Below are 70,471 nucleotides of genomic sequence, written 5' to 3' on the forward strand. Positions count from 1 at the left end.
TTAGGGTACACAGAGAGGGGCAGAAGGAGGCTGCAAGCAAAGCTGGGGTTTTCAGTGCAGGAGTCTGGAGTCTGGCTGGTCAGACCAGAGAGCACATTTGGGAGACTTCAGGGCAGAGGGGAGGGACAGAGACAGGACCAGGGGAGATGTCTGGAGTGGGCAGAGGAGGGGCAGGGCTGAGGGCTGGAGGAGGCCAGGAGTGAGAGGACAAGTTCATTCATCCCTTAGGGATCTGGAGGGGAGTATCTTTGACATCCTGGAAGCCTGTGAAGGTGTGAGGCTCTGTGTTGAGGTGTCAGTGGGCCCAGACACAAGCCCTTTATCAGAGGACTGCTAGTGACAGAGACTGCGTGCCCAGTTAACTTGATTTCAGATAAACAGCACTTTGGAACTTACTTAACCAAAAATGTATTGACATTTAAATGGGGCCCTATAGTTTTGTTTGCTAGGTCTGGCTGCTCTATCTGTGCAGGAGACACGTACAGAAACTCCCATTCTGGTTAAAGAGTGAGGTGGGCTGAGTGGGCCCTGCACACTTTCTGAGGGTCCTTGAGCCTCAGTCTGTTTCTTCAGTGAGCTCCCCTGAGGCACTCTAGCCGGTCCCCAGAACAGTTTCTGGCATGTTCCAAACAGGATTTCGGTTAACAAGGGCCTGCTTCGTGGCTGGCTGTGGAACATCAAAAGGGGAAGTCTTTTGAAAGTGACATTAAGAGACTTCTTTGAGATGCACCTGTGTCACTGCAACACTATGAAAGGAAGGGTAACTGCTTGCTCACAGAAGACAAATATTTGCATACCTTTAAACTGCAGAAAGTGGTGGCTGTTTAACACAGCAGAATATTTGTTCTGAAATGTAAAATGAAAAGCTGACGCTTCAGGGGAGAGAGGCTGGGAGGTGTCACAGCAGGGAGAAACGCAGGGGAGGCTGTGTCCTCCTTTCACAAACACAAGAGCCAAGGGAGACTGCTCGTGGTTGGCAGAACGAGGAATAGTTTAAGCTGGAGGCTGGATGAGTTGAGGGTCTGAGAACAGTGATACCACTTCAAAGGCAGAGAAGGTCAAGGGAAGTGGTGTAAATTCTCCCTGATCATAAGTGACGTCTAAAGGTCAAGACCCAGAAGTATGAGCACATGACATAACCACATGGAAATGACCATGGAAGTGAGAGAGGCAGTTACAAAGCAGTGGTGTTTGGCAGGCCTGGAGCTGGCAAGAATGATGACACAACTTTGCTTTGGGTTTAGGGTTTTCTTGTCATTTTGATTTTTAATGGTGTGTCCTTACATAAATCCCTTCTAATTTCATTCACAGTAGAGACAAAACTGTAGAAAATGCTTTGTAATAAATTTAATAAGTGAATAAAACTAAAGTAATATATAAATTTAAAAGAAATCCACACAATAATAGAAAAACAGAATGACTGCTTTTGCTTTTTTTTTTTTTTAACTTGGAAAAAAATACTCCTTAGGTTCAAATGGTAAAAGAAAGGAGTTATATGTGATGGAGGGAGATGCAGCCAGATGGCTCATGGGCCTGAAAATACAGCAGGGGCCCAACTGTGAGACAACTGGGAAGGGGGCCTGAGCTTGGATATCGCCCTGTGACAGGGAGATGTCCCTTCCTGTGGTCTCGGTGAAACAGGGAACCAGAAAGCCCAAATGAACCCTGGCAGGAATAATCTAGCACCTGGCTTTTTCCTAGGTGCAGGAGGCTCAGGTTAAGAATTAGCATGTCTGCAGAGCTCACCTTGGGTTGCCGGTGCAAAGGAAGGTGAAGTACAAGTTGGATGTGAATTCCACATCAACTTCATCAATGCTAAGCATTTGCTTGGACACTGATGAGAAACGTGCATTGAACCTGATGAGAATTCATTTGCAGCTGAAATGCCTTTCTTCTGTATTATTAGTCGTCCAGCCCAGCATGCCCTCCTTATGCTGTCTGGACAGGCAGCTGTTTGGCACTAGGCAAGCTGGATATCTTTTGAAGGATATACTTTTGAAAACTATGGCACAATATACATATAACATAAAATTTACTTCAATTAACACTTCTTTTTCATCTCCAAATTATGTCCCTTGAATGTCTCACTTACTCAATTTTGATGGCTCGCTTCTAGTTTTTAACTTGATATTTAACTTTTCAAATGTGCCTGGATGTTCATGAGCCCAGAACTCTGGGTGGGGATCCCAGCCCCCAGCAGCTATGCTCCACCTTGCTCAGCAGGGCTCCATGTGCAGGAAGCAGGTGTGACCTACATGGGTATTCAGATGTCACTGAATCTATGAACATACCAGGCTGTTGTGGGATTTTTGATTGCCATTTTCATCAACATCATTAAATATAATTACATCTATATAATTTAAACTAAATTTAAAACTTAAAAAATAGAGAAAGAAAGGTGTCAGACTAGCCATACCTGAGAAGCATCACCCAGGTCTTGGGGTTTGCATTCTCCTCCTGTCTGAAGATCCCAAAGCAGCTGGGCACACACAATCCGCTGGGCTGGACTCTGGTCACCCTTGACTCTCTAGTCTCCTCACGTTCTTGCTGATCCTGCCGTTGGTTTTTGCCTTTGGTGCCGTCGGCCCTGAGTGTGTGCAACCATATAAACTAGGAGCTAATACTCGGTCATCGTGACACTCCTGCGTTGTAAGCTAAGGACTCAACCTGAAGCAGAAATAAGTGAAAATAATCAACTTTTACTGAGCACTGACCATCCACGACACTCTTGTCCTCCTGCTTCAATGGGAGTGAGTGGTTCACTTAAACCTTCACCCAGCACAGCAGTGAAGATCAATCATTCTCACCTCCACTGCACAAGTGGGAAAACTGAGGCTCTCGGGGTTAGAGGTCACAAAGCAGAGCTGGGATCTGAACCAGTCAGCCCGTCTCAGCCCACGTGCTTGAACACTTTGCCTGGGATGACTGAAGAAAGTCTGAAATGAATAACAAAGTTTTTTTTTTAATATAAAGATTTAGGCAATTTTACAAGCAATATCCTTATTTTAGATATAATTTCAAAAAAAAAAAAAAAGCTTCCTTGTAGAGGAAGAAGTTACACAGTCTCCTACTGGGAAACTATGACTTTTCAGAAAGGAAGTCAACTAGCCTTTTAATTGCACAGACAGAACTTTCCAAGATCTACAATCTAGATCACTCCCATCTCAAATTTAAGTACAGCATTAAAATGCTTTTAAGTTTAATTACATACTCAATATAGAAATTCTTTTATTTATACGATTTAAATAATACTATGTGAACACCAGGTGCTCACTCCCCAACTTAACAGACACAAAACAGCCCATCGCATTCCCTACCACTCATCTCCCTTCAGCTAAAAGATTCAGGAAGATCAATCACACCTAACTTGTAGCTCAGAAGTCAGGAACATTCCTCTGTTTCTTCTGCCTGATTATTTTTCTGCCTGATATGATTACAACAAAGATGATACAGCCGTCAAAGGCATGGGCTGTGGGTACAGATTTCCTGGGTTCAGCTCCCAGCAGCGCTTCCTCCTACCTGTGTGAACGCAGCTGAGTGATTAACCCTTTCTGCCTCAGCACTAAGCTCATGGTGGGAAAAGGACTGACTGGGTGAGCAGGGGCACAGCTCTGGGAATAGGGCTTCCTCTGGCCACCAGGTCATAAACTGTACTGCACCTGAAACCACACTGTGCCCTCAAGTTGGAATCCTGCTTTTCCTCCCATAGCATGTCATAAATATTTCCTCAAGTCTTGAAGATACATAAATGCGTAAAATTCAAATACTGAAACGGATGTCCCAATATTCAAAAGCTTGCATAATTCTCTATGTGTGGCTATTTCCTGATTTACTTCACCCAAGCAACTCCCTAATGGAGCACATTTAAGTAGTTCCCACATTTTTTATATTAATAAATCAGCGAACACTGAGTTTCATAAATTCTCTGGCATTTTGGACAGATGGTCCTAGAAAATTTCCTAAGAGTTGGACACTGAAGCTTCCGGTACACTTAGACGCAATTCCCTGTGAAAATCTTCTTGGAGTTTCTCTCCCAGCAGGAGGGTGTGAGAGGTGCCTGTGGGACCATCATCTTCCAGCTCTTCTGCATCTGGGGGTGTCCCGGGTCAGGTGAAGAACTGGAGCCAATTCACAGGCTGAGAGGAACTCAGCCCCAAACCAAACTCTTGGTCACTATTCTGGAACAAAATGTGATTTGATAGCTCTGGATTGAAGGCTCGACCTTCCACTCCAGGGCTCAGCAGAGTCACCCAATTAGAGAGTCCCATGTGTGCCAACGGCTGCTCCTTAAAAGAGGAGGTATCCAGGGGGGGACCTGTGGGGATGCGCAGGGGCAGAAGCCCAGTGGACATGGGGCCAGAGTCAGTGGCCAGGGACAGCGAGAGCTGGGGGCAGAGGTCATCACACTGAAGAGGGCAGCCCTGGGTCGCAGGGGTGATGACCACGTCCCCAACCACATACAGCAAAGGATAAGATGTGGCCACACGTCTTCATTTGGGGACAGAGCAATCTGGAGGCCACCAGCAAAGGAATCAAAAGCTTTTCGGCTGGTCCCAGGTGGTTGGGGGCTCAGAGGGGAACAAGTAACTGCAAGGATCCTGGAGGGCGTCCTGCACCTTCCTTTTCTCTCTCGGCTCTGACGCCTGATGCCTCTAGAGGTCTTCAACTTCCACCACAGAAACTGGTGACAGGACGAATGGCAGGACAAGACTTACCTCCGCTTTCGTCTGGGGTAACTGACCAGTGTCACCCAGTGACTTCGATGTCCTTCACAGCCAGGTGTCAGCCAGGGACAGGAACAGACATGCCCAATGGGCAGGGGAAAGGCTAGGCTCTGGGTGGGTTTTTCTCGATTGTAAGCCTTTCCTCCCATCATTAGACCACAGATGCTGGCAGCGTGGAGACAATAAAGATGGAAACCCGAGTCATGGGGCGCCCCTCACAGCGCCCTACGACAGCGGCTAACGCTGGCCCACGAGGTAACCGTTTTCTCCGGCCCCCGGGGCGGAGCTGCCACCCGGGGCCACCAGCAGCACATCCTCCCCGGCTCTGACCTGCCTCGTCCCCGGGCCTGGCCCCTGCTGCTACCGAGCCATCCACAGCGAGCCAACGACTGAGACGCCGAGGTTTGCAGCAAGGACAGGGTTTATTCAAGCGAGGACAGGGGAGAACAGGCTAGGGCCGAGGGATGTTTGCGAGATAAAGCTGAGGCCTGGGGGGCGTGGGGAAAGCTGATTAGAGGCCAAGAAAAAGGTGACGGACCCCCTCACTTTTCGCAGGCGCAGCTAAACCACAGGGCCTCCCCCAGGCGTGTGTCCAGAAAATGGCCGCGCGCGCCACAGGCAGAGGGTGGAGCTTTTGACCCTCTGACGTCAGAAGGTCACCCAGCAGACGCTCGCGCATGCCCAGTTGGAGGGTTAGTGGTCTTAAGCAGCCTTAACCGGCTGAGCTCAAATTGGACACAGCTGACTCCAAGTTCCTTAAAAATAGAAAAAACAACAACTTGGGCAAACACCTTATTGTTTAGGCTACCTCGTGCGTGGAGCACATGCAAGTTTTGTAATTGTTTTTACAATTAAATCAAGCTTGATCAGTGAAGGCAGGTTACAGGTTATTATTTATTAATGGCTAACTGATGGCTACCCTCAGCACCACCCCAACTTGACTGCAGGTGTCAGTGACAGCCCCACCTACCTGTTGGGGCAAAAGTCCAGACTGCTGGGTCCACGGGCAGATATAGGAGGGGTCTGTGGGATAGAGAGGGTGGGGGTCACTGTGGACCCAGACTGTGATCTCCTTGAGGGCAGGACTGTTCCTGGCCCATCCTAGCATCCCAGGTTCCTGCCCGAGGTGTGTCCCTGAGTAGGTTCTCAGTGAGCTGTTGTTGAACAGTGAAGGAGTCAATGAACGAACCTTTTCTTCCCAGTAGGGGAAGAACAGGGTTCTACAAGGCTGAGCCTAGGGACCTGCCATCCGGCAGGAATCTCGCCACGTAGAAATGTGTTTCGTATTCTCCTCAAACATTCTGGAGAAGCTAGAAGCAAAGAGGTGCCGCAGGGTCCCGTAGTACATTGCCTGGAATCCTTGTTCTGAATAAGCCCAGACCCTGACCTTGTTCCTGATGAGACCGTGGCCTGAGGACTCTGTGGCCCCAGCTCTACAACAGCAACGTCCCAGGAGATGGCAGGAGCTGAGACCCTGCTCAAGGGTGGGCCTCACAGGATCAGGGCCTCCAAGATCAGCTGCCCAGTGGGGGTTGGTGGGAAGGCCCAGCCAGCCCTCAAGGGGAGCATGGGGGAGGGTCCTGGGTTAGGTCTGCAGATGACACTGGAGACAAGATTCGGAGTCCACGTGGGAAGGATTGTTTGGTGAGAGCAGGCAGTGGAGAGGGGTCTGTATGGCGGGGTGGCCTCTGCCCCACTCATGGAAGCAGACTGTCTCCTCTTCCATCACAGTTTGTGGAAGGCTGGGAGGACTTAGTGACCCCCAAGGAAGGCCTTTGAGCCTGATGCAGTCTGCACACAGATGCCTGAAGGCACCAGGGCATGAAATGCCCCCCACACCTGCCTCCTCGGTCCTCCTCTGTATCCTATCATACGAGTAACGATGCCAGTTTACTCATCACTGGACCACCCGCCCTTTCTTGGGGGACCTTCCTTCCTGTGGGCTTTCCTTTCACTTTGATGCGCCTGCATCCTCTCATCTGCCCTTCCTGTGCTCACTTCAGCTTCATTCTCTGCTTTGTCTCCTGCTCCCTGCCCCTCCTTCCCTCCCTCTGCCTCCTGGCAGCCATTCTTTCCTCCTTGGGCCTCCCTTGCTTCTCTTCATCGGCCCAGAGTGCTTTATGTTCCTCTCTTCCCCGTCACTTTCCTCCTCTCCTCCCTCTTGGCGGCCTCTTTCCTTCCCTTCCAGTTCCTCTCAAATTGCTAGACTTAATTTCTCTTTGTCCCTCTCAGACCCAGCATGAATCAAGGCCTTTAGCATCTTCCACCCTCTGGGGCTTTCATCTCCAAGATGACCTGGTGTGAGTCATCTCACATGACTGTGGCCTGAAGAAGCCTTTCTTGGAAATGCCACCCTGGACCCTGAGTCATGCCACTGGATTAAGGGAGATGAGCAAATGCTGCCCTGGGTGTTGCTGTTCTTCCTGCAGGGAGGTGGTGAGGAGTCCAAGCCTGGCTTCATCAGAACTGTGTTCTTTCCATAGAGCATTGCTCATGTGTCCATCCAATCAATCTCTTCAATCTTTTCCAGTCCCATATGGGAATGGACTCTTGTACTGGTCCTAGTTTGTATTTCCCTGATTTCCAGTGTTACTGAACCAAACTTGGGTACCCGCTCCCTCACACGTAGTAAAGCCAATCTCCTGACACCGAGTTGTGGTGAAGGAAGGTACAGTGTTTATTGCAGGCGCCAAGCAAGGAGTCCAGGCAGCTAGTGCTTCAAAGACCTGAACTCCCTGGATGCTTTCAGGAAATGGTTTATAAAGCCAGAGTGAGGGCAGGGCTTGTGGGGCGTGTAATCAGCTTGTGGACGTTCTTCTGACTGGTTGGTAAGTGACGTAGTTGGGAGTCAACTTCATCAACCTTCTGGTTCCAACCAGTCTGAGGTCTATGTGCTTGTGGGCAGCATACAGTTAACTTCTTCCACCTAGTGGGAGTTTTAGTATCTGCAAAACAGCTCAGAATATTATCTATAGCCCTTGGGGAGGAACTAAAGGTCCTTGACTTTGTTTAATGGGTAAACTAGTATCATCCTTGTCTTGCTTGACTGTTTTCCTTTATTTCTGTATTTTCTCACTTCTCTGATTAAATTTATTCTTTGGAACTGGCGAAAGCCTAGGAGGCTAAAATTTTTCTACAGACAAGAGGCAGGCAGAGGACATGGTGGGGGAGCTGCTCGGGTACACTAGGGACAAGATGAAAACAGTGCCTTTGTTTTAAACTCTTTTTAAGGGAAATACTACCTACCTCTCACTCCCTTTCTTCCTGTAAAATTTGACCTGACCAGCCTGCTACTGGCTTTCCCACTAACAAATGACATTCCATGGCCTCATTCTAAAAAAATTTGTTAATCTTCATAAATTCAGAATCATGTAAGACAGAGAAGAAAATGCCCCTTCCCCCTTCCCCTGCACAGCAATTGTGAGATAACTTGCTGTGGCATAGAAGTAATTCAAAGAGCTAGTTCAACGAATCTGAACATAAGATTAAATCTTACATTCACTGAGTATCAGTTTTGATTTTTGTGCTGTTGGACTCTTGTGTGAATACTGGTAGCTACTACCAAGTAGGATAAGGTAGGGTGGGTGAAGGGGTTCTGGAGCCAGTTGCTTGGGTTCCAGTCTTGTCTATACCACCTGCTGGATTTTGACTCTTGGCAAGTTACTTAGCACCTCTGTGCTTCTGTCCTGTCATATAAGAATAGAGACAATAATAGAACCTCCTCATAGGTGGTCATGAGGCTTAAGTGAGTTTGTTTAAATTCGTATCTATGTGTCTTATAAAGAATGGTATAGAAGTGTTTGCAGTTATATATCACTAGAAATCTGTCTCTGCAAACAGAGCATTAAACATCATCTTGCAAAAGTTGTATAAAACCCATACACTGAAAACATTACTAAGAGATGATAAAGAAGACCTAAATAAATAGATGTATCACGTTCATGGATCGGAGGGCTCAATATTATTCAGATGTCAATCCTATAGACTCCATGCAATCCCATCACATTCTCAGGGTCCCACCCCCTTGTGGTAGCTTTGAAATATGTGGACTTGGTCAGGCCAAAGGACATTTTTCAGAATTTCCTTCCCAGCGGTTTTGGATCAGGCCACAAGAAGACTATTCTGGCTGATTTCGAGAGAGGACATGAAGTAGCACCTTTTCTAGGTGCTCACGTGTTGGTGTGCTGACTTGACTCACGCCCTGGTGTGAAGCAGCAACCACACTTGACTGCAGTTGCCCGGACTTCCCCTACGTCTCCCTGGAGCATGAGATCTTTAGCTCTGGGAGGAGGAGCCCTGGCAGGACATGCAGACCACTAAAGTCAGCGGCATGAACACTTGTATGGGCTTCTGTCCAGCCTCATTTGCTCCACAGCTCATCCTGAGGTTCCAGCTTGTTTTCACTCTTTCACACTTTACATCTGCCTTCCCTTCCCAATTGCTTTCCTGCAGACTTCAAGCTGCAGCATCAGACATTAAGGCAACACCTTACAGCGACTGCTTAACCAGACCCCACAACTGCAGCAATGTGGAGTTCTTATATGCACTGTGTGATCCAGGAGTCCCACCTCTGGGTATATATGGGAAGGGAATGAAATCAATATGTCAAAGAGAGAAAGAGATCGCCTTATGATGCATCCCACGTTCACTGAGCCATTATTCATGATAGCCAAGATATGGAAACAACTGAAGTGCCCATTGATGGATGAATGGATAAAAAAGATATGATATATATAATGTATTATTATATTTTCAACCATAAGAAGAAAATCTTGCCATTTGGGGCAATGTGGATGAAGCTGGAGGGTATAATGCTACTTGAAATAAGCCAGACAGAGAAAGACAAATACAAAGTATGGTATCATTTATATGTTAAAAAAAAAAAACAGACAGACTCATAGAAACCAGAAGTATAATGGTGGTTGCCAGGGGTTGGAGGTGGCGGAAATGGAAAAAGTTGGTCAAAGGGTACAAATTTTCAGTTATAAGATGAGTAAGTTCTGAGGACCTAATTTACAGCATGGTGAATATAGTTAATGACACTGTATTGGCGACTTGGAATTTGCTAAGAGGAAATCTTAAAAGTTCTCACCATACAAAAGGTAGCTATGTGAAGTGTTGGATGTGTTAACTTGATTGTGGTCCTCATTTTACAATGTATATGTATATCGAGTCATCACATTGTATATTTTATACAATTTTATTGGTCAGTTATACCTCAATAAAGCTGGGGAAAAAAACCCAAAAGTCCTTATATGAGATAAATGTATCAGAGGTGCTATGATTCATGGTTGAACCCTGACTAATGCATCCTTGAAGTGTTACCCACCTCCTTCAATCTCTCCAAACACATTTAATAAAATTTTGATGCTCATTTGGCTTTGTGTGAAATGTATTTGCTTCTTGGGGAATGTGATCAAGGCTGAGCCCTACCCTGACTAGGGAATAACGGATATTGATTTCCAGTGGGTTCAAACTAGATCATCAGGATTTGGATCAAACTCCTGCCTTCACCTAGACCGGCACATTGCTAAATAATTTCTGCGTTAAAGACAAAATTGTAAAGGCAATTGGGCATGTTTGGAACTCCCTGATTATTTAAAACAATACATAGAGAATTTGTAGACTAAAACAAGAGGAAATTTGTGTCATTATATGCATATATTAGAAAAGAAAAAACTGATATTTGAAGCTTAAGTGATCAGTTCAAGAACTGAGAAAAGGGACTAAAAAGGATTATCATCGAAACCTAGTACATTGAAGCAGATAAAGCTGAAAAATCTCTGCAAAAAAAGAGAAAAGAAAAATAAAAACATTATGAATAAAATGGGATCATAATTATACAGACTGTAAAGACTCTGTACATTTTACATAGGTGTAAAAAATCAGAACAGAATACTATGAATATACATGCCAATAAATCTGAAAAAATGAGGCAGAATGAGCAACTTTCTAGAAGAAAAGTGATAGAAATGATCCTAAATGAAACAGAACACATGAATTAACCCTAAACCATTAAAGACATGCAATTATTGGTTAAAATGTCCACATAAACAACCGTATCATATTGCCAGCCCAGGAGGCTTTATGCTGATTTCAGTCAACTCTGTAAGGATCAGAACTGAACTTCCTCAGAAAATAGGAAAAAAAATTAAACCTCCCTCAATTGATCTCGGGCAGCTACAATAATCTTGATTTTTAAATGCAAAGAACATGAAAAAGAAACTCATAGTCATATTCATGTATAAACATAGATGCAAAAAAATGATAATTAAACCATCCACAAACAAATATTCAAGCCAACAAGACTTAAAGAAAATAGGACTTACAATTTTTATTTCTCTGTCTGGAAAAAAAAAGAATTACTAGAAATAGCAAGCAAGTTCTCAGCAAGTTTGGATTATATCCAAGTTCAATTCAGAAAAATTAATAATGTACCCAGACACTGGCAACAAACAAAACTTTAAAGATAGATGAAGTCTACAATATCTCCAAGAAAAGTTTACTAGAAATAAGCCTAACAAAATTTGTAAGATCTTTGTGAAAAAGTATGACTCATTGAAAATGTAAAAGAAGACCTACAAAAATTGAGGTGTATACCATGTTAATGGATGGAGAGGCTCAGTACCACGAAGATGTCTGTGCCTCCCCAAAATGATCTGCACATTGATATTAGAATTTTTCATGGAACATGAAAAAGGCTGTCCAGAAATTCATGTTGTTCTATGAGGGGTCAATGCAATTTCAAAGAGTAAGAAGATAAGGTTGATCTCCGTTCCAGATATTAAGACTACTTGAAAGACATAAGGAGACCACTGTGGTGGTAGCACAAGCTTAGACAATGGAGCAGAGGAGAGAGTTCAGAGACAGCCTGCATACACACACACACACACACACACAAATACACACACACACACACACACACATTAAATAAGTTTGTGGGCTTATACATCAGTAGGACAGGAGGACAAGGATAGAAATTCATTAAATAGTTCTTATACTGCCTCTACATATACAAGATTAAAAATTAGATATCTATGTTATATACCACATACATACCTGAAAAATGGATACATTTAAAAGCATTACAAATTCAAACATCTACACATGGAGAGACAACATAAACTAAGAGCCTAGTCACAGACCGGAAGAGAGTAGTTGCGCTGTGTACGACTGACAAAGGATTACTATGCAGAATATCTAAAAATTCTTATAAAGCAATAAGGAAAGACAAATTGCCAACTAGAAAAATGTACAAAGGATGCGGCCAACAGGTCTATAAAAGAGAAAACAGAAGGGACAGAAAAATGTGAAAAGTTGCTTGGTCTCACTAGAAATCAGGAAAATAGAAAATAAAACCTTAGTGGGATGGCTTTTCACATCCCATCAGGTTGGGAAAATGAGAGGTCTCATAATACCAGTATTGGTGAGGATATGGGCAATGGTAACACTCTTCCTTTCTCCTGGAGGTGTGTGTTGGCACAAGAGCTTTGGAAAGCAATTTGGCAGTGAGTGCCAAGTATGGCGTTTTATTCCCATTGAGATCTCGATCCTGCTAAGGGCAGTAATAGCCCAGCTAAAGGTACTCACGTTCCAGGCCTCCTGTAAGGTAGCAGTGAACATGACCTCTGGAAAGGCAGCTGTAGAACCTGGAGTTTTAGCTCTGAGTGGAAGGCAGCTCCCACCCTACTGAAAGCAGTAATAAACCATCATTATCTGGGATGCAACCAAAGGAATCCTGTTGTCACAGTCTTGTGTGGGCTAAACATCTCTGTCAGTTGTGCACAATGAACTTTTGTGTGCAAATTTGTATGTTGAAGCCCTGTTACCAAGTCCAAGCTGGTACTGCTCGCCGCACAACAGGCAAGTAAATTGAGAGATGAGTTGTTGGTGCAAGGAATAGTGACTTTATCTGGAAAGCTAGCAGATGAAAAACATGGTGGATGAGTGTCCCAAAGAACCATCTTCCCAGCGTTAAAATTCAGGTTTCTTTTATACTAAAAAGGAAGTGAATGTAGCTGGTTGTTGCAAACTTCTTGGTGCAGGAATCCTTTGTTCTTGCAGCTATCCATGTAGGTCTGGTCACAATGTTTCTATAAACCTCCAACAAGACAATTGTTGTTTTCTCTTCTGTAGCTTTTAATCTCTATATGAATGGGAAAGGGTATACCTTTAAAGGTCAGAGCCTTGAGAATGGGCTATCCTGTATATTTCAGGCAAATTCTTTTACAAAAGTGCAGAACCAGCATGACTAAGCACAGGTGACAGAGCGCAAGGGTCAGAGCTAAGGGAATAGATCCAATATGGAGTCAGGTTTGTTCTTCTCTGTTACAGTCCTAACCGCTAATGCGATGGAATTAGGAGGTGAGGCCTTTGGGGATGATTATGTTTAGATGAGGTCATGAGGGTGGGACCCCCATGAGGGGATTAATGTCCTTATCTCTCTCTTTCTGCCATGTGGAGGCTGAGGGGATTCTTGCAGAGGACCAAGCACAGAAATAGGAACTCAAAGCACATTTGTCCCCTCACTTCTGGCTGTGCTGGGAGAAAGGAGTCCTGATCCAAGGTCCACACTTTCTCATTACCTCTGTTCATTCAACAGGCAGGTGTAGAGCAAGACACTGGGCACAGATTCGGGCTGCAAGCAGGGGTTGGGTGGAGAGGCCTCCAGCCTGCCCTCATCCCAGAGGTGCTGGCCTCTGTCCTGCTCTCTTCAGCCAGGGTCTGACCCATCCCCTCTCTCTAGCATCTTTACTTTCTCTTTCCCTTTGCAATAATGTTGGGGCCTGCTGCACAGAGGGGCTCTTCTCCATCAGAGACTGAGCTCTGCCAAGAGGGAGGGCCCAAGAGAAGGTGGGGTCTGAGCCTGAGGAAGCAAACCACCCGAGGGCCCTCCCACCCCTGGTGCCAAAGCAGGAAGGAGGTGGGGCTTCGGCTGAGCCAGCCTGGGAGGTCACTTACAGATGAGAGCCCTGGGAGAGGAAATGGAGCCCCAGCGCCCCAGACAAAGGGCAGGGCTGGGACTAGCCAGCCAAGGAGGCTGCAGCCAGATGCCCTGGATCAGGTACGGCTGCTGCCTGCTCTGTCCCACTGGGCCCCCTCTGCAGCCCTTTCTTTGAGGTGGGCTCCACTGTGCCTCTGTCCTCGGCCTCCATCTCCCCGCAGTCCCGGAAGTCCCAGCCTTGCTCCTTTCTCTCTCTGGGCTCTTCCTCTGCAGGACCCACTCCCGCCTGAGGTTTTTGCTCTGTTCTGGGGCTGCCTGCACTATTGCTTCTGAACTGGCCCTTCCGGCTCCTCCTCCCAGCCCTGAACTGGCCCACCTCTTAGTCTGAAAGGCTGTGGGGCTAGGCGGTCCCCTCCCTGCCTGTCCCCTCTATTGGTCGGAAATATCTGTGCTCTGTGAACGCTTAGAATTTGGCTAAAGGATGATTGAAGCAGTTGGTGAATTTTGTTTGAAGCACATTGATCGATTGTCTGTAGTATTTACACCATTGTGAACATCGTATGAGAATAGGTCTCTGGGGCTAGAAGGTAAATCATCTCACCCAAGGAAGTCTCTACTTGAGCAGAAAAATAAACGCAGACTGTTCACAAATCTGGCCACGCTTCACATTTATAACTGTACCACTAACATGGAATTGGAGGAAAGACCAGGAGAAACGCTCCTATATTAAAATCAAGTAGAAAAGAAAACCACGTCCAAGACTGCACACAACTGCAAGGTCACACAGTGTAACAGCTGGAAATGGCTTTGACTGGTCCGGAGACCCAGCTCCATCACTTACTGCTCTGTGATTTGGGCAGGTGGCTTGTATCTGTGTGTCCCTGCCTCATCCTCTGTAAAATGGGCATGGCCCCCACAGAATTCGAGAAAGAATGGATGAGTTTACATACAGAAAGCACTTAGAGCAGTAGCCTGAGCCTGTGCATTTAGGCGTTAACCTGACATTAAAAAACAAAACACAACAAACATGCACAAGTTAAAAGTCAGGAATAAATTCAACTGACATGTTAAAGGCAATGATTTTGGCGTGGAGAGGTTTTTTATTACTCTTTGATATTTTTTGAATGGGTTGGGGGATGGGTGGGCAGGAAAACTGGAGTTGGGGTGGGGGGTGCTATTGGCAGGAGCAGAGCCTGGGCCCTTGGACAGGTCACCTGTCCTAGCTGTCCCAGCACCCTCTCCTGTCCGCCTCCCTGGGTCTTTCTGCCCGGAAAGGCAGCAGGAAATTCTCAGGGCCCAAGCGGGTTGAGGGGAGGCAATGCACCAGGAAGTCCAGGGGGTTGGGCTCTGGAGACACCAGCCAGGAGTAACTCTTAAGGGGCGCTCTCTACATTTTTCCTTTTCTCTCTTTTGTCCCCAGTAACCTAGTGGAGTGGATAGATCCCCAAACCTTCTTCTTCCACTTTGAAAACTTGGTGTATGCCTATGGGCGGAACCGCACCTACCTCTGCTACCAGGTGAAAAGAAAGGAGCACTGCTCACCTGTCTTCCCCGACAAGGGAGTCTTTCATAACAAGGTATGGGCCCGACGACACTCATCACAGGCAGGAGTGTTCACAGAGAAAAGAGGTGCAGCAGAAAGAAACAAAAGCATTTATTTGGTGTCTTAGAATCGCAATCTGGGGAGCACAGATTCTGGTGCAGGGAAGAGGAGGCAGGGGCACTTATGAGCCTAGTGCCTTGGAAGGAAGCCTGGCAGCTGGTGGCGGCCACTCAGGATGGGAGCCTAGAGTTGGTTTTGCCAGGCTGGCCACCAGGCTGCTGCTTCGGCATGGCTTCCCGAGCCAGGTCACAGTGATGGTGCCGGTGGACGTCTGGGGCGATTCTGAACGCTCTGGGAGCCCCAGCACTGTGGCCTTGAATGGGAGAGTGGACTTCTCAAAAAAGAAGCTAGCCCACCAGTGTCCGGAGTTGGCTTTGGGGAGACCCGGGTGGTGGGGGATGGCTTCCTCAGGGTACCCTGCACCCCCGCAACAGCTGTTACTGGAAGTGGAGCCCAGGCGGTGCTGTTAGTAGTCAGGGGTGGCCCTGAGCGGGCCGCTGGAGGGGATGGCTGCCGTGCTCTTGCTTGTGGGCTGGTGAAAACCTTGGCGGCGGCCCCTTGTGGGCCTCAGCACACGATCACAGGTGGCGGGGATGGAGACGCTAAGCCACGGAGCCCGTTTGTAGCAGTGACTGCCAGTGACCACTCCACAGCCCAGACGTCTGTGTCACTCGTTTAATGGTTACACCCAGTGCCCTTCCATCCTGTCTCACTTGCACAAGTTGTTTCCCAAAAATTATGATGGGAGTTATAATTACAATCATATTTCATGGGTTTTCTGACTATATCATGTCAGTTACCAGGAAAATGCCTTTTGCAGTGTCCAGTTTTTATCAAGGATGTGGATCTGGTGGTGATACATTCTGTTAGATGCCCTTGCCCAGTGCAGTAGCTCAAATCGAGTTCTTGTTTCAAAAATGGGATGAAATGTTAGTCCCCAAGTGGTGTCCCTCATGTCAGACATGTTACAGAGGTTCACATAAGACAGTTGAGGATGTGGGGAAGATTGTGATAAGTACAAATGCCATTTGGGGACCCTCGGTGGTGTAAGCTTTTTCTCACACATTTTCCATGTCCTTGGCCCATGAGGTCCCTGCTTGACCCTCCTGGATGGAGGGTCAAGCAGGCAAGATGATGGCGTTTGACTTACCCACCGGGCCTTGTTTAGAGAATCTGCTGGTATTGCATCTCCGAGTCTTGGAGGAAAATGCATCTTTAGAAAGTCCGGCCTATTGTGCACCAGTGCCTGCCAGGCCCTAGGAACTTCTCTGCTGGTTGGGTCCTTGCCCACCACAACTCTGCCTCCTCCCAGGGCCTGTGATCCCGCAGGGGAGGACCCTTAACCCATACCCCTGGTCCTGCCTGCCACCGGCCGGCTCTGAGCTCATGGACAGGTCTCCCTGGACGACCACTGCAGCATCAGCAGTCACCAATCAAGCCCACCGCCCTGAAGCCCCCCTGCCAACCACTAACCACTCCTGCAAAATGTGCCCCGCTCACCTGCCCCCTTTTCCACCCAGAATGCAGCCTTTTCTGAACCTGTGTGGGGAAGGGGGCCATCTTGGATGGGCGGGGTAGGTGTGTGTGCTGGAGCAGTGCTATCCCACAGAAACTTAATTGGAGTCACATATGTCATCTTTCTTTTTCTACTACCCAGTGTTCAAAAAGTTAAGAGAAATTGATAGCATTAATATTGATAATGTTTTAGGCAATATAGTCATCCCTCAGTATGGGAGCGGGGTTGGTTCCAGGACTTCTGTGGATACCAAAATCCGCGGATGCTCAAGTCCCTTGTGTAAAATGGTGTAGTGTTTGCATATAACCTATGCACATCCTCCCATATACTTTAGATCATCTCTAGTTTACTTATAATACCTAATACAATATAAATGCTGCATAATTGTCAGTACAATGTAGATGCTATGTAAATAGTTGCCAGCCTGGCAAATTCAAGTTTTGCTTTTTGAAACTTACTGAAATTTTTTTCTGAATAATTTCAATGGGTGGTTGGTTGAATCCGCAGATGACGAACCCACAGATGTGGAGGACTGACTGTATATCTAAGCTACTATTTTAATGATATGTTATCTAATATATAACTAAGATAAAACTTCTTCATGAGATGGTTTACATTCTTTTACCTTTATACTAAGTCCCTGAAATGAGGCGTGTATTTTCATACTTGCCGCCCATCTCCGTTCAGACGAGCCACATTTCAAGGGCTCAGGAGATATGTGTGGCCGGTGGCTCCCCTCAGGGACAGGGCAGCTGTATGGCCCTCCCAGCAGACAGCACAGAGAACAAGCCTGGATCTTAGAGGGGCTGGCCTGGAGCAGGCACTCAGGATACTTGTAGAATGAATGAATGGGAGAATGGATGCTGGAATGAAGGGATGACTAAACAAAGGAAGGGAGGAGAGAGATGGAAAGAAGGGATAAATCATGAATAGAATGCCTCTGGGACGTCTGCCCCTTACCCTTCCTCCCCATGCCCTACCCTCAATGCACCACCACACAGCCTGCCCTGCCGGCCAAGAGCATCCCCTTTCCTCCTCCATCTTCCCAGGTCTATCTCAATACTCCCTACCATGCCGAACTCTGCTTCCTCTCTTGGTTCAACAAGAGGCTGTCCCCTGATGAGTGTTACCACGTCACCTGGTTTGTGTCCTGGAGCCCCTGCGTCGCATGCGCAAAGCAGGTGGCTAAGTTCCTGGAGAAGAACAGGAACGTGAGACTGAGCATCTTCGCTGCCCGCCTCTACTACTTCTGGCAACCAGCGTTCCAGCAGGGGCTGTGCAAGCTGCATGGCGTGGGGGCCCAGGTGGGCATCATGTCCTACCAAGGTGAGAACAGAGGGGACCAGGGGGCTAGGGGACAGGGTGAGGGTAGGGTCGGGGGGACTCGAATGCCCTTCCGGGAGGGGGAGGGAGAGGAGAGCCTCGGAACCTGAGGCAGGACTGACGGCCCCTGGCAGGAGTGGGCAGGAGGGGACAGGGCACAGAAGGGTCAGCAGAGAAAGGCCTCCCAGGGCCGTGACCTGATGGCGCTCTCCCCTCTTTATCTCAGACTTTAAATACTGCTGGGAAAACTTTGTGTACAACCAGAGAATGCCCTTCAAGCCTTGGGAGAAACTATGTGAAAATTCTAAGTTCCTGGTCACAAAGCTTGAGGAGATTCTCAGGTGAGGGCTTCCTTAGCCTCCCCCCTCTTCCTCCTCATCTCTGATGACCTTCACCCGCCTTCTCGGCCTCCCCTCCTCCTGGCCCGTGTCCACTGCCCTTGGCCTGCCCCGCCCGCCCTCAGCTCCTTCTCTCCTTTCTTCGCCCAGAGTATCCACCCTGCTCCCAGAGAGGGAGCCCCCTCCCTTCCGTCTCACGTTTACCAAATCTTGTTCTTGCGCTGAACACGAGTGGGCATGAATGTGTATAAGCGTGAAAATCAGATTTCAGAAACATCCCTTAACACAGACGTGACTTAGAGTACAGGGAGGCTTGGTGAGAATGGCTGTTTTCATTTGCCAGGGCTTCCGTGACAGAGCTCCGCAGACTGGGTGACCTCACAACAGGTGTTCATTTTCTCACGGTTGTGGAGGCTAGCAGTCTAAGATCTGGGTGGTGGTAGGTTGGGCTTCTCCTGCGGCCCCTCTGTGGCTGCAGACAGCTGCCTTCTCACTCTGTACTCAGATGGTCTTTTCTCTGTGCGTGACTACTGGGTCCCTCTGTGTGACCCAATTTCCTCTTCTAGTAAGGACATCCATTACATCGGATTAGGGCTCACCCTAAGAGTCTCCTCTTAAAACCATCACCTGGAGGGGGAGGGAATAGCTCAAGAGGTAAAGTGCATGCCTAGCATGCATGAGGTCCTGGGTTCAATCCCCAGTGCCTCCAAGAAAAAAAGAAATAAGTAAACTTAATTACTTCTCCCTGCAAAAAATTAAAAAAACAAACAAACAAACATCACCTCTTTAAAGACTCCACCCCACCACCTTCACGCTGCCTCAGGACCCCACCCCAACCCCACCTTCACTGGGTGATCATCACCCTCTACCCTCACTTGGCTCTTTCTTCCCCCACTCCACCTTCACTCGGTCATCATCACCCTCCACCTTCACTCTTGGTCATCATCACCCCGCACCCTCACTTGGCTCTTTCTTCATCCCATTCCCAAATTGCTGCCAGAGATGAAGCTCTAGGGATGGTGATGGAGAGCGAACAAGGAAAATAAAAGGTAATAGTTAAGCTTACATTTAAATAAGTTTTTAGAAAAAAGTAGCCTTGGGCACATGAGGATTGAGATTATTAGAGCTTTTTCAAAAAGCAGAATAAAAAGTGGAAGGTTGGCCAAGAATCACGTCAGAGACAGCAGCTCAGTTGCTGAAGGTAGATCAGGAAGCGAGCATCTGGCCCTTGGACCACAGAGCCGACGCCCCGTGAAATCACTGGGAGGATCTCGGTGGAAGTTCCAGGAAGGTTTGCCAGGACTGTGGCCTGGCGAACAGGGACAAGAGACTGATAAGTTGGGGTTCTGGGCAGGCAGATGCAGAGGAAGAGTGAGTGGGAAGCTGTTGGGTTTGGAATACGTCTGTAAAATTATTGTGGAGAAGGTCTTGGGTCCCAGCAATCTTGCCGTCGCGGCAATGGACAACTGCCCCTTCACTCTCCCTTCCTGTTTGCACTGCTGCCTGGGGGTCTTAGGCAGAATCCGGAGGGGGATCTCTGGCTGCTTCGGCTCATCTGCCTTGTTTCTTCCCTGTTGGCATTTCCTTCAAGGAGGGAGGCACAGAGGGACACGGATGTGGACCATACACCTCCTGACTGTCTCGGTCATCGAAATGGGCCAGAATGGTCAGCATAAAATGTCCCGCTCCCAGCACACCTCCATGCACAGCCCACCTCAGGCAGCTCGTAGGAATTCTCCAGTCCAGGGCTGTAGCAGTGCTGTCATTAGGAAATGCCAACAAAGGGTTTCAGCCTCCTTGTCCTTCCTTCCTGCTTCTCAGGCCAGGGGTGACTTAGCTGTCTGAGTTTGACCAACACCTCAGTGTGCAAATCTGATCACTCTTCCTGGAAGGACCCAGCTCATTCTTGTCCTCTGTGGCTCTGGACATTAGGACAGATGGGGGTGAAGGGGACCCCATTCCTGCGGATCCTCTGACCTCCTGCCCAAGGTCTTGTTACCCCTGAGGCCATACCAGAACCAGTGGGGCAGAAGAGGGTGTGTGCAGGGCCAGGGAGCAGTGTGGTGACAATCTGGGAAAGGTTAATTTAGGAATCATTTGTGTGCAGTCTAGCCTGGAGGTGGCTGTGCTCTAAGACCTCCTCTCTAGGTTTCAACTTTCCCAAGAGCTCTTTGTTTTTTCATCTGTCTGTCTTGGTGACCGTGTGACAAGGTAAGCAGACAGCTTTCAGGATGCACACTTGAAGTCCAGGTCCTCAGTCCCTGACCTGAGAGGCCCCATGGGGGCAGCAAGACCCTTTCTCTTGTGCCACCACCGCCCCCCCATTCTTTTTCATGGAACAATGAGGAAGCAGGGGGAGGGAGCCAGGCCAGGGTGCCTGGACAGCTTTCCAGCTCTGCCATTTATTTGCTGTGTGACTTCACGAGAGTATCTTAGCCTCTCTGTGCTGGGACCTCATCTAAGAAGTCAGGATAACGATCCTCCCTTCTTGATGGTATTGGGGCCTGGGGTAGTGGATGGTGCACAGGATCTGCTCAACACAGGGCTGGAGATGAAAATTTGGAATGCTGACCTCCAGCCCTCATTTTCCATCTTGTCCAGAGTCTTATCAGGATATTGAATGACAACTAAATGCCAAGCAGGGTTTGGGTGGAGAGGCCTCCAGCCTGCCCTCACCCCAGAGGTGCTGGCCTCTGTCCTGCACTCTTCAGCCAGGGTCTGACCCATCCCCTCTCTCTAGCATCTTTACTTTCTCTTTCCCTTTGCAATAATGTTGGGGCCTGCTGCACAGAGGGGCTCTTCTCCATCAGAGACTGAGCTCTGCCAAGAGGGAGGGCCCAAGAGAAGGTGGGGTCTGAGCCTGAGGAAGCAAACCACCCGAGGGCCCTCCCACCCCTGGTGCCAAAGCAGGAAGGAGGTGGGGCTTCGGCTGAGCCAGCCTGGGAGGTCACTCACAGATAAGGGGCTGTCCTAAAGCAAGGGCCCGGGAGAGGAAATGGAGCCAGAGTGCCCATGACAAAGGGCTGGGCTGGGACAAGCCTTCCCAGGCAAGGAGACTGCACTGGACTCCCAGGATCAGGTAAGTCAAGAGCCCAGCAGGAGGAAAGAGGTCCAGGCCGAGAGAAGAGAACCACCCTAGGGCCTCCTCGCTCTGGTTACTGAGACAGGAAGGGCATCCACCACACAGACAGCTGTAGGAAGACAGTCTCAGAAAAGGGGCTTTCCCAAGGCCAAGGCAGCCTTGTGAGAGGGAGGTGGAGCCAGAGAGCCCACGTCCAGGACAAGCTGGGACAAGCCTGCCAAGGAGGCTGGGGCTAGGCTGCAGGGACCAGGTACCACTGCCTGCTCACCTCTCGGCCTTGGGCTCTGCTTCCTGCCTCTTGCCTCCATCTGCCCTGCTCCCAGCCCTGGGTTCTCTTCTCTCTGACTCCTCTGCAGGGCCTTCTCTCACCTCAGGCCCCCCAGCCCTGCCTCTGCCACAGCCTGTCTCTGTGTGCCTGGCCATCTCTCTGTGTCCCTGGCCATATTCCATAGGCATGGCCACCAGGGCTTCCTAAAGCTCTTTGTTCACCCTCAATCCTAGACTTGAGGTTCAAGGATGATTGAAACAATTTTTGGAGTCAGCTATAAAAGCATGTTTATAAATTTTATTTTAAAGGCACCATTTTGCAAATAATTTCTCATTTCTGCTCTGTGGAGGGAAAACTCTCCAAGACAAGAAGGTAACTCATTTTCCCTGAAGACAATACCAAGTTTAAAAAATTAAATTGGTCTTTAAATACTTCTTACAAGTTGTTTCTATTACATCTATGATTTTAGCTATTCAAGGTCAAGGTTCAACACTTGTGCCATGAAGATAAGTCCTCTTGTCTAAAATTTGAAATATTTTAGCCTTGAGTGTCTGGATTTCCCCAGAACTGGGCAGTTTCCCAGAACGTGGGAACTTCAGGGCTAAAATTCAGAAGATTCCAGGCAAACGGATCAGTGATTGTCTAAAGTGTGCTGTGAATGGGGTTTCCCTCCTTTTAAAAAAAAAAAATTATTTATTGTAGATTTTCTTCTTCTTTCCTTTTTATTTTTTTAAATTGAAGTATAGTTGATTTCCCTTCTAATCCTTACCCTGAGGGTGGCCAGTTGCCCTAATGGGGAGTATGAACTTCAGGTGAGGTCACTGGATCATCAGCCACAGTCCAGAGATGGTCTCTTCAGCAATTGTTATCCAAGTCCACCTAAAGGTTTACTAATTAACACAAGGGATGTTAGAGATAGGTTTCCATTGACGAAACTAGTGGCTTTGTTAATTAGCGTAACAGATATCAGAAATGGTTTTCCGTTGGTGGAATTGGTGGTGTTTCGGTGAGTTGCCTGGAAATATGGCAAGGTTTTTCTGGCCTTGCAGGAACAGAGTGTTGTGCCTTGTGGTCTGCGCCCTGAGGGCACCCTTGGCTTGATTCCTGTGTCCAGACACAAGTTCCAAGGACCTGAAGTCACTTGAGCCTGACTTGATGGTCAGCCAAGTCACATTACCTTGGGTGGAGTGTCCAGGACAATGGGCTGGGGCCATCGAGCCTCCTGAGATCGTTCAGGCTGGTGTCCACTTGGGTATGAATGCCCACGTACAGTGGAGCTCCGGCCAGAGCATGCCTTCGTGCGCCTCTCGTGGGCATGGCAGGAACACTTCTGGTTATGTCCACCTACTTCTAATGCAGAGCCAACAGCATTTATCCAAAAGAACCTGCTGGTTCTGCATTCCTACCTGGGTCGGGCCACTTTGCAATATAATGTTAAGTGAAAGAACAGCAAGATACAAAATGGAATATTTCACAGGGTATAATCACAATTAGAAGGAGAAAAAAGTTGCGTGAGCCCTTCCGCGAGAAGTCTCTGTCACCACACTCTCTTGGTGAGAACAGTTTTTCCTCTTCACACGCCTCTGTGCTCTTTGTGCAGACAAAATTGTGATACACACGCCTCAGCTAAGAGCACAGGGCTACAGGAAGCACCGGCTTGCATCCCCTGACTCCCCAAAGAGAAGGGTTAAGATATTAGACACAGGGTTGAGGTGCCTGTGGGTCCTGAACAAGGGTCTGGGGCTCAGGACAAAGATGTCAGAGCTGGAGATGACAGGCAGTGTCCAGTTCTTAGCCCAGGGGTCCTGCCTGCAGTGGCTGTAGGGGAGCTCTGCCAGGCTGGAGGTGGGACACTGTGTGAGGTGGGAGAGCTCACTCTCTTCCTCTCCCTCCTGAGTCCTCCTGGCCAACAAAGAAGGAAGAGACCCTCCCTAACCTCCACTTAGGGGCCCAAGTGAACCCAAGGAATTGGGTTCAGAACATGACAGAGCCTGGGGTGATGCCAGAGAACACTCTTTGCAGCTGTGATTTTCTCTTGTTGCACAGGAACACAATGAGCCTGCTAAAGGAAGATATATTCAACAAACAGTTCAGCAACCAGCCCCGGGTCACGGCGCCCTACTACCGGAGGAAGACTTATTTGTGCTACCAGTTGAAGGGGCCCGATGGCTCCATACTTGCCCAAGGCTGCCTCCGAAACAAGGTGCCAAGTGTGTTCTCTGGGCATAGGGCAGGCGGGGCTAACCCTGGCCATGCAGGGAAAATCCTGAGGCTTAGCAGGGTCTGAGTTAGCCCAGCTTCTCTGGAACCCTCCAGACTTGTTCCCATCCCTGGACCGACACAGAAGCCCTTCCCTCCAGCAGAGCGCTTTTCCTGCCCCTCTTGGAGAAGTGAATGTTCCCTCGTCCTCCAGGTCTTAGCTCCTTCATCACTTCCAGGAAGCCAAGCACTCTTCCAAGGGCTGAGCGCTTAACCTCACTGACAAGATCTCCATCACATTTCTGCCTTTCTGTCTATCTTCCTCCCTGTCCCCTCCCTCCACCCCCCCTTCCTTGGTACCCTCAGGTTCAAACATCTCCAGACAACCTCCTGCGTGTGTGCAAAAGCCAGGTCCCAGAGCATTCTGAGACTAGGCTGTGGGGGTGTCTGTTCTACAGCCTGTCTCCCTCTCTGGCCACTGGCACCCTGATCCGATTCCAGTTAAGCTATAGATGAGTGAGACAGTGAAGGAGTAAATAATGAGGGAAGGAAGGAGGTTTTCTCCTTGTCATAGGCAAGTTCACATACTCGGAAGTTCACAGAATAGAGCCTCTCATCCTCAACTTCACCCTTGGTATGTGACCTCTGGCCTCTGCCTTCTAAACCAGCCCTTCCTTCTCTCTGTCTGGGACTCTCTCCAGAAACAGCGACATGCAGAAATTCGCTTTATTGACAAGATCAAGTTTATGAATCTCGACCCAAACCAGAGCTACGAAATCATCTGCTATGTCACGTGGAGCCCTTGCCCCACCTGTGCCGAGAAACTGGTTGATTTAATCAACGATCAAGTCCACCTGAAACTGCAGATCTTCGCCTCCCGCCTGTACTTCCACTGGGTCAGGAAGTATCAGATAGGGCTGCAGTATCTGTGGGCTTCTCAGGTCACAGTGGCTGTCATGAACCGCCGAGGTAGGTAGAGAGACACAGCTGTCAGTGGATGGGAGGGGCTGCATTTCTGAGAGAGAAAGCCACTGAGTGGGAGTTGGGGTAAGGGGGTGCTGGACAGGAAGGATGGTGGCCCAGCTGAGACCCAAAGTGTGATACCACCTGATATGAAAATTCCAAGGACAGACTAATTCCAGGGAGAAGAAGAGAGGGAAGAGGACAGAAACAGGGGACCCTGGCCCTGCAGGGTACAGGCTTGCTGCCCCCGTGCCCTTGTGGCCTGACTCAGTTTCCTTCTCTCACCTCAGAGTTTAAAGACTGCTGGGAAAAGTTTGTGGACAACCAGGGGAAGGAGTTCCAGGGCTGGGATAAGCTGGAGGAATACAACAGAAGCATCAGCCGACGGCTCCACAGGATCCTGATGGTGAGAAGCTGTTCTCAGTGCAGGCCCCCGCCTCTCTCTCCCTGCCCTTCTGTCCATCACCCTTCTCCTTGCTCTCTCCCCACTGTCCCCTACTCCTTTCTCTTGTCTCATGACAACCTCTTTTGCTCCCCTCTCCCAGGGGCTCCCAGTTTCTTCCTTGCCTCTCTCTTCGTAGACTCTTGCTGGCTTTCTGTTTCCTCTCAAGGCCTCCCGACCCACCTTGACCCAGTTCTTTTCTTGTCCCAGCATTTTCAGCATTACCTCTTACCTCTCCCCACTTTTTCCCTGCAGTTTCCTGCCCATCGAAGCTTTCTCATCTCTCTCCTTCTCTCTCAGCAGCCCTTGAAGCAGAATAATTTAGAGGATTCCTTCAGAGATTTGAGACTTGGATCCCCATCACCTTCGTCAAGAAGTGACTCAAGATGACTGTTCCTGGGGCATCTTAGTGCTTCAGAAACTGCTGACTCTTAGGGGCAACTGGCAACTTCTGCTGGCATACCTGGCCCTCAGCCAAGTCAGAACCGTCTTTCCTCTTGCATTCTTCTGTTTCCTTTTCGACTTAGGTAAATATTTTTATAGGTGAAAAAATAAAAATAATTCGAAAGCTTGGGTTACTTTCTAAAAGAGGAATCAGGTCTTTCCTTCATAAAAAGGAAAAATGAGTATAAAGAAGTTTTATACTACAGCACCAAGAAAAGATTTACTTGAGAATTCCCAGTATGGTATAGAATAGTTAGATCATTTTGTAGTTCAAGTAGTCTCTGTTCCTTCTCAGTATCTAGTATTTGTCTAAGTAAATGAGGTAAAACTTTATCGAGTGGAGCTGACCATAGTAATGGGAAAAAATATGCTTGGAAGTGTGTTTTTCAGTGTTCTTGGCTGCAGCAACAGGCTCCAACTCTGGCTAATTAAAACAGAAAAAAAGACTTAATAGAAAGATGTTGAGTGGCTCTCTGAATTGCTAGGAAAGATAAAGGACTAGATCTGGAGGCTTCAAAGCCAGGAAGGATATGCTGCTAGTTGGTCTAGTCATGACAGGATTGCTGGTGGTGGAATATTCCATCCACACCAACCACACCTGGAAGCTGGATGCTGACACAGATCCCCTGCTCTGGCTGCCTCCACTGCCAACAACCCCACCAGAATGGAGGAAAAGGAGGGAGGAAACAGTTACAACAAATAATGAACACAGCAGAAGATGAGAAGAGTAAAGTCAAGTGTATCACACTAAATGTGAACATAATTAATTCTTCCATGCTGCTTACAAAAAACACTCTTTAAATAATAGAGATCGAATCTCCTAGAAAAGAACACGGGCAAAATATTGTCTGACATAACTCAGAGCAATGTTTTCCTAGGTCAGTCTCCCAAGGCAATAGAAATAAAAGCAAAAACAAATGGGACCTCATTAAACTTACAAGCTTTTTCACAGCAAAGAAAACCATAAACAAAATGAAAAGATAACCTATGGAATGGGAGAAAATGTTTGCAAATGGTGTGACTGACAAATAGTTAACTTCCAGAATATACAAACAGCTCATACAACTCAATAATAAAAACCAAACAACCCAATCAAAAAATGGGCAGAAGATCTAAATAGACATTTCTCCAAAGAAGACCTACAGATGGCCAACAGGCACATGAAAAGATGCTCAACATTACTAATTATCAGAGAAACGCAAATCAAAACTATACCAGTCAGAATGGCCATCATTGAAAGTCCACAAATGATAAATGATGGAGAGCATGTGGAGAAAAGGGAACCCTTCTACACTGTTGGTGGGAATGTAGTCTGGTGCAACCACTATGGAAAACAATATGGAGATTACTTAAAAAACTAAAAATAGATTTAAAATATCATCCAGCAATCCCATTCCTGGTATATATATCCAGAGAAGACTCTAATTCAAAAAGACATACACACTGCAATGTTCATAGCAGCATTATTTAAAATAGCCAAGACATGGAAGCAACCTAAATGTCCATCATCAGATGATTGAATAAAGAAGATGTGGTATATATACAATGGAATATAACTCAGCCATAAAAAAGAATGAAATAATGCCGTTTGCAGCAACATGGATGGACCTAGAGATTATCATACTAAGTAAAGGAAGTCAGACAAAGAAAGACAAATATCATATGATATCACTTATATGTGGAATCTTAAAAAAAATGACAAAAATGAACTTAGTTACAAAACAGAAAGAGACTCACAGACATAGAAAACAAAATTATGGTTACCAAAGGGGAAAGGAGCAGGGGAGGGATAAATTAGGAATTTGGGATTTGCAGATACTAACCACTACATATAAAATATATAAACAACAAGGACCTACTGTATATAGCACATAGAAATATATTCAATAACTTATAATAACCTATAATGAGAAAGATATGAAAAATTATATATATATATATAACTGAATCACTATGCTATACACCTGAAACTAACTCAACATTGCAAATCAATAAGAAAAATTAAATAATAGAAATTGAAAATGATGGGATGAACAAAGAGATAGCAGGCAAATTACTTTGTAAAAAAAAGCAAGAGTGGCAATATTACACAAAGTGGAGTTAAAGGCATCGGACAGGTTAAAGAGGGACTAAATATGATAACATAAAGGAACAATTAAAGAATAAAATGTAACAATCATAAACTTGTATGTACCAAACAACATAGCAGCCATCTACATAAAGGAAAAATGATTGTAACCCTAAGTTTGGTTGTAGCAGCAATGTCTCTAGCCCAGGAGATGAATCACGATTGGCCCAAGTCTGTCATGTGACCCTCTTCCCCTTTTCCAGAAGCTTTTTTAGCCTCTGTTAAAGCTAGAAGTGGCTGTGCAGCCAAGTTACGACCAATCAAACATAAGAAGATGTCTGCTAAGAGAGTTTTCTAATTTTGTTTCAAAAGACGTTTCAGGCAAGTAGGGTTTGTTTTTCCTGCCCACGAGTGGGATAGAACATGAGATGTCGGGAACTCTTGACAGTTTCCATGCAACCATAAAATGAAGAGCATGGGAACAAAAAACCAAAATGTTGAGGATGATGAAGCAAAAAACTGGAAAAAGCATGAGTTCTTGTGGGTTTTGTCCAGCAAAAGTCCCACCACGGAAGAACAAAATTACTCAAGACTTTATTAAGTCAAGAGAGTGAGAAGGAGCCAGAGACCAACTCCTCGACCTCTTTCAGGACTCGTATTTATGGAGAATAAGCAAACAAAGGATCAGAGTAAATACATCTTAGGCATGTGAAGAGGGGGCTACAAGCATAGCAGAATGTATAAAGTTTAGCAAGTATGTAAATAGGCAAGAGTCATAAATTCTTCCAAAGAGGCACAAATGGTTGTTTTAAGCCCTAAGCAATCACAAGAGAGGTTGCGATGTTCCTGTTCCAGGGACTAGATAAAAACAATCAATACTGAGGAACAGACCACCACAAAGTTTCTTCACAATGATTCAGAGATAATCTAAGCAAGCAAAGCAGCCCAGTTTTTCCGAGCTAAGGGCTAAGTCACAGTGTTCTGTGAGCGTCAGCAGCTCTACTCTATCCACCTACGCCTTAGATAAGTGAAGCGTGTCTTGCTGGTTAGAGCAAGGGACAATGCATGGTTTTCCATTTGCAGAAGCAGCCCTCAACCTATGACCTCAAGCTATGCCAACAGGCAAAGCATGTCTCTGCTTTTTACGGCTAGGAGACGGATTGTAACAGTGTTCTGCTAGTGAAGCAGCTTTAAAGCAACTAAACTTAATTATCAGGGTAGTATTCTGGTCTGTTAATCAAGGCTTGCATTCTTACATGATTTTCACAAAGCGACATATGAAACTGATTCAATTAACAGAGTGATATATTTAATAGTATTAGAGGTTTGTGCTTTTATAAAGACCACAGAATAATATGTGAAACTTACTCAATTAAACATATCACAGTTTGTTAACCCAAGTTTGTACTCCTACAAGTTCTTGATGTCATTGTTAATATCCGCTCTAGAAACAGTATCTACTCTAGAAATATTTACCTCTAATATCCCTGTTAAATAAAATAATAAATGTCTGCATTATTCAAGTCTACTGGTCAGATATTTTGTTATTAAAGATATTTGTATCAAAATATGCCCTTACTTATGTAACTTTAAACCCAAATCTAGAGAACATAGCAAAAGCTATACTAAGAAAAAAATTAATAGGCTAAATGTTTTTATTACAAAAAAAGAGATAAATACAGAAATTTACTACTCATTTTATGACATTAGAAAAAGCAATGAAAAGCCAAAAACAGGAGGTTAATAAAAACCAAAGCTGAAATTAAATAGAAAATTGTAATTGATAGGTCAAATAAATAAAAAAATATGTTCCTTGAGAAGACCAATAAAGTAGATACATCCAGAAAGAATCTGATAGAAGAAAAAGGCAGCAAAAATATACAAGATAAGGTATGAGAAAGGAAAAATAACCCTGATACAGGGAAGACTAGGATTATAAAAGAACATTACATGCAAATTTATGGAAACAAATTTGAAAACCTTGAGGAAATGAACAATTTCCTAGCAAAATATAAATTAACAAAAGTCACCTAAGAAGAAGTAGACTTGAGGGATCTATTATCATGGAGAGGATTGGAAAGATAAAGATCCACCACCTGAAAAAGAAAAAAGAAAGAAAGAAATGCACTAGGACCAAATGTATTCACTTTCTATCAAACCTTTAAAAAGTATATAATTTCAGTGTTAATCAAAGATTACAAGTTACATAAATTTCCCCCAACTCACATTGTGAATAAACCTAGTTATAGATCAGGAAATAGATCAATAGAATTCATTACACAACAGATTAAAGAAGACAAACCATGTGTTCAGCTTTTCACCCTTGAGTATGATGTTAGCTGTGGGTTTGTCATATCCGGCCTTTCTTACGTTGAGGTACCTTCCCTCAATGTCTGCTTTCTGTAGAGTTTTTATAGTAAATGGATGTTAAATTTTATCAAAAGTTTTTTCTGCATCTATTGAGATAATCAAATGTATTTTTTCTTCCTCTAATCATTTCCTCTAAATTCAGCAACAAGACATTGATGTCCACTCTCGCCACTTTTATTCAACACAGTTTTGAAAGTCCTAGCCACAGTAATCACAGAAGAAAAAGAAATAAAAGGAATCCAAATTGGAAAGGAAGAAGTAAAAACTGGCACTACCTGCAGATGACATGATACTATACATCGAAAATCCTAAAGATACCGCCAGAAAACTCTAGAGCTCATCAATAAATTCAGTAAAGTTGCAGGATACAAAATTAATATACAGAATTTATACAATGGAATACTACTCGGCCATAAAAATGATAAGACAATGCCATTTGCAGCAACATGGATGGCCCTGGAGAATGTCATTCTAAGTGAAGTAAGCCAGAAAGAGAAAGAAAAATACCATATGATATCATTCATATGTGGAATCTATGGAAAAAGAAAACAGAACATAATGCTATTGAACAAGAAAAATTAAACATGAAATTCTCTGTGTTTGCTTGGGCCTCCTCCCTCCCTCCCTTATGTGCAGTATGCATCTGCACATTAACCAGAGCTCTTCAAAGGTGGGAGTGCCTGCTCAACCAGAAAGATCAATTTTTTTTCCTTTCTTCTGATGCTATCAACGTTACTTCTTAAGAGAATAGTGATTGTTCCCACCTCTGTAGGGGGTCATGGTGACTTGCTGCTCGCCTTGTCTGTGCTTACCTGGACTATGTATCCTTGGTAAACTTTATGTAAAATATCAGTGGGTCATTTTGATATATGAGCCTTTGTCTCAAAAATGTATATGACTGTGCCTCTGACTTCTAACTAATAGGTGGAACAATTCTTAGAGCTTTCTGAGAATCTGCTTCCTGGGTTATAATGCTCAGTTTGGCTAAAATAAAATTCCCTCTTTTATTCTTAACTTAATAGTTAATTGAATTTTCGTTGACACGAGGAAACATCAGATGAGCCCAAGTTCAAGGGCCCACTTCAGATAGCTCACTTACCTGTCATTGGACATACAGCACCCATAGCTGGGGGGAGCAGGGAAGGGAATTGGGAAAAAGAGCATTTTGTTGGATAACTGCCACTTCCTCTCCTCCCAAATAATGAAGGTTCTGTCAGCAGAAAGACAAATTGCGTGTTGGTAGGTAACCGTCAAGAGCTGATTTGTGTCTCCACTTAAAATGCATGTGTTGGAGTCCTAATCCCCAGGACCTCATGTGGCTGCGTTTGGAGATAGAGCCTTTAAAGAGGTGATTAAATTAAATGAGGTCATACAGGTGAACCCTAAGCCAGTGTGAGTGGTGTCCTCATAAGAAGAGGGGAGTAGGACACAGACACACACAGAGGGAAGACCGGGTGAAGACTTGGGGAGAAGAGGGCCGTCTACAAGCCAGAGAGAGGCCTCGGGAGAAACCACTCTGCCGACACCTTGATCTCAAACTTCTAGCCTCCGGAACTGTGAGAATATAAATTTCTACTGTTTAAGCCCCACCCGTCTGTGGTCCTTTGTTCTGGTGGCCCTAGGACACTGATACAGCAACTAAGGCTGTCAGCCTCGGTGCGGCACTGGGTTGGGGAGCGCAGGACTCGGGAGACAGTCAGCCCAGCCGGGCCCTTCTTCAGCAAGAAGTGGGTACAAAGAACCAGAAGCCGGGGTTGGGGGTGCAGGTGCTTCATGGCTGTTGGAAGCACTTTATTCCCTCTTACTGTTTGTGTCCTGACCTTGACGTCCATGTCAGAAGCCTCTTGGGAAGAACCTCCCACTTCCATAGGAACCAGCCTGGCTGGTTATTTCTGGAAAGCTGACCACTCTGTTCAATTTTAGTATATGTGCTTCAGAAGCAAGCACTGACCACTCTGTTCAAATGTCACAATGTCCAGAGTGGGTGTGTTCCCGAGGTCTGTTTGTTGCTCAGGAGGCCTGTTTCCACCACTTACCAATCCTCCTGGGTGCGCTCTCTACTGGCTGCCTGTTTAGCTCCTGTTGGTTCCTCTCCCGCTCTGACCTCAGCCACTTTGCTACCTTATGGAAATTCCTCACCATTTCTCCTTTGTTGGATGCCTCCTTTCCTGTTTTCCAGTCCTGCTATCCATCTTTCTCTCATTTCAGCTTGCATTTTATTAGTTGGTTGCTTGATTGACATTTTATTGGGATTTTAGGAGGGAGGAGAGAGAAATGCTTGGGGTCAGTTTGGCATCTTGGACCAGAGCACTCACCACAGAGAAAACTGTTAAGAAATGGGAGGATAGGATGAACTATCTACCTGTCTGGTGGTGGATGACAGCCAGCCCCCGTCCTTGTGCCTCCAGGGCCTACACAAGCCCAGCATGGAATGGCCACGGTGGAAGAAGTGGAGACTATGAATGGGGCCAACAGCATGCGCTTCCTCTCACAAAGCCGGTCCCAAGGTTCGTTACTGCAGCTGATGAGTGTCCAACCTGTCAGAGGTGGACACTGAGGGCAGGCCCTCGATGTGGTGCCATCCTTCAAGGAGATGGGCTGGAAATTTCATGGCAAGTTGATTACATTGGACTTTTTTCCTACTGGAGGGGTCAGCTGTTCACACTTACCACACCAGACACCCACTCAGGATGCGGGTTTGCCTTCCCTGTCCTCAGTGTCTATGCCGTCACCACCACCATTATCCTGCGGAGCTGGGGCTGTTGAGCTGTTTCTCCCTCTTCTACTGACACTTTCATGGCTGTGGCCACCACCATCCCCTTCCACTGGGTGGCCGCGTGGCCTCTTATCTGTTCTTCTCACTGCCTGTCCTGTTCCCATCCGGTCTCTGCTCTCTTCCAGGGACGAACCCAAGTACAGATGTGCTTGGAGGGATCTCCTGACTCTCACTCATGTTGGCTCTGACTACTACTCTCTGGGTTCAGTCAGGTGTGCTGAGCTTGGCTGAACAGAATAGTAGATGAGAGTCAGCCCATGACAGTCCTGGGTTCCAGAACCTGCAATGGCAGAGACCTGGGATGCTGACCACTCCTAGGCTCCAGGACGGAATATTCTTGGCAGGAAGCAGAGAAAAGATGGAGAAGAAATCAGAAGCACTGCCCAGCTTCTGATGAGACCCGACAAGGACCACGACAGTGGGCGTCCCCCTCCCGCCCCCATCTACACTCCCATTTCCAGCTCCCAATCACTTTCCCACCTATCACCAGAATTAATCTGTACACTACATCTGGAAGTCTAAGAAAACTAAAGGACATGTCCAAGATCATGGCCAGTGACCGGCAGACCTGGGACCAAGGTCCCCGTCTGCTGACCCCAGAGCTGGAGCTCTTTTGCCGGCACAGCTGTGACACAATCACAAGGAATGATCGGATGCTCAAGAGCTTTTTTAAAATCATCTTTAATGTACTTTTAATAATTTTTGCCTCATTTACCAGATAAATCATCTAAATAAATAGATGCTATACAGTCTCTTACCAATAACTATCAGTACAAAAATAAAACCGTGCTCTGCGTCCACTCTAGCTCTCCCCGCACACACTGTCGGAAAAGGCATGTGCTTGGAATTGACTCGTGCCCCTAATCCCTCCCAAATACATTCATTTAGTCTGAACAAAGCTCATGCTCATTCTGTGCAAAGGAAGCGTTCTTGTGCTAAGACCTTGAGGCCAGGCTGGCCAATTATAAAGCAAAAACTACACCACCTGACAAGCGAAGCGCCTTCCCTGGGGCAGGAGCAGAGGAGGAAGGTGGCTATGGGACCACAATCCTAAGAGCGGTGGTCCTTGTGTGGCCCGGCAGCATTACAAGTGCCGTGCCAGGGTGGAGAACATTCTCCTTGCCCCACCCTGCAGCAAAAGAAAAGTACCAACCGGTCTCTCTACATTCAAAACAGGTGGGGCTGGGGGAAGGCAAGGCAGGTGGTCCAACTTTTTCAATGTTCCCCCCCAAGTGAGTACTGGCCTTCTCGGGTGGCGGTGGGGTGGGGTGGGGGGGTCATGTCTGCCTTGCCCCTCTCACCCAAGCCTGCTGAGTCGCTCAGGGCCGGTGGAGGCCTACAAGGCCACTCTCAACCCCTCATGAGGTCTTGTCCTGGGTCCTGGGCAGGAAGGTCCTAACAGCCTGCAGTCCTTCCCCTAGGGAGTCTCCACCACAGCTCCTGAGTCCTGCTCCCAGGGTCAGAGAGCAGGGAGCCCTGTGGGCCCTGAAGGCCTGAGAGGGAGGCAAGAAGTATTCTACTGCAGCAGCCGCCTAATCCCACAAAAGAGCTGGGCAAACCTGCAAACTGCACAAACATCTCTTCAACGTGAGGAAGGAGGAGGCCCATGTCCCCTGGGGAAGGGGGAGTGTGACTTCTATTGGAAGCTGCCAGCCGAGTCCCAAAGCCAGGGCCAACAGCATTCTGATAGAACAAGGCCCCTGCCACTGCCCTCCTCCCCTCTGCTGGGACCCCCTGTTCTGGGACAGCCCCCAGCTCAGGCTGCCCTTCCCCTCTGCAGGGTTCTTTCCCTGGTCCACCCCCACATACTCCTCTAGACTCAACCCCCTAGGCTGGGGGTGAGTCAAGTCATCTGGTGGGTGGGGGAGAGCCATCCCCCAATGGAAGCACTGAATTGACCCTGGACAAGGAAGGAATACGGAGGAAGGAGAGACAGAGACTCAGGGATCTGGGAGCTTGCCAGCAGGCACCCCAAACAAAAATGGGGGGCAGGCTCTCTTTGGTTTGGGAACTTGGGAAGAAAGGGTCTAGAGAAAGAACTGCCCTATTTGAGCCTCAGCAAGATTCTACTGACTTCCTCAAGACAGAGTGTGGAGACAGCCCTGGAAGAGGGCAGCAAGGAGACTGGAGTGCCTGGTCTGAGGGGAGGGAGCCAGCCTTTCTCTTGCTCCCCTGGTGCCCACCCCTAACCTGGCTTTTTCTCTCCTACAGGGCCTGGAGAGGGGAGCGGTCACTCCTCATTGCCAGAGAAGCTACTAGGCCACGGGGCACGTTTGTATAGACCAGAAACTGAGTGCCTTCTCCTCTGGCAGACACAGCCTCTTGCCAGGGCGTGGGGCTTGTCCACACCCTGATGCACCATCCACTACAGCACGACCACAGGAAGACATGGCAGAGGTCCCCCTGACAGGAAAACACGGTTAGCCCCAGCTGCAGCACTGAGGGTGGATGGAGAGGAGACAGAATGGAAGGAGGAACGGCGTCAGGAATCGAGAGCTGTCCTGAGAAGGTGGTGGGACGCTCCCTCCCTCCCTGACCACCCACATCTGGGTTGGCTGAGTCAGAAGGGAGGGCAAAAAAAGAGGGAAGAGGGAAGGGCTGTAAAGTCACCTGAGTCAGAGAGAACGGGAGCCCAGGGATGGAGGGGAGAACAGAGCTCAAGTGCTTCAGAGCTGGTGCTGGTGCACAGCACACCTGCACGGAGGACACTTGCGCACCTGCGGCTGGCCAGGTGAAACCGCAAGACTACATCCGCATGCCTGGAGCATCGGGGGCCATCCCCTTCCCTCAAACACACACACCGGCTGGACCCTTGCCCTCCACTGACAGCTGCCAGCACACTGAGTTGGACAGATCCTGTCAGGTGAAGTGCTGAGCAAGGTGCGGTGAGTGAGGGGTGCCCGTGGCAAACTTTTGTGCTGTGGATCACCCCCTCCATTCACCTGGTCAGTTTCTAAACAGGAGGTTTGCAAGACGCACTGCACACATCTGTGGACATGTGCACGCAGTCATGTGGGCAGTATGCACACACCCACGCAGCTGGGTGCGCAAGGGAGCAGTTTTCACAGGTCAGGTGAGGGGGGAGCGCTCAGTGGAAGGAGCTCAGCTGGCAGCCGCCCCCAGGGAAACGGAGAGATCTTTCTAAAGGGACAGGGTGGCCCACTCCACAATCTCAAAGCCTTCTCCAGCCCCTTAGCTCTCTGACCCAATCACTTTTGGTCAAAGCCAGCCTCCATATCCCCCCCACAAAGCTGGAGTGGAAAGTTAAAAATAAAGAGCGCCCCCCCACCCCGCCCAACACACACACACACACACACACACACACATTCACACACACACACACATACACACACACATCACACAAGAAAAGGGGAAATCAACCAGAAAGGCTGGGTGGGCTGCTCGAGGGGGAGGGTTCAGTCCTTCCTCCTTTGTTCTGGGACCAGCCGCTGTCTAGAGAAGAATGGTGACAGAGGTGTTCCTGCCCCCAACCTGCCTTGGAGATGGTACCCCATCTGACAGAGCAGCGCCAGGCCCCCCCAGGCCCAGCCACGGACACATCTGCAGCCTCTCTGTAAACATCCGCGCAGAGAAAGGGGCGGGGCGGAGGGAGAGTATCGGGATTTCACCCCCTTCTCCTATTCAATGTTTCTTTTGTTAAATAAAATAATTATCCCGCCCCTCCCCCTCCCCCTTTCTGGAAGTCCCCACCCCAAGCCCAAAAGAAAACAGTTTAAGAAGAATAAAAATGGTGATTCAGAACTTCCCGCTGCGGTCTCGGAAGAAGCCCTCGGCTGCCTGGGCCTCGCGGAAGGTGACGGTGATGGAGTTGGCCGTGATATCGGTCACTGTCACTTCACTTGGGGGGAGCGTGGGTGTCCAGGAAGGGGGCCCCTCGGCCAGCTCTGCATCTGCTGCAGCCACGGGACAAAGAAAGAAAGACGGGGACTGCGTTGGCAACAAGGTGGGGAAGGTGGGAGTGGGCGGCAGCATGTCGACCACCTCCCATCCCACCCCCAACACCAGACCATCTTCTGAGTCTCCAGCCAGGGCAGGGCTGGTTCAAGGACGGACACACAGGAGGAGGTAGCTACATTTATCTTCCCAGGCTGGACACGAGCTCATCCCGAGCAGGGCCACAGGAAGAGCTCCGGGCTGGGCGCCAGGGCCCCCACAGACTGCGTGGCCTACAGAGCACCCGGGCCCTCTCTGGGCATGGGGCCAGCTGGGCCTGACGACACGAGGGGCCTTTCCTTCTCTGAGGGTCCCTGGGCCTGGCCGCCTTACCCTCCTCTTCGGGGGGCTGCTCAGCAGGCTCCCACTCGCTGGCCGCCTGCAGGACGTCCGTGGCCGGTGACTCCTGAGGGAAGAGCTCCCGTCGATGGCTGTGACTCTCCAGGTTGGGCCCGCGGGGCGGGAACTTCTTGCGTGAGAGCCGCAGGTACTTGTGGGCCTTGCGGGGCTTGCGGAGCGGGAAGGGCAAGGTGGGCACCAAGGGGCCCTTGTCCACCAGCTCGGGCGCCCCCGCCTTGACCACCCCCTCGGGGCTCCCGCTGCCGAGTGGGCGCGTCAGGGAGAAGCAGAGCTTCTCCTTGCCCTTGGCCTTGTGGGAGCTCCGCAGGTCCATGCTGTACAGCCGCTGCGGGGGCAAGCCAGGGCACGGCGGGTCAGCCCTGCCCTCCCACCCACTGCCGCGCCTTTGCTCATGCTGTTCCTCCCACCCGGAGTGCCCTTCCCCACGTTTCCCAGCTCAAAGCCCGCCACCCCCCCCACCCCCCACCCCCACCTCCCACCGCCTAGAGTGCTGCCCTTGACCAGACCCAGCCCTGGCCCCACGGCCTGGCCCAGCGCAGCCCACGCTGCGGCCTTATCTCCCCAGTGCTCTAAGTGGCTCAGGGACAGGACCACAGGGCATACTCCTTTGGTACACAGCAGAGGAGCACACAAGACTACACACTGAAAACTCACCAACAAAAACCAAATCTGGATTGATGAGGCAGATAAATTAAGGAATTATTCTTCACTATAGGATAGGAATCTTTGCTTCTACAGGGCCCCCCAAAGCTGAAACAGCCAGCCCGCCAGGGCTATGGTGGTAGGCGCAGGGCTCTGAAATTTCTTGGGGCAAGTCAACCAAGGGGTACACATAGCACTGGGTGCACCGTGTCACCCAGCCACAGGGATGGTGCACTGCCAGCCGCCTGCAGATACCCTGGGACCCCTCCAGGGCACTCCTTGGCTCTGAGCTGCAGTGGCCCTACCAGGGTCCAGCCCTCTGTTGACATCCTGCTCACTCCCGTTAAAATGGGCTGGGAGGCACATTCTTCCACCACTCAAAGGCTGAAGTTTTGTCATTTGTGGATCTGTCTTATTGACTTTGGGGGAAATTTATACAAATCCAAGAAAGATCCTTGATGCTTGAATGTTGGGAGGGCCTGGATCACTCTCGGACAGTACCTTCTTCTATGACCTGTCACCAGAGGCCAAGAGCTCCCAGGAAGAGAGTGAGGCCATCAAATGGGACCTGTAAGTCAAAGTTTTGCCCCATCTCAAGTTGGGAGCAAAGATCTCATGTGCAAACTCCATTCCCCAGTCCCACCTGCTAATGCCCATCACTCAGCAGGGAGTGTGGGTTGTTACGGTGATGGGAGGAGGGCTGAACCCGGAGGAGATTGCAAAAATACTGCAATGCTAAGAGGGCTTATCCTATATGCAGCTTTATCAACACCCACTCCTTCAGCCTAGCTCATAGGCTATCATCACAGGACTACTAAACTCTCATACAATTCTGTCCTCCTCTACCTCACCATGGGAAAATTACAGCCAATAACAGATCCAGGAGCACCAGGAGTCAGCTCTGGGCTTTAATCCAATTGTGTGACTCTGGGTGAACTACTGGCCTCTCTGAGCCTCGGTTTCTTCATCAGTGAAATGATGCAGAAACTGACACAGCCAGCCTCCAAGACAGCTCCAAATACCCACCTCTGGGAATTCACACCCGTGTGGAGTCCCCTCTACACTGAATACTGTGGTGTGGGACTTTCGAGGTTAAGTCACTTAAGACACTGTGCTTTGTCCTTGCTCTGTGTCTTGGATTGCCCACTCTGGCGGAAGCTAGTGGCCATACTGGGAGGCCACCCAGTGGCGCCATGGAGAGGTCCAGTGGTGAGGAACCAGGCCTCCTGTCTACATCCAGCACTGATACACTGGGCATGAGTAGCCACACTGGAAACAGATCACTCAGGCCCTTGTTAAGTCTTCAAGTGAGTGGTTCCCAGAAGACATCATGGCTGTAACCTGAACTAGAATCACTAAGGACCAGCTAAAGCACTCCCAAATTCCTGACCCACCAAGACTGTGTGATAGTAAATGTTTATTGCTCTAAGTTAGCTCAGTTTATTGCTAAGTCGTTACACAGCAATAGATGACTGATACACCTTCCCTGTAGGTTTGGTGTGCAGATGAAGTGTGTTCATTTGTGAAGAGCATGGAGCACAGAGTTTAGCATGGAGAAGATGTCTGACTGATGCTACTCCCCTTCCCAGGACCAATTCACACCAAATTCTGTGGAATCTGCCCACCGCTAGAAGGCAGGCCCATCTAGTCTGCAAAAGCCTCAGGTGATTTACAATTAAGAGTGAACAGGAGGCTGGGCATGGTTCACACTGCACGTGGACCAAGAGGCCTTGTTATTTGGCTTTAAATACCTGGGTGAGCCTTATTAAATTAAGGGCAGGACATAATCTTATCATCCTGATTTTATACATGAAAAAACAAGCTCAGAGGCTTGCCTCCAATCACATAACTACATTACTTGAGGCTCCATCCTCTTTTCAGTGCAAACCAGAGAAGGCAGCAAAATGTCCCCAAGACCTGGGTAACGTGGGCTGCCAGAGTCTAGACCCCACCTGGGGCAGAGGGTTTCTTCTCACTCAAAATGACACATTTCTAGGACATTCCAAGGGTATGGTTTCAGAACTCTAGGACTCTCCTTTTCTTGGATTCTAAAATTCCACACACCTCAGTTTCCTCTGAAACTTATGTTTCTAAGGTTCTCAAATACTACAATTTTGTATTTTAGGGACTTTGAGCATCAAAAAGGCTCATTTACAAGATTCTTAGCTTTGAAAATTCTAGGATCCCATGAGCCATACATTCACCCCACCTCCCTCCACAGCACCTCCCACCCACGGTGTCTTCTAGGGCACCAGCCCCACCTTCTGACTTTTCCCAACTCCTTCCATTGAAACATACTCATTAATTGTCTGGCTCCACCCCACAGAGCCCTGAGCAGAGGCCAGGAGGGTTAGTGGTTCAGCTGAATTAGCTGATGCAAATGCTCTGATGGGGCAGGGGCTGGTGCAAGGAGCAAGGGGGCCCTGTGGGCGGGCACCAGAGCTGGCGGGGTTACCTGCAGCAGAAGCCGCTTGGGTTTCGGACCTCTCTTCCTATACCCCGACGCTCGGTCTCTCTCCTCCCTGGGGTGCAAAGCAGATGGCAGAAGAAAAGGAAACACTGGTGACATTTAAGGGAAAGGCATCCGCTCCACCCGGCCCCCTGCTGTCTATGGGGAAGGGGGACACTCTCTACAGGCCACCCCCAACCCTGCCTTACGGCTCCTCCCATCACTCTCTTTAGCCCATAACAATGTGGTCACATGTTCAACTCCCAGGGCTCCGCCTTCCCATCTGACTAAAGGTGAGGGCACAGCCACTGGTCCCAACTGCTGAGGTGGGACTTGGGGGCATCTCCAAAAATATGTGGGTCTTCACAGCTCCAGGGGTGTGCCAAGCTCTGCTCTTCATGCCACTGGGAACACCCCCCAAAACAATGCAGTTCCAATTTCTGCTCTTAGGAAACTTGTATAGAAGCCTCTCAATCAAATTTGCGTTGAATGCCCCAGGGGAGCTGATGAGAAGAAGGCAGGCGAGTCCTTCGTACCTACATGAAGCTCTCCCCAGATTTCCCCCATTTGGCCTCTGCTTGGACCAGTCCCACTTGTCTGTACAGTCTGGCTGGGGAGGGGGCAGAAAAACTAGCCCATATTCAGGCCCCAGTAGATGCCACTCTCTGCTGGATGCCCTCCTCACATCCAAACACAACACACGAGGCACAACCTGAGGGCACGCACAAAGCCACATGACACACAGAGGCCCCAAGGCCATGCTGGAAGTGGTGGGAAAATTCATCCTGTTTCACTTCATTCCACTTATACTTTCTGTGGCCTTAGGCCAGTCTCTCAACCTGAGCCCAGCTAAGCCAGTGGATCTGTGGAGTCTGTTTTTGAGGTTCGCTCCTCCTGGAGGCAGCCCAGACATCAGACTCCAGGAGCACTGAAGAAGGGCCCTCCCTCCCCATGGAGTCGGCCTCAGCAGGTCTGCTGTGGGGCCCTAGAACCAGCTTTTGAGAAAAGCACCCAGGGCATGTGATACCCATGCCAAGCCAGGCCTCCCAAACCCCGAGGGCAAGAATCATCTCAGAACCCGGTGCTGGGCACCAGGACACCCTGCTCCAGGCCCAGCTCTACCCTGACCAATGGGAGACCTTGGCTGGGCCTCAGTTTCCTTGTCTGGAGCCAAGAGCTTCCCTTCTCAGCTGACCCCAGGGCTCCTGGAAGGAGGAAGGGAGGTCCTTGCTATTTCTCAAAATGCGGGGTAAAAAGACTGAAATAATAGAGGAAGAGAGAGGGAAGGAAAAGAAAAAAGAGGAAAAGGAGGAAGAAGTGGGGGGGAGCAAAAGGAAAGGACCTCGGGGTGAGGAAAGGATAATATGTATTTATTACATTTGTGTAAGTGTTGTTTATTATTATTTTTAGTATCATGTCCTGGACACTCTGTACAAGGCACTGCTCTCAATGCTTTAACCCTCACAGCCACCCAAGAGGGAGGCACGATTTCTAGCCTCATTTTATCCCTGAGGCATAGAGAGATTAAGTCAGTTGCCTGATGCCACAATTTTAACAATTTCTGCCACTGGTGAAGATGCTGAGCTCTGGGCTCCAGGCCTGACCAGGTCAGGCCTGAGGGCCGAGACAGGGCCAGCGGGGCAGGCTCGGAGCCCAGGCCACATGACCTGGCTTCCCATCTGCAGCATCCCTGCTCCTGCCCTGCAAACTGTGTGAGGAGGGCTGGGAGGTTAAGGTGGGGGCATTCATTCTGTCCAGTCCTTACCTACTGAGAGCCTTGGTTTCTGTCAGCCTTGGACCCTCTGCCCATCAGTATCCAGAGCGTGGCCCCAGCAAGCCCTGACTGCCCTCTTGGCTCCTCCATTAGAGTCCCCTGGCCAGACTCCTGAGTATCTTAAATACCCTGCAAAGCAGGTGTTAAAATGGTCATCACCCACCTTCCACCCCCACCTCACCAAGACCCAGAAAGAAGGAGGAAGTCAAGTCACACAGTGGGTCTGTAGAATCCGCTAAGCTCCTCATTTGTTCCTTAACTATTGACTTTTCTGGCTCATTCAAAACAACATCCAAGTCCTCTACCAGGATTCGTAGGGCCCTCCCTGGGCTGCGTCCCTCATTCCTGGTGCTGTCCCTCCCCTCCCCCATGCCTTACCCCGCCTCATCGCTGACCCCTGCCCCAACCACACCACCCAGCCAGCCACACTCAGAGCCCCACTTGCCTCCATGCTGGCCCTCACAGGCCCTCACCCCAGGGCCTCTGCACTCACTGTGCTCTCCACCCGAGATGTTCTTCTCTAAAATACCTACTGGGCTTATTCCCTTACTTAGCTCGGGCTCTGGTCAAACACCACCACCTACCACCCCACTGAAACCAGCAGCCCCTGCCCAGCCCTCACTCCCTGCCCCGAGCCTGTCTGAGCAGCGGTCAGCACCATCCGTATGTGGTGTACTTTTCACTGCAGGTCTCCCTCCACACTGGAATGTGAGCCCCGTGAGGGCAGGGACATTAGTTGATTTTGTTCCTTGCCCCCAATTCCTGGAACAGTGCCCGGCACGTAGAAGGACCTCAATAAGGATTTGTTGAACAAATGAAAGAACGAACTAGCTGACTCCTTATTACCCTTAGGAAGACATTCACACAAGTCCTTTGAATCAGCAGCATGAGACCTCCTGGCAGAGAAGCCATCAGAAGGGGGCGAGGAGGGGCAGAGGAACAACAGCGACTTGGAGTCAGGAGCCCCCCCAGGCTAAATCCTACTTGGGCTGCTTCCCAGCTGTGAGGTTCCCAGACAAGTCCCTTAGCTCTTCAGAGCCTCAGTTTCCTCATCTGTCAAATGAGACCCTCATCCTTGTCTCAAGAGGTTATCAAAAGGAGACAAATAAAAATGATGATTTTATAAAAAGGGCCCAAACGGTACAGGGTCGATGGGTCGGGGTGAGGCAGAAAGACTGGGCAGCCGACTGGCAGGGAGGTTGGTAACACTGGGGCTCACGCAGAGAAGGGAATGGCTAGATTATGCTCACAAGGCCCTCCCACAAGGAGAAACAACATTTTTGTCAAAGGCTCCCTGCAAAGATGTGCCCTCATGGCCCATCAGAGGAGCTGCCAATCACTGACCAACCTGCAGAATCACAGCAGAGCACTGGCAGAGCAGGAGACTGGGCCCGGAGGGGCAGCTTTGCCCAGGGCCACCCACCGAGGAGGTGACCAAGCAGGAGGCACTAGAACTCAGATATCCTGGCTCCAAAGCCACACTCCCTCCTCTGGCCTTTCTTGAGTTCCATCTGACTTGGTGAGAGGGTCTCTAGGGGGAAGTCTCTCTCTGGTCCATCACTGAGCATGGCTGGACATGACTGACCCTGCTGCCCCATGCATGCAGGCTGCCTCTGTGTCCATTTTCACCTCCTTTGCTGAAACTGAAACCCCTACCTTGAAACTCCTAGCTTCTGGGGAGATTGGGGCAGGTGTTACTGGGGGTGGCCAACAACAGCAGAGAGACTGAGGCCTGGGGTGGTCAGCTGAGTGGCCAGTATCACCCAGCAGCAGGAAGGAGCCAGGGCCCTTGCTGTCCCAGAACCTGGTGCCCACCACCTTCCCACAGCTGCAGACTAGACTGGGCTGTCCCTGCCAGACCCCTGCCCCCATGCCCGTGCCCTTTGTTCAGAGCCAAGCCAGCAGCAACTCCCTAAGAAAACCTCAGAGCCTGCCTTCCGCACAGCCCCATGGCAGGCTGAGCCCCCTTACTTCTCCTCATAGGCCATGACCAGGCGGGGGTCCAGGATGTGCTCCTCCGGCTCCCACGTGCTGTACCTGTGGAGAGGAACAAGAGGTCAGAGCTGCTCTGCCAACCCTCCCACCCCACATTAGGAGGCCACAGCTGCTCCACCAGGGCCACTGTCTGCAGGACTCTGTGCCCTCCTGGTCCAGTGTAACTGTCACCTAATCCCATGTCCCTGGCCACCCAGGCTAGGTTGGGGGCCTCCGGGGGGCTTCAGTGACACCGGAACTCCCCCCATTCTGAGCACTGATCACACCACCCTATAAATGACTGTGTCCAGCTCCCAACTAGACCCCCCTGTTCACTTCAGGTGAAGAGGGCAGGTCCTCTAAGTCCCCAGACTCCATCCCAATAAGAGGCAAGAGCAAGTGGTGAAGATCAGGGGCTCTGGCGTCAGACTGCCCAGGTTCAAAGCCCAGGTCTGCTCTTGCCAGCTGTGCAACATTAAACAATTTATTCAACGTCTCTGTACTGATTTTCCCATCTGTAAAGGGCTCTTGTGCTGGTTAAATGCGTTCACGTGTCTATTTTGAGCAGTGCCTGGCACACAGGAAGTGTTCCGTGCATATTATTGTTCCTGTACCCAGCCCCCCCTATACCCCAGCCTGGCCTCTGCCCCGGCTGAGCTGCTCCCTCCCTCTCCACACACATCTGCACACAGCAGGAATTTGGTGACTGAATGGTGCAGGGATCCTACAGCAGACACTCCCGAGGTATTTCCACAAGGGATCTTCCACCACTTCCAGACCAGACGGCATTCCCTGTGGGACAGACCCGGGCACTTCCAGAGCTCAGCCATCCTCCTTCCACCTGCACTATTATTTACTTAGTATCTGCCTTTAAATCAGTTCACTTTTTTGTTGTTGTTGTTTAAATAATTTTCTTTGAAAAGCAGATTTTATATGACTTCCATAAATGGAACGAGTGCCCCGGTCCTCCGGTCAACTGCTTCACTCATCCTTTAAGAGTCAGGTCCTTGTAGCTTTCCCTGACATCATTTCTAAGGTGTCCCACTTCCAACAGAATGAACCCTCCCCTCTGCTGCTCTCCAAGACCTTGCTGCTCATGGCACCTGCCATACTTATTGATAAATCAGGCTGGTGTCCTGGCTGGAAGATTGCAACCCCTTCCCAGAGCGCCCAGCCCAGGCCCCAGCCCCCAGGTGTTCTAGGGATGGCTGGAGAAGCCACCGCAGTTTTGCTCACCCTGAAGAAATGCTGAAAGTGAAACCGAGGTTTAATAGTTCGTGTAAAGCCCAAACTACAAACAACCAGAAGCTGGCAGACTTCAAACCTTCCTCCCCCAACAACAAAGGCTGAATTTCCTCAACTGTAACCAGTAAGAAGAGAGGGGGCATTTTGTGTTCCTCTTTTGTCCCCTTCCTGGCCCTCTCTCTTTCTCTAGTTGAAGTGTCTCTTCAGTGCTCTAGTCAGCTCTGCCCTGCCCATTTCCCCACTGCCCTGCCTATTTTTTGTTGATGTAGCTGCTATGTGGTTCCTGGCAAGTCCCTCACCTTCTCTGTACTTCAATTCCTCCTCTTAAGAACCACCACTACCACCACCACTGCCACCACCACAGTAACAGCAAGAGGCCGGAGCCCGACTACCACAGGGACTCAGCCATTCCTTGTAACACCCTTATGAGGTAGGTTATAGGTAAGAAACTGAGGTAAAGAAGTTTAGCATCTTGCCAAGGTTACTGAGCCAGTAAATGACAGTCTGCAGTTAGAACTCAGTTGAATCTTGGTTACCCTCTCCCTTTGGGTCCCTCACATGTCGAGCTATCTGGTTCTCCACTGGATCGTGAAGTCTGGGAGAGAGGCACTATTTGATTGGCCACGTCTTCAGCGTCTGACCCGGGGCCTAGCACACAGTGGGTGCACAGAAAGGGTCAGAGGATTTAGCGGGACTATTACTGGCCTGGGGCAGTCGGAGTGACTAAGGCAATGGGAAAGGGCGAGACTTGGCAGCAGGAGGCCTGGCCCTGCTCGATGGTGGGGAAGGCCGGGGAGTGGGGGAGCGCTGCACAAGCGCCTCACCCTCTCGGACACCCCCGCCCCTCCTAAGGCGGAGGCCATCACCGGCTCTCCGCCCTCCGCAGTGTGGGGAGCTAGAGGCCACGGCGAAGGCCAACACGCTCTTGAGAACAGCCGGGCGCAGGCAGGACGGAGCGCGCAGCCGGCAGAGTCCACCCTGGGAGAGGTCGAGGGCTGGGTCTGCGGGCCCGTGTGGCCGGGCGCCACGCGCAGAGGTACGGAACGTCAGCAGCGCAGGGACCCAGCACTCCGTGTAGGGCCGAGGGATCCACTTCACTGTGCCGCGCGCCCCGCCCACCGCGCGCGCGAGCTCGCACGCACGCACGCACGGGGGTGCGCGCGCCAGACTACCCGACCGACCAATGGGGGGCGGGGGCGGGGACGGCGCGCGCCGGCTTAGAGGTAAACACGGCCACGTGACCGCCGCCCCGCCTCGCCCACCACGGCCCTCCCTAGAGCCCGGGTAAACAGGCTCCAGGCCGGCCCGCTTGGGACCCGCCGCGCAGGCCCCTATCGGGCCAGGGGCGGGGTGCCCCGCTGAGCCAAGTCCGCCTCAGCCCCCTACTCAGATATAGAGGCGCCCAAATGAGAAGCCATGCGGGGGGCTTCCGGCGAGAGTGCCCGGGGCGGCGGTGAGACAAGAGAGTCCGTTGCTGGAGCCTCCGTTTCCTCATTGGTGAAGAGGGGCTACCAACAGTACCTGACTTTAAAGGTTGATGTGACGATTAGATACGTTAAGCTGCATAAAGCACTTAGATCAATGTGGTACATAATAAAAGCAAACAAGCGTTAATTAAATCAATATCAAAAGCCTAGAGAGCGCAAACACACATCTGCCAGGGCCAAACGCTGGACTCTGTTGCCACTACTCAACCTGGCCTTGGTGGCGAAAGAAGCTCCTCCTCTGGGTCTGGCACTGTTATGAACCCTTTTTTGTCTCAGACAGCCTTCCGCAGGGCTTCGTGAGGCTAGAGCCCCGTTTTACAGGTAGGGAAATGGAGGTACCCATAGTTCAAATCGTCCCACCTGCATGAGCCTGGGCAAGCACTCCAATGCGGAGGGTTGCTGTCTCCCCATCTGTAAAATGGGTTGCCATGAGGCAATGTTATGGGCTAATGTCTGATATTAATAGGGGTTTATTGTTAGGTAGCCTGGTTATTGCTGTACGCACTGATAATATCATTACTAAAGCTCCATGGGGGTGATCCTCTCTCCAGATGGGGCAGCATCTGAGGGTAGGACAGGGAAAAGTAAAGCGTTTGCAAAGGGGTAGCGGCAGGGTCCTGGGCAGGCTGAGATGAGAGTGGGGTATCTGTGGGTCTCTTCGAGGCTAAGAGCACCTGTAGCTGATTATTTAACATCTTCTGCCTTGTGCCCCCAGACCCTCCCTGTGCCTTTTGCTGTTCCTTCCTGAACAAGCAAGATAGCTCCTCTGCCCCATCTGCTGGGGAGGAAGGGCAGTCATTTGTCTGCTGTTCAGAGAGAAAATAGCCAAGGCATGAAAAGGCTTAACAGGGGCCTGGAAAAGAGTAAGTGTTCGTTTAAATCAGGGTTTCTGTTATTAATAATAAGCTTCCTTAATCAGGGCGATAAGGGTGCTGCAGAGCATGAGACTGACTCCCCTCTCACCCAGGCTGGCAGTGCCCTAGCCAAGGCTCCCAGGCTCGCAAGGAGCACTCTGCCCAACTACTCACTCCCTACTCTTTCTTGGCCTCTTCTCCAAGTAAGGCCCCCTGAGGAGGGGAGACTGAAAACTAAGTGGTTACAAAGGAGCCCTGGTTCTCCTGCTTCTCTAACTGAAGCTGTGCTCCCAAGTGAAGTGGGGTGTGGTGCAGTGGATGGCATAAAATGGGTACCACACTACACCAGGTTGGCAGTTTTATTATTGTAATGATCTCCTTTCTCTGGGCCTCAGTTTCCCCATCTGAAAAATGAGAGGACTGATCTAAATGATTGCTAAGGCTACTTTGGGCTCCTGTGAGGAATGGAATCCCCCAAATGCCTGCCTCTCCTGCTCAGGGGAGACGTAGAAACCAACTAAGCACACATTCCCTAAGTGCTTGGTCTGGGCTAAGCATGCACCAGGTACTCTATATCCGTCATCTAATCCTCAAAACAATGCTGTGACAGAGACTTTATTCCAATTTGGAGATGAGGAAGCAGAGCTCCTACCATGTTGAGGAACTTCCCAAGGGCTCACAGCTGTCTAGCTGCGAGCCAGGTCAGGAACCCAGGACCAAAATGTGGTGGAGCCAGAGATGCCCCAGGTCATCTAGCCAAACAGGGCTCCCAGAACCCCCTTGCAGTTCACAAAAGGCAGTCATGAGGGCCCATCTGGTGGTCTCAGCATGTTAGGAAAAAAGTGGCCTCAGGGCTGGGACACAAACCAGCAGAACCGTGGAGGGACTGCTCCTGGAGTGCCAGGTCCTTCCCCCGACTGAAGCTCTGATGGGCAGATGTGTTAATTTGGGATTAAGAAAAGTGGGAGAAGGAACTTTAAATAGATAAGTACCTCTGTTTAGAGAAGGGAGTCTACAGAGGAGGAAGAAGAGCCAACAGTGCCTTGAAGGCCAACGGGCTGGTGATCACACTCCCATGTAATGCCTTCTGGTGCAGAAGCTAAGTGGGGAGTGAGTATCCAGGGAATATGCCTGCCCCCCGACCCAGCATCGTCTTTTTCTAGCTCTCCTGCTCCTCTTACTGCCTCTTCACCCAGGCGGGAAGTCCACCTCTCATCTGCCCAGTGGAGGAGGGGACTATCCTTGTCCCAGGGTGTTTGGGAAGCGGTAGCAGGGGCAGCAGGAATGAACGAGTGCATTACCTGGTTGGCCAGCCATCAAACCTAATCATCAGAATCCCTGCAGGCCATCCTGAATATGCCCCAGGCCTTTCACTGCACAAAGCGAGAGAGCAGGGCCTGGGCTATTGAACCCATTTTGCAAACAGGGAAGTTGAGGCAGCATGAGCTGTCTTCCCCCCTGCTGCCTCTCACTATCACGTGTCCAAGACACTCCCAGGACCCAATACCTAGTCACCCCCCCTCCCCCACCCATCAGCAAAGCAGAACAGCACTAGCACAGACAGCAGAGCTCTGGGCAGAGGGGGATTCCAGGAGTCAGTCTCCAGGAGGCAGGGCAGGGAGGTGGGACACCCATAGACCAATGAGGAGGCCCCAGCACCTGCTCATTCCTTTCCTAGTCCCAACAACTCCCTGCTGGGAGGTGAGTGGTTGGTGAGGGGATTCCTGATTGGGCCTTAGCAGGAAGGTGGAGCACCTGGGAGAGGTCCTGGACCCAGCTCCCTGCCCCCTAACTGGGAGATGGAGGACGCACAGAAGAGATACCTTAAAGTGGAGAGGCCCAGGTCAAGTCTGCCTCCACTGGCTGTGTGACCTAAGGCAAGCTGCCTACATTCTCTAGGCCTGTTTCCTCATCGTTATAGATCAGGACCACAGCTGCCTCACAAGGCTGTACCAGAACCTACTCGGTAGACTGGCTCTGTCCCTAGCTCTATGGCACTGAGGACTGGTGCCCCACTGGCTAGACTTGTCTTGCCTAACCCCACGAACAGCCACCTGGCACAGTACTTGCTGTAGTTTGAGGGCCCCTCCACCTTGCAGGCAGCCATCTCTGAAACCAAGATGCTGGGCCTTCACATCCCAGGTGCCAGGGGAGCCCAGATCCAACCAGAAGATGGAGGGCGACTCTGAGGGTGGCCCACCTTGACCCTCATGTGCTTCAAGGCCCTCAACTGGCAGAGGGGAAATTGAGGCCCAGAGAAGATGGCGATTTAATCAAGGTCTGCTGGCCATTACTACGGCAGTGGGAGTGAAAAGCTAGGCAGGAGAGAGGGTAAAAGGTGGATGGGAGGAAGTACAGGCAGGCAGACACTCACACACAAAGGAGACTTACTTTGGGGGCCATCCTTTCCACTTCACCAGATATTCGACTTTACCCTGGAAGAAAGAGACAGAAGGAGACATGGTGAGATACACAGATGCCCCTATGACCGCTCGTAGGATAGTAAGGCCCAATCCCCTCTGCAGACAGATGTCCCCTAACATATAGTCAGGGACCCCCCCACCAGATCTCCACCAACCAGAGATCCCCAAACTTTGGCTGCTGCATAACCACCCTAGACTGTCCTCCCTACTAGAGCACAGGAGTGCACTGGGCCCCAGTCACCTCTTGGGCTTCTGTGGCAGGAGCATGGAGCTCGCCTTGTGTAGGGAAACCGAGACCCCGTGGGGATGTGTGTGGCCAGAGACCCAGTGTCCAGTGTCCCAGCGCTAAGACCACAATTCTCTTTCCTTTTTAGATCAGAAGACTCTCCAAGTCCTAGAAAACTCCTCCCTGGGGTGTCCCACATGGCTCTAGCCCCGTAAGCCCCCTCCCTATGAGAGGCTGCCTCTGGCGCAGAGGTGACAGGCCAGTGACTCCAACTCGAAACCCACTCTCAACCCTGACCCTGGCAGGCCCCTAGAGAAAGCTGACAAAATCTTCACCTTGAGACAGGATGATCACCTCTCCAGTAGTTAGAAAATAAAGCCAGTTTCCTTCCTTCCTCATAGGTGACACAGGAAATGACAGGGGCCTTTAAAAGTTCCCTGTCTGATGGGTGATACCCTTCCACACTGGTCCAAGACACATCCACCTCCTCAGAGGCCTGCCCTGGCCACCCTTCCTAATAACCTCCCTCCTACCTTACAGTTCTCTTCCCAACACAGCCTAGTTGGAAGGCATCTGTATTTTCTTTCACTGTGTCTCCTCTGCCAGGATGCCAGCTCCATGAGGGAAGGAGCTCCCTCCCTGGGGGTTAGAATAGTGCCTGGTACCTAACAGATCCTCAATGACTTTATTTTGAATGAATAGCTAAAGGAATGATGTTCCTGGCTCTACCCCCTCAGGCCCCATGTAGAAGGAGGGTAATTATTGTACCTGCTTAGGCTACAGCATGGAAAGCACTGGGCTTTTCGGAATAAATTAAAATCGAGGAAACCCTGGGGAAGGGAGAAGGAGGAGGGGCAGCCCTGACTTGAAGACAGAAAGCAACCCCACTGAAGCTGGGGGAAGAAAAGAAGGTCCTGGCTCACCCTGACTGTCGCCCTTAGCCCAACATGCCAGGACTGAGTTTTCTCTCTTGAAAGATGAACTGGCAATCAGCCAACTGGAGCTCCTGCTCTACCACCATCTCTAACTTGCTGTGTGACCTTGACCAGGTCACTTCTCCAGCCCAGGCCTCAGTTTGTGTCTTTGTCAAATGTGAAGAGATGAACTCTAAGACCCCTCCCAGCCCTGCCGCTGGAGCCTCCCAAGGGGCTGCAGAGAGGAGATAAGGGCAAAGGACGGTGGTGAGAGCCGGGACAGGAACTTTCCCCAAAGACTTCCATTCCCAACCTCCAGTCTGGGGCCAGACCACTTTGCAAACGTGTGCACAGGAAGTGTGCACGACCAAAGTCCAGCCTGCAGGCGTGGGGACCGAACCAAGCGGAACAGAAGCCTCCTTAAATTGCAGCGTGTATGTTTTGGAGGCGGAGGCGAAGGCGAAGGGGGAGGAGCTTCCAGGATGCCCAGGAGCTGTAGGCGGCTTCACTGAGCCCTGCCGAGAGGGGCTGGGAGTTGGGGTGGGGAAGACAGAGGGGTGTGCACTGGAAGAGGGGGAGACACGTGGAGGTGGGGGTGTGGAGGGGATCGGAAAAGGTCGAAGTCTGGCAGTTAGACTTAAGAGGCTGGAGGAGGCTTTTCCAAAGCTCCGCCTCCAACTTCAAAGGACTTGGCACCAAGAATCCAGAGTCCTGTGTTCAAGACCCAGCTCCGACACGTACCTACGAGGCAAGCCGTTTCTTCAGTTTGGGCCTCAGTCTCCCCATATTTGGAATGAGGGGAGGATGAGAAAGGATGGCATTCAGGATCCCGACAATCCGATCCTAATCTCCAGCTCTGGCGGGTTCAGCTGCCCCCAGCATGCTGGGGCGACAACTTTTATATTACTCGCCCTACAAGGTGGCAGGGGAAACTGAGGCACGGGCTGGGGGGATACGAGTCCGGCAGCGAGGGGCTGCCTGGGCCCACTCGCCTCACTTTCTCCCTCGCCTCCAGCGTGGAGGGAACAGTGCTGGGGACAGGAAGGGACCCCACAGGGGTCCTGGGAGCCGCCCCCGGGCAGCCTCACCTTCCGCACGCGCTTCTTCCGGATGCTCTCCACGGCGAACACCTGCTCGCCGATGGCTGACAGCTCCATGCGGGGCGGCGGGCGAGAGGGCCCGGGGCCGGGCCGGGCCGGGGGCGGAGCTGCGGGGCCGCGGCTGCGGCGCGCGATGCTCGGGCCGGCGGGGTCCCAGTCACCCTCGCCCGGGCGCGCACGCGCACGCGCACGCGCGCACACCCCCTCGCGCTCCCTCACGCTGCCGACGTTCCATTTTTGAACCTGCGCAACGTTTTCCTCGGCGCGCGCGAGCCGGCGAGCGAGCGCGCGGGGAGGGGGCGGAGCGGGGCGAGGCGGGGCGGGGGCTCGGCTCGCGCCGGGCAGGTCACGCCCCTCCCTCCTACCCTTCCTCCCCGGCTCCGCCCCCGCTAGGCCCCGCCCCTGACGGAGCTCCGCCCCGCCCGAGCCGTGGGCCGCGCGCCGCTCACTGGAGCCGCGGGCTCGCGGGAGTTACTTGGCGCGTGCGCCGCTCCGCGCCGGGGTGGGACGAGATCTTAATACCCAGACGCGTTTCCTAAAATCCTCCCGGTGACTCTGAGGGGCCGGAAACGGCATGACTCCGGTTGGGCAGGTGGGGACCCGGGCAGAGCGGAGAGGCCATTTTCCGCACCTCCCGCCAAAGACAGATGGGGTCGCTGCGTAGACCCTCGGGCGGCGGGAGCGCGGGGACGGCCGAGGTTTCCCAACCTGTCCGGGCGTCACAGCACCGTGGTCTCTCTAGATCCGGGCTCCGGGGCGGCGTGGTTTGGCCAGCCCTGAGCAGACGCCTCCACCTCATCCTTGCGTCCTTCAGTCCGTCTGTAGGCGGTTGTGCTGAGACGCCCAGATCTCACGCGGCCGCTGCTTCGAGGACCCCCGCTAGGCAGTAATTGGCGGCAGGTGTGGCCGCGGTGGATCTAAGGTGCACAGCGGAACAGATTTTGCTGCCACGCAGCCCAAGTCCCCAGTGACACGCGGTTGTTGCTCGACACCTAGTAGCTGTTCGACTGTTTGTGGAATGAATGGATCTTGAGGGCAGACGAACTCAGTATCCCCACCCACTCCAACCCCCTTGTTTCCGCTATGGCACCACCATTCATCCTGCTAGGAACCCGAGTCATCAGTGCCGGTCCGGCTCCCACTGCCTGCCTGCAATGACCCCGAGTCCTGCCTCTCTGACCTCCTCCTCTCCACACCTCTTGTCCTTTTTCTGGACTGCAGCAACAACCTTCTCCCTGCCATCGCCTCCGATCCCGTGTCTACACAGTGCCAGAATGCGCTTTCTAAAATGCAGATCTGACTGGGTCGCCTTGGTGCTTAAAAACCTTCCATAGCTCCCTGTTCCCCTCAGAATAAAGTCTAAACGCCTGTCTGGGGTACAGGAGAAAAAAGAAATAGATTTACACTGCCTTTTTTTGTCAGGAGCAACGGAAGCCAGCCGGAAGGCTGTAGAAAGATACATCCAAAGCCCTGAGAGAAAATAACCATCATCTGAGAAATTTAGTGAAAATGTATTTCTAGATTTACGTACCCAGTGAAAATATCTTTCCAGAACGAGGTGAAACAATAACATTTACAAACACAAAAACTAAGACTTTGCCACGAGCAGAGACCCTCCCTAAAGGAAATTCCAACGGAGGAACTTCAGGCAGGAGGAAGATGATCACAGACAGACGTCTGATGCAATAGGGAATAAAGAACAATGAAGAACATTGATAATGTAAAACAATAACAATGTCTTCTGGACAAAAATAGAATTAAAATACACAACAACGGCATAGAACTTAAATGGAGTAAAGGGTTCTGAGATCCTTATATTCTTCAGGAGGAAAAATGAAAATAAATATCAAATGTACTTAGACTTTGATGAGTTAAGAATGCAAGTTGTCATTACCAGGATAAACACAAAGAATAGAAATGCAGTGTATAGTATTTAGCCAAATTATTAGAGGGGGAAATAGAATAAGAAAATCAACCCAGTTGATCCTAAAGCAAGAAAGAATGGAGAGAAAAATAAATACAAGACAGGTGGGACAAATAAATGACAGATATAAATTCAAATGTCCTATAATTCAATAAATACAAGTGGACTAAATTGTAGTTAAAATACAAAGATTATCAGACTGGATAAAAATACAACTACATGCAATTTACAAGAGATATCCATAAGAGACATTTCCAAAACATAAGGATACTGAAAAGGTGAAAGTAAATGCGTGGTAAAAAAAAATATATATATATATATATATCATGCAAAGGCTAATGAAAAGAAGGCTGGCGCAAATTATTTTCGTATCGGGACGAAAAATCACTAGAGATAAAGAAGCTCACTTCATAATGCAGATGGTCCAATTGACCAGAAAGATAGAACAATTTCAAATTTGTATGCAAATACCACAGTCTTAAAATATAAGAAATATGAAGAAAAGAACTACACACAGAAATAGACAAATCCACAATTATAATGGGAGATTGAAAAACACATCCCTCTGTAATTGGTAGAACAAGCAGAAATATGTTCAATTAGGGTATTACTAAGAAACTTCACTAGTGGACTTTTACAGAACACTATGGCTAAAACTGCAGAATATTCTCCTTTTCAAGACGTGAAATATTTTCAAAACCAGTAAATCTCAAGAAATTTCAAACGTCTTAAATCATACAGAGTACATTCTCTGACCATAGCACAAATAAGCCAGAGATCAATAACAAAAAAATAATTTCAAAAGCCCCATATGTTGGGAAATTTAGAAATGTGTTTCTAAATAACAGATGGATCAAAGAAGAAAGCATAATGGAAATTATAAAATATTTGAAACTGAGAATGGAAATATCACATATTAAAAATTGTGGCTACAGCTAAAGCATGACTTAAAGGGGCGTTTATGGCCTTTCGTGCTTATATTAGAAAAGAGAAAAGGCTGAAAATAGTAAGTAAGCTCCCATCTCAAGAGAGTAGAAAAAGAACAGTAAAGTAAACCAAAGAAAATAAAAGTGAGGACAGGATACAGTTAAGAGCAGAAAGTAATGAAAAGGATCAACAAAAGCAAAACTTATTTCTATGAAAACACTAGTTGTACTGACAACCCTCTGGTGAAACTGATCAAGAAAAAAAAGAGAAGGCACAGTCAATCTATATCCAGAATGAAGAGCTTAAAGAGTCTGCAGACCCTAAGAAAAAGAAAAGATAAAAATGAGTAGGAATAACTGTTACAATAGCATTAGCGTTTTAATGAAATGAATAAATTCCTAGAAAAATATACCTTACCAAAACAGACTCAAGAGAAAACTTCACATTGTAACTGATTATACTTTAATTTAAAAAAAGAGAGAAAACCTAAATGAGCACCATTCCTGGTCATAGTACCAAAGTATTTAACAACCAGGCACTGAATATTCATAACAAGTGCCAGCCTTAGCACTGAGCGGAGTCCAAGAGCCCCCTGGCTATGCACACATTCTCTCTTCGATCTGTGTGTCATCAGAAGGTCTGGGGAATCTGGGGCAGCCATGGAGGGGTTGTTGCACTTAGTGGGTTGGGAGTGGTGGCTGTGTACCAACAGGTATGAAACTATTTTGGCACATTAGCAATCTGACGTTCCATGGCGCCAGCTGAAAATCAGACCTCCTCACAACCATTAAAGGAATTGAATTGATCATCAGTAGTGTTCCCACAAAGAAAACTCAGGCCCAGAGGGCTTCATCTATGAGTTATTTAAAGAAGAAATAATTCCAGCTGTGCCCCTAGTTTTCCACATTTTAGAAAAAGAGGGAATCTTTCCCAATTCTTTTTACAATATAAAAAAGAAAATTGTAGGTCAGTGTCACTCATGAATAGAAATACAGAAATCCTAAACAAAACATTAGCAAAGCTAAGAGTGGAATCACTGGGTTGTAAATGGCAAGTATTTAAGAAACTGTCAAACTGTTCTCTACAATGGCTGGACTATTTCCCATTTCCATGAGCATTGTGTGAAGAGTTCCATTGCTCCACAGCCTTGCCAACACTTGATGTCATCAATTTCCATTTTAGCTATTTAGTGCATGTGTACTGACAGAGTGTAGAGAATTTGCATTTCTCTAATGACTATAGATACTGAGCATCTTTTCATGTGCTTATTTGCTGTTTGTATATCCTCTTAAGTAAAATGTGTTTTCAAACATTTTGTCCATTTTAAAAATCAGGTTGTCTTCTTATTTTTGAGTTATAAGAATTATTTAAATAGCCCAAGTCCTTCACCAGATGTATGTTTTACAAATATTTCCTCCCAGACTGTGGCTTGTCTTTTAATTTTCTTAATAGTGTCTTTCAAAGAACAAAAGCTTTTGCTTTTAGGTGCATGATCTATTATGCATTAATTTTTGTATATGATATGAGGTAAGGATCTGGTTTGTTGTTTTTCCATATGGTTATCCATCTGGTTAACTTCTATAAAAAAAAAAGACTAATAAAATTTTATTAAGATTATTTTGAGTCTTTAGTTCAATTTGCAAAGGACTGACATCTTAGCAGTATTGAATTTCCAACCCATGAAAATGTTATAATGCTCCATTTAACAACATTTAACATTTAATTCTCATATAATTTGTTTCAACAATGTTGACATTTTCAGCAGTGTTCTGTAGTTTCAAGTGTGTAGTTGCTACCCATTTTTGTCAGTTATCCCTAAGTGTTTCATGCTATTGTAAGTGGTATTTTAAAATTTCAATTTCCAATTGTTTCATGACTAGTATATATAATTAAATTTACTTTTTTAATATTGACCTGTAGCCTACAACATTGTTAAACTCACTTATTAGTTCTGCTAGCTTTTTTCTAAATTCTACCCAGTTTTTTTATGTAGATGATCATGTCTATGAATAAGGACAGTTTTCCTTCATTTTCAGTCTGTATGCCTTTCTTTCTCTTGCCTTATTGCGCTAAGCTCTCCAGTATGATGTTGACTAGAAACACCAAGAGAGGACATCTTTACCTTTCCCCTGATCTTAGGGAGAAAGCGCTCAGATTTTTTTTAACGGAATTGATGATATTAGCTACCGATTTTTTTTGGAGACATCCTTTATTAGATTGGGAAAGTTTACTTCTCCTCCTAGGTTGCTGAGAATTTTTTATTATTACAGTATTGAATTTTGTCAAATGCTTTTCCTGCATCTATTGGGATGATTGTATGGTTTTCCTTTTTAAGTTAATTAACAGGGTGAATTAACATTTAATTTTTAACTCATTATGAATATAAATATATTTTTAATTTTGATTGGTAAATATAAAAATATGAATTCTAAGGCCCTGAGGGGTGTCCCAGATCTTCTTTCTGACTCACTTCCCACCCATCTCTCAGTTCCTTCCTCTTCTCCCAACCCCTGTGATCACCACCACCACCACCCTTCCTCAGTCCCAGAGCGGCCACCAGCACCTCTCACCTTAGTCCCTGCCACCTCTTTCATCTGGTACTTGTAGCCAGAGTGACCACATCATTCCTTACTAACCACCTGTGATATCATGACTGTCATAAGAAATATATATTTGGTTTCCCCATTTCTGACACAGAGCTCCTAAAACCCTTGGAATTTCCTGAGTGATAAAAGTGATAAAGGCGTCTTGATATGCATAACAAACCCCTTTCAACCACATCTGAGTTTATGTTAATAGCGATTTTTGAATTAAACTTAAAAGCTATTGTACAGCAAAGGAAACCATAAAACAAAATGAAAAGACAACCTACGGAATGGGAGAAAATATTTGCAAATGATGTAACCAATGAGGGATTAATTTCCAAAATATACAAACAGCTTATACAGCTCAATATCAGAAAAAAACAAACAACCCAATCCAAAAATGGGCAGAAGACCTAAATAAACATTTTTCCAAAGAAGACATGTAGATGGCCAACAGGCACATGAAAAGATGCTCAACATCGCTGTTTATCAGAGAAATGTAAATCAAAACTATATTAAGTTATCACCTCACACTGGTCAAAATGGCCACCATCAGTCTACAAATGATAAATGTTGGAGAGGGTGTGGAGAAAAGGGAACCCTCCTACACTGTTCGTGGGAATGTAAATCAGTGCAGCCACTATGGGAAACGTTATTGAAAGTTCTTTAAAAAACTAAAAATAGACTTACCTTATGATCCAGCAATCCCACTCCTGGGCATACATCGGGAAAAGACAAAAACTTCAATTCTAAAACATACATGCACCCCAGTGTTCATAAGCAGGATTATTTAAAATAGCCAAGACATGGAAGCAACCTAAATGTCTATCAACAGATAAATGGATAGAGAAGATGTTACACACACACACACACACACACACACACACACACACACAGTGGAATACCACTCAGCCATAAAAAAGAATGAAATGTTGCCATTTGCAAAAACATGGATGGACCTAGAGATTATCCTATTAAGTGAAGTAAAATCAGACAGAGAAAGACAAATATCGTATGATATCACTTATATGTGGAATCTAAAAAAAATGATACAAATGAACTTATTTACAAAACAGAAAGAAACTCACAGACATAGAAAACAAATTTATGGTTACCAAAGGGGAAAGTGGGGAGGAATAAATTAGGAATCTGAGATTAACAGATACATGCTACTATATATAAAATAGGTAAACAACAATGACCTATTGTATAGCACAAGGAACTACATTCAATATCTTATAATAACCTGTAATGGAAAAGACTCTGAAAAAGAATATATATATTGATAACTGAATCACTTTGCTGTACACCTGAAACTAACACAACAATGTAAATCAATTATATTTCAATTTTAAAAATACTACTACTAAGGTGAATTTTGGAAAGCAACCAAGGATGGGAACTGGTTTCCAGGGGAACCAACCAGATGGTTAGAGAGTTTGAGCTTTCAGCTCCAAGGAGGGGAGAAGGGATGAAGTTTGAATCAATAGTCAGTGGCTGATGATTTAATCAATTGTGCCTATTTAATGAAGCCTCCATAAACCCCCAAAAGGATGAGGTTCAGAGAGCTTCTGGATTGGTGAACATTTGGGGGTCTTAGGAGAATGGTTCACCCAGAAGGAGAATGGTTCACTCATACCGAGCATGGAAGCACCCCACCCCTTCCCTATACCTTGCCCTCTGCATCTCTTCCATCTGGCTGTTCTTGAGTTATATCCTTTTATAATAATCCGGTTATCTAGTATGTAAACTGTTTTCCTTAGGTCCATGAGCAAATTAATCAACCCGAGAAAGAGGCAGGAAGAGGTTGTGGGAATTTTCGATTTATAGCTGGTGGCGCAGAAGCACAGGTGACAACCTAAACTTATGGTTGGCTTCTGAAGTGGGGGATGGGGCAGGCATGGCAGTCTTGTGGGACTGAGCCCTTAACCTATGGGATCTGACACTATCTCCAGGTAGAATTCAGTTGTTTGGTGGTGAAAAAACACACATCAGACCACCACTCATTGGCTCTCAGCTCAAGGCCTCCATACTCTTCCTATGCTGTTCCCTTCATGACTTTTTTCCCCATCCCTCTTCCTTTTGTTGTGTGTGGGGGGCAGGTAACTAGGGTTTTTGTTGTTTTTTTTTAAACCCAGGACCCACTGCATGCTAAGCATGAGCTCTACCACTGAGCTATACCCTCCCCCCATCCCTCTTCTGATTACTAAGGACCTCTACTATCTGAGAGAGACTGGCCTTCAGCAAGGCATGGAGAAGAGGGCAGTGAATGGGGGCTACGCAGAAAGAGGTGGGAAGGCTGTTAAACGGTCAGCACGGATTGGCACAATAATTGCAGAGGAATGGCTACAAAATATGGAGTGTCCAGAGTTCTCTTAAACCCTGGAGGACAGTGGGATGAGCTCTGACCACCAGGTGGCGCCAGGCTCCCAGGCGTCTGGCTGCCCAGCCCATGCTCCCCAACCTCCCTCTTATTAGGATGGAACCCTAGCAGACCAGAGCCAGAAACTGCAGGACCCACAGCAGCAACGCCAAGAGAGTTCCTCTAGGCTGGCCCTTGGTGTCAGTTCAGGTTTTCAGGGGATCCTGCCCCATCTGCTTTTCTGTGCCTGAGATTCCACCCCCTGGAGATGGAATGCCTGCTCTATGCTGCAAAACCCCCCAGGGAGGAGCACCCAGGGATGGTGGGTGTGTCACAAGAACAATGGAAGAGAATGGGACCTGGATCTAGGAGACCTGGGCTCAAGTCCCCACTCTGACACTTACTGGCCATGTGACGGGGACTCTAAGGCTGGGTCTTGCTCTGTGCAGGCTCATTCTGAGGGCTTCACATATGTTACTCCATTAATCCCTTCACTGCCCTAGGATGTAGGAACCACTGTTAGCCCCATTTTAGAGATGAGGGAACTGAGGCACAGAGGAGCTAAGCAGCTAGCTAAAGATTACACAGCTCAGAGCGGGATCCTGCTGGGGAGGGATAAAATGAGGATGCAATGCCTGGGGCTGGGAGGAGAGAAGAGAGTGGATGCAGACGCCCCAGAAAGAGGGTCCAGGCTGGCAGGGGAAGCCAACCAGACTGAGGAGGAGCTGCTGAGGAGTCAGAGGAGAATGGCAGAGGGGGCACCTTGGAGCCAAGTGGAGACATGGAAGATACTGAAGGCTGATGAGAGATGTGTGACTTTGAAGGAGAAGTGATGTGGATAAAAGGAGAAGGGGGTGGAGGGTCAGCTGGGACCTGGGGGTCAAATGGCTTGTCTGTTTCAGAGCAGACACCTGAGGCTGAGTCTGGGTTGTGGGCGGAGAACCAATGGAGACATGGTGGCTGGTGGAAGGGGAGGAGCTGATGATTCTGGAAGTCAGGAGAGAGGAGCAGCACTGGGAGCACTTCCTGGGTGCAGGTGCAGCGCCCCCCCCCCCACCGGGTGATGTCCTGTGTTCTCCATGCTTCCAGCTCTCATTCTACGAGGAGCACACTGAGACCTTCAAAGGCTAAGTGACTCACTGAGAAACCCAGGCCGTGCCCTCTCCCCCAGGGCCCAGAGCCACTCAGGAGGCTCCTGCTGTGTGTGTGCCAAGCCCTGGCCCAGTCCGGGGAGGGAGACCCACAAAGCCAGAGCCAAGGGTTTGACCTCACGATGACTGTGACCAAGGCCAGGAGACAGAGCCTGAGGGGACTGTCCTAACCTGTCGGTCAGACAGTTTCCCACTTTCTCTGCTTTCTTCTCTGCCTGTTCCCCTGTGTCCTGAGGGCCAGGGTGGGCACAGAACCGGGAAGTGGAGCCCTCCCAGGGATCCCCAGTTAGAAATGGGGATGAGCTCTAGGTGCTTACAACCTGCTCAGTGCTATGCTGCCTTCATAGGTATGTTAATACGTTAACTCTCTGGGTCCTCCAGCATCCCAGGAGGTCCATGCTGTTCCAACCCTCTTCTTGCAGGTGGGAAACCACACAAAGACATTGAGCATCTTGCTCAAGTCGTCCAGCTAGCAATAATGGACCCAGAACATTGCCACACTGCAGACCACCTCCCATGCTGTGTTGTTAAAATCCCTCACCATTGAGTCTATCTGATGTGGCCATGGAGCCAGGACTGAGCCCAGAAGGTCCAGGTGCCAACTCACACTCTTAAGCATTAGGCCAACCGACTGCCTCTCCCTAGAATGAGAGCCCTTATTTCACAGAAGAGGAAACTGAGGCTCGAAGAGGGGAACAATTTGACAGAAACCCCGCCTCTGGTGTATAACAGGACTCTGGTCTGATGGCTCCAAGGCCAGTGCCCCTTCCTCAGCCATTTGTGATGATTCTTTGTCACTTCCTGTCCTAGGAGCCCTGCCCTATCCCCGTAGGGCCTCCGGGGGCCCCTCCCTTCACCTTCAGCTCCCTCTCCCTCCCTGGCTCCCGGCACAAACCGCCCACAGACTGTATCCCCTTTCCTGCAGTCCATTCAACAGCCCCCGGGAGGATTTCCACCAGGGCCTGGGCAGATGCACGAGGGCACCGGATGAGGAGGCAGGAGGACAGGTGTGGGCGGGCAAGTCTTTTCCGGGTCCCACCTGAGGCCCTCAGGTGCAGCTCCAAACCCCAGATGCTGCGTTTGGGGCTTGGCTTCCGGCTGAGCAGGCCCAGGGCCCAAAGGCCAGGGGCTGAGACTGAGCTTCATTTCCTCCAGGGACCTGATTGCACCTGTTCCTGCCTCTCGCCACATCTGCTTCTCCTTCCCCCTCACCAAGCCCCGGTCTCTGTTCCTTTTCCTGTGGGACACCCCGCAGTTATCCGATCTCTTCTCAGGTGCCCCTCCTCCCCTCCTCCCTCTCAGCCTTCCTTTCCCCCAGTGGGGCCTGGGCAGCCTCCCTGCTCTCCATGGTGTCCACCTGGCTCCACTTCCGCAGCGCCTCACTGAGGCTGGAGGTGGGAGAGCTCTGAGGGGCCTGGGGCTTCCTCCACCACCCGTCAGTCTAAGGCTGGGAAAACTGGGGCCACTAACCCAGGAGCTCCTCAGAGGCATGACTGGGGCTTGATCATCTATGTGCCCCCAAGTCCCAGCACGGAGCCAGCTCAGGGCAAATATTGCAGTGCGGCATGCTTGAGATGACAGATGGAGTCAGTTGGGCTGGGGCTGTGCAGACTGGGCAAGTCTCTCAACCTCTCTGAGCTCCATTTTCTCACTTTTAAACTGGGAAGAATGAAGCCTACTTCATAGGGTTGCAGTGAGAATTAATAAAAACTATGTATGCAAAATAAATATCTCCGTATAAGGTGGTTCTCTCTCATTCAATCAACAAATGCTGACTGAACACCTATTGTGCATCATTCTTATTGAGTCCTCATCTCTCCAGAGAGATCTCTCTAAATTATCCAACTGCCTATGCCTGGAGTATCAGGCCTTGACTCCTGAGTGTGACCCTCAAATCATCCGTGATCTGACTCCAAACTCTCTACCGCTTTGGGTCTCCCCTTATTTTGTTCCACTGCAGTCCCATGGGCCCAATTCCCTGCCCAGAACACACCTCCGGGCTTCCTATACCCTTGGGTAGAACAGCTACCCCTTTCATCACTGTCAAGCAAACTCCTACTAGGTTTTTCTGGTCTGTTTCCTCTGTGTGGCCTCCCTGCCTGCCTGGGGAGGCTCTGAACCTTGGTCAGCCTCCTCACTTAAGACGTCCGTCAAGCCCCAGCCCTAGTCCTGCCCTGCCTCCTTCTGTCACTAGCACAGGCAGGTGCTGGAGCAATTATTGCAGAGGATGATCTGCACTCTGCCACCATTCAGCCAGTGTCACTCATCTTCATCACTTTCCCAAGGACTTGGATGGTGGCCCCCTCTGCCCCAGAGCCTTAGCTTTGTCTGAGGTCCTGGTCCCCTTCTAGGTAACATGGAGAGTGCCTCCAGCTGCCCTCCGGAACTGCAAGCTCTCCCCTACAGTCAGGGCACAGGCGCCAGCCTGGCACAGACTAGACCGTATCATCCAGACAGATGGCTTCACCACAGCCCTCAGCTGGTGGGAGGGAGGGAGCCTTGAGGATCCTGCACTGCACCAGCCTCGGGCTCAATCCCCTCTACAAGATCCCACCAAGTCTCCACAACCTCTGTTTGCCCACCTCCGCTGACCAGGAGCTCGCTCCCTCACAAGGCATCTTGTCCACTTCTGACTCTTAGTTCAACCTGAGCTGAAGATTGCCTCCATGGAACTTCCGCCTGATCCATTCATTCTTTCACTAGTTCATTCAACACGCAAGGAGCGCCTGCTGTGTGCCTGCTGATACGCCAACTCATTTAAACTTCTTAACCATCGGTCAGGTGGGAAGGATGATGCTGACAATGGTGATGCTGGTGATGCTGGAAACAGAGGTTGAGAGAGATCATCACTGCGCAGAAGCTCACAGCCGGCAGCAGTGGGGCTAGGGGTTGAGTTTCCACCTGAGCGCCCCGAAGCCTCTGCCCTTAACTCCCCAGATCCAGATGCTGCCCCGTGCAGGACCGAGAGAGTAATATCCGGTGGAGAGACTAGCCCATCTGGTCCCCAGAATTTGGGGGGCTCAGCAGAGGAGCCACTGGGAAGGACCCCTCTTCCCGGGCCAGGAGCCTTCTTCTGAGAAGGAAGTATTGTTTAACAGACATTGTGTTGCGAGGGGAAACACGGGGTCCTTGGAGCTCAGCCAGGCTCCTGCCTTCAGGCTGTTTGGCTTTGTTTGTTTTTTCGACCTTTTTTTTCTTCCTTTTTCTTTGGGCTAATTGTTCTCATTAAATCTTTTTGTCCTGTTTTGTTTTTTACGGGGCTGACAATGCTGCACGGTGCTCAGCGCCGCTTCCTGTGTTTCTGCCGCGGCTCAGGCCTCCGTGGGGCCTGGCTTCCTGTTGTGAGCTGTTGCCATGGAGACCCGAGGCCCGGTGGGCTCCATGAGGGTGGGGAGGGGGTGACATGGTTGACATCACCGGGTGAGGAGGCAAGGGGCCGGGGTCTGCGGGGGGTGAACGGGGGCCGGGCAGGCAGTGGCTGGAGCCTGGCGCATTGCTGAGGGGTGACTCACAGCCTGGGAAGGGGAAGAATGCCCTCGCATTCTTTCGGGAGGTAAACAAGGTCAGGGAGTGCGGCTGGGATCCTGTTTACCTGACCCTGGCCCCTCGGGGGACCAGGAGCCAGTGCAGGACAACACACTGGAATAGACCCAGCCAGACCTCTGGGGCTGAGGGACCAACGGGAAGGCCAGGGCAAGGTGAGGGGCTGCCGGCTCCAGCCCAGGCCCCCTTGGTGACAGGGGGGGGGGGCATCAGAGACAAGACCGGGATTCAAATCACAGCTCTGCTAGGTGACAACTCTGTGACTTCAAGCAGGTCCCCTGGCCCCCTGAGCCTTGATTACTCTACTTCTGATGGGTCAGTCCCCCTGTGTAGGTGGCCCCTTGTTCTCCCATCACCCAGGGCCTGGGTCTGGGCAGCCTCTGAGGCACAGTCCAAGGTTCTGTAGTCCTCCCTGTCCCTATCTACCAACAGGGCCTGGTCCAGGTCAGGGGATGGGAAAGCTACACCTGAACTGGCCAGGGTGATGCCCCAGAGGCACCACCTAGCCAAGGGGCTGGAGTGAGCTGGCCTCAGGAGGGAGGAGATGGGTGCACGGCCTGGGGAAGGAAGGGAGGTGGCATCTCTACAGTCTCAGGCTGGAGCCTGGTGCAATGCATGCTCCCTCACCCCTGCATCTCCCTCCAGCCTTCCCAGAACCCTACCTCCTGTCCCTGTCCCCCCGGCAATAGCCCCTCTGCCCATCACCAGGCTCCAGAAAGAGCTCTTCCTAGAGCCAGTAGCCTGTACCCTGGTCAAACTCTGGGAGTCCCTGATGCGGGAACCCTGCAAAAATGGCCAGGAAGGGGCTTTAGCTGAGCCTCTAGCCCTTGTATCTTGGAGACAAACCTCCCGCCTTGACCCTGTGCCAACTGCAAAACAGACCAGCCGCCTGCCAACATGAAGGGGCTGCCTGTCTGCAGCCCCCCTCATCCTCTGCAGGTGCCATGGGGGCATGGGGAGACGGCCCCCAGTGGCCACAGTGTAGATGAGGCCACTCGGCCTAGTGGCTGAGAGCGAGGGCCTTGGCATCAGAGCCGCCCAGATCTAGCCTGGCTTTGCCACTTTGCCAACTGGTGCCCTCAGGCACGTTCCTTAGCCCCTTTGAACCTTGATTTCCTGATCTGTGAAACAGAATCTACCAGGGTTGCTGTGAGATTAAGTGAAGTGATGCACACGAAGCATTTAGCACATAGTAGGTACTCAACACACGCAGAACCTGCATAGATCCATGGCGTCCTCCCCAGCAGTGCCAGACTCCCAGGCACCCCTGTATGGAGCGCCCATCCCAGGGCAGGAGGGGTGCCTACAACATGCCCTGTGGTTTTCCCATAAAGGGGCTGGACTTGGGCTTCCCTGGACAGGGAATATCCTGTTCTCGGAGTGGGGGGAGGAAGAGGAGCGGGAAGGACACAGCCGCTCCGCATTCCTGGCATTCTTGGCGGCAGCCCTTCCAGCTGCCTGGAGCTGCCGCTGCCGGGGGGGCGCTGGCCCTGTGCCACGCTGTCCTGGCATGGCAGACCAGCATCCCACTTGGGGTGCCCCTTGGACTTGGGGTAATAGGGAACCCCTTTTGTACCAATACCACTCACCCCAGGCTACCACAGAAGCAGAAAAACCCCAACGTTGGAAGGAGAGGTTTGGGGGGCCTGGGAGCAATCATTCAATAGAGGAGGGGTTTCTGCTCTCAGTTCAGTGTTGTGGGACTCCCTAGCCTGTCTCCCATCCCCAGGGAAGCTCTGGAGAATGACCAGGGGACAGGGCTGTCTGGGTGGGGGGAGGAGAGAGAGGCAGATTCTAGTGTTTAGTGCCAGGGACAGTTGCTTTCCCTTTATGGGACTCAGTTTCTCCATCTGCAAAATGGGATGGTTGTCTCCCACCTTTGGGTAATCTCAGCATTGCTACACTGTGGTGTCACAGTCTAGTAATTACCTCTTTGCAGAGTCTCTTCCCCTGACCAGGGGCAGAAACCCAGCCCTTCTCTGCACTGAGGCTGCCCCAGTGCAGGTCATGATGATTTCCACTGTTGATGTAGGGCCAGCTCCCTCCGCAGAAATGGTCTGCAGACCTCAGATTCAGGGAGGAGCTGGAAACAATGCAGTCCCAGGGTGGTCAGGCTCGGGAGCCTCTTGCCTGGATGTGTCTTGAGGGTCCTGGGAGGGAAATGACTTGTCCAAGATCTCACAGGTAGCCAGGTTGAGCTGACTCTGGACCCCACACATTTGCTGTTCCTCCCCCCAAACTGCCCAGAGCTGAGTTCATTCTCTGCATGTTTTTCTGCAAATGGCCTCTGGTTTCAGACCCATGAGAGCTAAAGCCGTCTAGGAAGGAGCCAAGACAGGGAAGCTCCCCAGGGATCTGTCTCAGAAACCTCCTCTCCTCAGGAGACCATGCTTGCGAGCAGGTGACCCCAGACACTGGCCCTTGCACCTCTCTCTGAGTTGCCCTCTGCACTCGGGGAACCCTGAGGGATGCTGGGTGGGGAGGGGCAGGTGGGGCTGAGCTGGAGTAGGCACATCTGGGGTCAAGTTTGGGGCCCCAGTGTCTGGACGCCCTCCCTCTCTCCTCCCCTGCAGCTCAGCCCCACCCCCCCCAAGCCCCTCTGGCCCATCCTAGAGACTTTCTGGAGAAGTCTACTCTCCACACTGCTTCACGCAGTTCAAGAGCTCATCCTGGCTCTGGGGACAGAGACCAGGGGAAACTGTCCAGGCCACATGGGGAGGCAGAAAAGGCTCTTTGCCCGAGTCAGGAGACCCAAGAGGTCCCAAGCCCTGGACCTCAGCACCTGTATTGACCATTGGAAGGCAGAACCCGTGGTCTCAGGATTCTGAGGTTCAAGTTTGCTGTTCTGTGACCATTGCCTCCTCCTGTGTGCCTCTGAGAGGATTAAGCGGAGGAAGCCCTAGTCTTTCACCTGTTCTTGTCTGGGGCTTTCCTGGCAGAGTACAGCCTGGGCCCCGCGGCCAACAATCCCGTCTTCCCCATCACCTGATCCCCCTGAAAACCTGGACAACCCAAAGCCATTGGCTCAACTTCCCCTGACCCCACTCTGCCTCCTGACTGTTTTCTCTGTCCTGTCTGTCCCATCATCTGTCTGTCTGAGGGATAGTAAGAGGAAAAGGCTGGAACCCCTCCCTGCTGGTCCACATGAGCAGTGCACTGGTCACCCTGTGCTGGAAATCACCTCCATTGTGGAGATCGGGAGCCATGGGTGTGTGGGGCTGGGTGTTTGCCACACAGTGTGTTGTCAGGCCTTGGGGGTGTGTGAGTGTTGGGTTGTGTAAGTGTGTAGAGGACAGGGGGACAGTGTGTGTGTCATGATCATTTGTATGTGAAATATATCCTGAGAAACTGACACAGCAGAATATTAAGCAGTCTTTAAATATGATATCTTTGGGAATCATATGACATAGTGATGACATAAGAAATGGTCCCAATATTAGATTTAATAGAAGAAAAATTGTGTGCCCAGAAGAGAAAGTTGAAGTGAATACGTCAGATGCTAATAACAATTATCTCTGGATTGCTAAATTGTGAGTAATCTTGTCTTTCTTTTCTATCCTTGCATAATTTCAATGTTTTCTGCAATGAGCACGTGTTAGATTAATAATCAGAAAGAGGAGAATTGGTGGGAAGGGTATAGCTCAGTGGTAGACTGCAATGCTTAGCACACATGAGGTCACAGGTTCAATCCCCAGTACCTCCTTTAAATAAAAAAATATATAACGATAATAATAAATAAATATTTCCTCCCCCACAAAAATTTTAAAATTTTTTAAAGAGAAAAAAAGAAATAGGAGAATGAAGGTGATTAAGAAACACATTAAAGATGAACTAGAAAATAAATAAACATAATCTAAAATAAAAGAAATTAAAACCTAATGGAAAATATTGAATATAAAACAAAGCCAAATAAGTTCAACTCAAGTTAGCAAACACTGAGCGAGCACCTACTGTGTGTTCGTCTGAGTGCGGGATTACAGCAATGCCCAAGACGCAGCCCTCCCTGGCGAGCGCAATGTCCATCGGAAAGGGAGGGCAGACAGCATAGATAATGCTGACACAGATGGAATGTGGATCCCCTTGGGTGGGCACCAGAGAAAGAGAGAGAGGAGTGAATCAAGAGGGCTTCAGGGAGGAGGTGACTTCTCACAGGAGGGCTTCAGGGAGGGCAAGTGGTAACGGAGAGCAGTACAGTGGAGTGATGGTAAGAGGACCTGCCCTTTGTCTGGAGCATCCATTAACTACAGAGCAGGAGTGACAAACAGGTTGCAACTCACCAGAAGCCTGCAACGCTGGGTTGAGAGAGATTCTGAAGTTCAGTGGGCATTCATGGAGAAAGAATGCCAGGATTGGTTAGCAAGTCACTCATTCATTTATTCCCTCAGGAAATATTTCTTGAGTACCTACTATGTGCCACACACTGTCTGGGGATCCCAAAGTGCAGCCTCCATTCAGATGGAGGAAAACAGGCAAGAGGACAATGAACGAGTGAAATGTATCAGATGCCAGATGGTTAGAAGCGCTCTGAGGAAAGATGAAGCTGGGCAGGGAGGCGGGGGTTCATTTTCTGTAAGGTGATCAGAAAAGGCTTCACCCAGCGGGGCATTTGATCAGAGACTAAAGAAAGTGAGGTGTGGGGTCTGGAGAAGGAAAGCTTCAGGTCGGGAGTGTAGGGAGTGGGGAGGATGGTAAACGCAGAGCCCCAGGGGCGCTCAGGGGAGGTGAGGTCCACATGGGGCCAGGAGGTCCTTGAGAGTCATTGTGAGGACCTGGCTTTTACTCTGAGTGACAGCAGGAACCCTGGGGGCAGTTCGAGCAAAGAAGTGTGTTGTCTGGCCTGTGTGGTAACAAGCCCATCCTGGCTGCAGCCTGAGGTGGGGGTGGGCAGTAAGGGGCTGAGGAGGGTGGGGGCTAGTCTGGGCTGGCAGCGTGGAGGTGTGGGGAGGACGGGGAATCTAAATGTGTTTGAAGGTGGAGCTGCCAGTGTTTGAGCCATTCAATGGGGGATGGGTAAAGCAAAGGGAAAGCCGATTCCAAGGTTTGGGCCCCAGCTCTTGGGAGGATGGCTAAGTGGGCGCAGCAGGTTTGGGATGGATGGGAGCAAACGCTGAGGTTGAGCAAGTTAAGGCTGAGATGCCTGGTGATAAATCCGAGACAACTCAGGGTGCAGTGGAGAACGCAGCCAGATCCAGGAGTCTGAAGTTCAGGTCCCAGCTGGGGACACACACTTGGGTGCCATTGGCTTATGGGTGGTAATTAACCCGGGAGACAGGATAAGATCACCCTGGGAATGGGTGTGGACAAAGAAGCGGTCCAAGGATTGAGCCCTGGGTGTCCGCCAACATTTAGAAGTCAGGGAGAAGAGGAGGGACCAGCAGAGCTGCTGAGCGGAGCAGCCAGGAGGTGGGGGGCCCAGGAGAGCTGGGTGGGGGCCTCAGCCAAGTGCTCAGCACCCAGCTGCATGGCAGTGGATGGAGACGTGACAGATATTGTTCCTGCAGAGCAGTGGGGGCAAGC

General features: G+C 49.6%; 2 protein-coding genes and 1 pseudogene across 5 annotated transcripts; 1 reads left to right on the forward strand and 2 right to left on the reverse strand.

Annotated features, from left to right (window-relative positions):
* Positions 1–13,648: 13,648 nt before the first annotated feature.
* Positions 13,649–25,970, forward strand: LOC102529953 (DNA dC->dU-editing enzyme APOBEC-3B). 2 transcript variants are annotated; one of them, XM_072973547.1, is made up of 8 exons: positions 13,649–13,788; positions 15,089–15,245; positions 17,837–18,113; positions 18,337–18,451; positions 23,845–24,001; positions 24,699–24,966; positions 25,251–25,366; positions 25,703–25,970. In XM_072973547.1, exons 1-8 carry the CDS (start codon positions 13,688–13,690, stop codon positions 25,790–25,792), a joined length of 1,281 nt encoding a protein of 426 aa, XP_072829648.1. In that variant the 5' UTR covers positions 13,649–13,687; the 3' UTR covers positions 25,793–25,970. The 2 variants fall into 2 exon arrangements, with proteins under 2 accessions (XP_072829648.1, XP_072829649.1); XM_072973548.1 differs by having other exon boundaries at positions 25,706–25,970.
* On the reverse strand, positions 15,261–17,464 carry LOC140700358 (pancreatic progenitor cell differentiation and proliferation factor pseudogene; annotated as a pseudogene).
* A 7,752-nt stretch (positions 25,971–33,722) lies between the features above and the next one.
* CBX7 (chromobox 7) lies at positions 33,723–52,745 on the reverse strand. 3 transcript variants are annotated; one of them, XM_031671756.2, is made up of 6 exons: positions 52,451–52,745; positions 50,191–50,234; positions 44,211–44,276; positions 40,472–40,538; positions 37,348–37,699; positions 33,723–36,971 (listed from the first exon to the last, which is right to left on the reverse strand). In XM_031671756.2, the coding sequence occupies exons 1-6, from the start codon at positions 52,517–52,519 to the stop codon at positions 36,817–36,819; spliced, it is 753 nt and encodes a 250-aa protein (XP_031527616.1). In that variant the 5' UTR covers positions 52,520–52,745; the 3' UTR covers positions 33,723–36,816. The 3 variants fall into 3 exon arrangements, with proteins under 3 accessions (XP_031527616.1, XP_031527617.1, XP_006207242.3); XM_031671757.2 differs by having other exon boundaries at positions 33,723–36,974; positions 37,348–37,420; positions 52,451–52,743; XM_006207180.4 differs by having other exon boundaries at positions 33,723–36,974; positions 52,451–52,743.
* Between the last annotated feature and the right edge of the window lie 17,726 nt (positions 52,746–70,471).

This window comes from Vicugna pacos, chromosome 12 (assembly GCF_048564905.1).
Source record: "Vicugna pacos chromosome 12, VicPac4, whole genome shotgun sequence".
Classification (NCBI taxonomy): Eukaryota; Metazoa; Chordata; class Mammalia; order Artiodactyla; family Camelidae; genus Vicugna; species Vicugna pacos.

Coding starts and splice junctions, on each gene's coding strand:
- LOC102529953 (XM_072973547.1), top strand. CDS start 13,688: ATGAGAGCCCTGGGAGAGGAAATGGAGCCCCAGCGCCCCAGACAAAGG. Junction 18,452..23,844: donor AAGCTTGAGGAGATTCTCAG/GTGAGGGCTTCC, acceptor CTTGTTGCACAG/GAACACAATGAGCCTGCTAA. Junction 25,367..25,702: donor GGCTCCACAGGATCCTGATG/GTGAGAAGCTGT, acceptor CTTCTCTCTCAG/CAGCCCTTGAAGCAGAATAA.
- CBX7 (XM_006207180.4), bottom strand. CDS start 52,519: ATGGAGCTGTCAGCCATCGGCGAGCAGGTGTTCGCCGTGGAGAGCATC. Junction 40,539..44,210: donor GTCATGGCCTATGAGGAGAA/GTAAGGGGGCTC, acceptor TTTGCACCCCAG/GGAGGAGAGAGACCGAGCGT. Junction 37,700..40,471: donor CCAAGCGGCTTCTGCTGCAG/GTAACCCCGCCA, acceptor TTGCCCCCGCAG/CGGCTGTACAGCATGGACCT.